This window comes from Rhinoderma darwinii, chromosome 4 (genome assembly GCF_050947455.1).
Source record: "Rhinoderma darwinii isolate aRhiDar2 chromosome 4, aRhiDar2.hap1, whole genome shotgun sequence".
Classification (NCBI taxonomy): Eukaryota; Metazoa; Chordata; class Amphibia; order Anura; family Rhinodermatidae; genus Rhinoderma; species Rhinoderma darwinii.
The window spans coordinates 231,601,592-231,673,680 of NC_134690.1; the positions used below are offsets into that span (position 1 = coordinate 231,601,592).

General features: G+C 42.9%; 1 protein-coding gene across 1 annotated transcript; it reads right to left on the minus strand.

Annotated features, from left to right (window-relative positions):
- Nucleotides 1–8,460: 8,460 nt before the first annotated feature.
- SLC22A16 (solute carrier family 22 member 16) lies at nucleotides 8,461–49,197 on the minus strand. Its single transcript, XM_075862274.1, has 9 exons — nucleotides 48,881–49,197; nucleotides 24,221–24,697; nucleotides 18,434–18,551; nucleotides 16,967–17,504; nucleotides 12,202–12,329; nucleotides 10,186–10,295; nucleotides 9,834–9,933; nucleotides 9,459–9,609; nucleotides 8,461–9,374 (listed from the first exon to the last, which is right to left on the minus strand). Exons 1-9 carry the CDS (start codon nucleotides 48,916–48,918, stop codon nucleotides 9,289–9,291), a joined length of 1,746 nt encoding a protein of 581 aa, XP_075718389.1. The 5' UTR covers nucleotides 48,919–49,197; the 3' UTR covers nucleotides 8,461–9,288.
- Nucleotides 49,198–72,089: the final 22,892 nt, after the last annotated feature.

The window sequence follows — 72,089 nt, forward strand, 5'->3', positions numbered from 1 at the left end:
AATCAGGTTCAGGGGGCCCAATGGTTCTCTAAATTTAATCTACGGGGGGCGTATAACCTTATCCGCATCAAAGAGGGGGATGAGTGTAAGGCTGCGTTTAACACGCCCGAAGGTCATTTCGAATACCTCGGCATGCCCTTTGGGTTGTGTAATGCTCCCGCGGTCTTCCAGAATTTCATAAATGAGATTTTGAGAGATTACCTGGGGGTATTTCTTGTAGTGTACCTTGATGACATACTGGTGTTTTCCAAGGACTGGTCCTCCCACATTGAGCATGTCAGGAAGGTGCTCCAGGTCCTTCGGGAAAACAAACTGTTTGCGAAAACCGAAAAATGTGTGTTTGGGGTACAGGAGATACCATTTTTGGGTCAAATCCTCACTCCTCATGAATTCCGCATGGACCCCGCCAAGGTCCAGGCTGTGGCGGAATGGGTCCAACCTGCCTCCCTGAAGGCGTTACAGTGTTTTTTGGAGTTCGCTAATTATTACAGAAGATTTATTGCTAACTTCTCGGTCATCGCTAAGCCTCTTACGGACCTCACTCGCAAAGGTGCTGATCTCCTCCACTGGCCTCCTGAGGCTGTCCAGGCTTTTGAGGTCCTTAAGAAGTGCTTTATCTCGGCCCCGGTGCTGGTTCAGCCCAACCAAATGGAGCCATTTATCGTGGAAGTTGACGCATCCGAGGTGGGAGTGGGGGCTGTCTTGTCCCAGGGTACCAGGTCCCTCACCCATCTCCGTCCCTGTGCCAACTTCTCCAGGAAGTTTTTGCCCACTGAGAGTAACTATGATATTGGCAACCGCGAACTCTTAGCCATCAAATGGGCATTTGAAGAGTGGCGCCACTTCCTGGAGGGGGCTAGGCACCAGGTAACGGTCCTTACCGACCACAAGAATCTGGTTTTCCTAGAATCTGCCCGGAGGCTAAACCCGAGACAAGCTCGATGGGCGCTATTTTTTACCAGATTCAACTTTTTGGTTACCTATAGGGCTGGGTCTAAAAATATTAAGGCCGATGCACTGTCGCGTAGCTTCATGGCCAGCCCTCCTTCGGAGGAAGATCCTGCTTGTATTTTGCCTCCTGGTATAATCATTTCTTCTATTGATTCTGATTTAGTCTCTGAAATTGCGGCTGATCAAGGTTCAGCTCCCGGGAACCTTCCTGTGGACAAGCTGTTTGTTCCCCTGCAATACCGGCTAAGGGTACTTAGGGAAAATCATGACTCCGCACTATCTGGTCATCCAGGCATCCTGGGTACCAAGCACCTCATTGCCAGAAACTATTGGTGGCCTGGGTTGCCTAAAGACGTTAAGGCCTACGTCGCCTCTTGTGAGGTTTGTGCTAGGTCCAAGACTCCCAGGTCCCGACCAGCGGGCTTACTACGTTCTTTGCCCATTCCCCAGAGACCTTGGACCCATATCTCCATGGATTTTATCACCGATTTGCCTCCATCCCAAGGCAAGTCGGTGGTGTGGGTTGTAGTAGACCGCTTCAGTAAGATGTGCCACTTTGTGCCCCTCAAGAAACTACCCAATGCTAAGAAGTTAGCTACCTTGTTTGTCAAACACATCCTGCGTCTCCATGGGGTCCCAGTCAATATTGTTTCGGACAGAGGGGTACAATTTGTTTCATTGTTTTGGAGAGCCTTCTGTAAAAAGTTGGAGATTGATCTGTCCTTCTCCTCTGCCTTCCATCCTGAAACTAATGGCCAAACCGAGAGGACTAATCAGTCTCTAGAACAATATTTAAGGTGTTTTATCTCTGACTGTCAATATGATTGGGTCTCATTCATTCCCCTCGCTGAATTTTCCCTTAATAACCGGGTCAGTAACTCGTCAGGGGTCTCCCCCTTTTTCTGTAATTTTGGGTTTAATCCACGGTTCTCCTCCGTTTCACCTGGTAGTTCCAACAATCCCGAGGTAGAGGTCGTTCATCGGGAACTGTGCACAGTCTGGGCCCAGGTTCAGAAGAACCTAGAGGTGTCTCAGAGCATACAAAAAACTCAGGCAGATAGAAGACGTTCTGCTAACCCCTTGTTTATGGTCGGGGATCTGGTGTGGTTATCATCTAGGAACTTGCGCCTTAAGGTTCCGTCCAAGAAGTTTGCTCCCCGGTTTATTGGGCCATATAAGGTCATTGAAGTCCTCAATCCTGCCTCCTTCCGACTGGAGTTGCCCCCATCTTTTCGAATACACGACGTGTTTCATGCCTCCCTCCTTAAACGCTGCTCCCCGTCCTTGGCTCCCTCGAGGAAACCTCCTGTTCCCGTTCTCACCCCTGAGGGGGTGGAATTCGAGGTGGCCAAGATTGTGGACAGCAAGATGGTCCAAGGCTCCCTCCAGTACCTGGTCCATTGGAGAGGATACGGGCCTGAGGAGAGGACTTGGGTACCCGCCCGGGATGTTCACGCTGGGGTATTGGTCAGTAAGTTCCACCTTCGTTTCCCCAATAAACCAGGTCCACTTAGAAAGGGTCTGGTGGCCCCTCATAAAAGGGGGGGTATTGTAAAGGATCTGCCAGGCACAACTTCTGTGTATACTCCCATAGGTCATCAGTCTGCACCTGAGTCTATGTCTCTGAGACTGACTCCATCTTCCACCACTCAGGATGGCAGGCTTAGGAGTGGGAGAGCCTATCGCAGCCTGGCCAGACGGAGCTAGCTCCCCCCTCTATTTATACCTGCCTTTCCTGTTCCTCCTTTGCTTGTGATTCTTCTCGTGTGGTTTCCTGGCCCAGCTACAGCTTCTAACTATTTGATCCTGCTCCATACTGACCCTGGCTTACTGACTACTCTTCTGCTCTGCGTTTGGTACCTCGTGCACTCCTGGTTTGACTCGGCTCGTTCACCACTCTTGTTGCTCACGGTGTTGCCGTGGGCAACTGCCCCTTTCCCTTTGCTTTGTGTTCCCCTGTCTGTTTGTCTCGTGCACTTACTGAGCATAGGGACCGCCGCCCAGTTGTACCCCGTTGCCTAGGGCGGGTCGTTGCAAGTAGGCAGGGACAGAGTGGCGGGTAGATTAGGGCTCACTTGTCCGTTTCCCTACCACCGTCATTACAGGCATACATAGTTTTAGGAGCGTGACATTGCAGAACTGAAGCATTTAAATGGGCTGTCCCAAGATTATTATTTATCACCTAACCACACCTATCCACGGAACAGGTGATAAATGTCTGATCGCTGGGCGCCCCACTGGTCACTAGAACGGCGTCTCAAACCCCCCGTTCCTTCTCACTGCATCCCCTGCAGTGAGGTGGAACTTGAATGAAGCAGCAGTCGAGCATGGACCCTGCCATTCCATTCAATGTCTATGGGGCTGATGGAAATACTATAGGAAAATATCATTACACATAGTATCTGAAATTTCACATGATGACATAATGTAAAAGCGGTGATGGCAGTAGTATGGCACGTGACTGCTGAGGCAACCGATTGGCACCGATTTAAAGGCTGTCATCACTGGCAGCCTGTAAACAGAATACAGCATACAGAATACAGCGGATGACTGCTGAAGCATCTGCGCTGGATTAGTGGGGGATTGAAGAGGTGAGTACTGGTTTTTTTTGGTCATTTTAAAATATATGCGTTTCCTATTTATTATTTTTTTCATACGATTAGACATCCCCTTTAACTGCGGTGAGAGGCTGACGCTAATCCATACACACCCAGGCAATACACCTATGTCTTTATTTATGAGCAGCCCTTTGTTCACTCAGGACCTCAGGATGTGGCAGGCTTCCTGTTTCCTGATTTATTATCAGCAGTAGGACAGAGTTCCAGTAATCCTCGGCAGCTGCATTATACATCATAATGCTGCTGATCTTGAACACAGCCTCTGCGGATCCCTAGCTCTGCTGGTAATAAATATATTAGGCCAACCCAGTACAATACTATTTCAACCCCCCCCCCACCCCTTCCCAGGAATTATTATATATACACTACCGTTCAAACATTTAGGGTCACTTATTTTTTAAAGAAAAGCACAGTTTTTTTCAATGAAGATAACATTAAATTAATCAGAAATACACTCTATACATTGTTAATGTGCTAAATGACTATTCTAGCTGCAAACGTCTGGTTTTTAATGCAATATCTACATAGGTGTATAGAGGCCCATTACCAGCAACCATCACTCCAGTGTTCTAATGGTACATTGTGTCTGCTAACTGTGTTAGAAGGTTAATGGATGATTAGAAAACACTTGAAAACCCTTGTGCAATTATGTTAGCACCGCTGTAAACAGTTTTGCTGTTTAGAGGAGTTATAAAACTGACCTTCCTTTGAGCTAGTTGAGAATCTGGAGCATTACATTTGTGGGTTCGATTAAACTCTCCAAATATCTAGAAAAAGAGAGCTTTCATGTGAAACTCGACAGTCTATTCTTGTTCTTAGAAATGAAGGCTATTCCATGCGAGAAATTGCCAAGAAACTGAAGATTTCCTACAACGGTGTGTACTACTCCCTTCAGAGGACAGCACAAACAGGCTCTAACCAGAGTAGAAAGAGAAGTGGGAGGCCCCGCTGCACAACTGAGCAACATGACAAGTACATTAGAGTCTCTAGTTTGAGAAATAGACGCCTCACAGGTCTTCAACTGGCAGCTTCATTAAATAGTAAACGCAAAACGCCAGTGTCAACGTCTACAGTGAAGAGGCGACTCCGAGATGCTGGCCTTCAGGGCAGAGTGGCAAAGAAAAAGCCATATCTGAGACTGGCTAATAAAAGGAAAAGATTAATATGGGCAAAAGCACACAGACATTGGACAGAGGAAGATTGGAAAAAAGTGTTATGGACAGACGAATCGAAGTTTGAGGTGTTTGGATCACACAGAAAAACATTTGTGAGACGCAGAACAACTAAAAAGATGCTGGAAGAGAGCCTGACGCCATCTGTCAAGCATGGTGGAGGTAATGTGATGGTCGGGGGTTGCTTTGGTGCTGGTAAAGTGGGAGATTTGTACAAGGTAAGGCCTGATTTACACGATCGTGTGCGTTTTGCGTACGCAAAAAACGCTGCGTTTTGCGTGCGCAAAAGGCACTTAACAGCTGCGTGTGTCATCAGTGTATGATGCGCGGCTGCGTGATTTTCGCACGGCCGCCATTATTATGACACTCCGTTTGGATGTTTGTAAACAGAAAAGCATGTGGTGCTTTTCTGTTTACATTCAGAGTTTGACAGCTGTTGCGCGATTCACACAGTTCGCACGGAAGTGCTTCCGTGCGACCTGCGTGTTTTTCACGCACCCATTGACTTCAATGGGTGCGTGATGCACGAAAAACGCAGAAATATAGAACATGTCGTGAGTTTTACGCAGCGGACTCACGCTGCGCAAAACTCACGGACTGTCTGCATGCCTCCATAGACTAATATAGGTGTGTACGACACGCGTGAAAAGCACGCCCGTCGCACGCGCGTATATTACGCTCGTGTAAATCAGGCCTAAAAGGGATTTTGAATAAGGAAGGCTATCACTCCATTTTGCAACGCCATGCCATACCCTGTGGACAGCGCTTGATTGGAGCCATTTTCATCCTACAACAGGACAATGACCCAAAGCACACCTCCAAATTATGCAAGAAATATTTAGGGAAGAAGCAGGCAGCTGGTATTCTATCTGTAATGGAGTGGCCAGCGCAGTCACCAGATCTCAACCCCATAGAGCTGTTGTGGGAGCAGCTTGACCGTATGGTACGCAAGAAGTGCCCATCAAGCCAAACCAACTTGTGGGAGAGCCATCTGGAAGCATGGGGTGAAATTTCTCCCGATTACCTCAGCAAATTAACAGCTAGAATGCCAAAGGTCTGCAATGCTGTAATTGCTGCAAATGGAGCATTCTTTGATGAAAGCAAAGTTTGAAGGAGAAAATTATTATTTAAAATAAAAAACATTATTTCTAACCTTGTCAATGTCTTGACTATATTTTCTAGTCATTTTGCAACTCATTTGATAAATATAAGTGCGAGTTTTCATGGAAGACACAAAATTCTCTGGGTGACCCCAAACTTTTGAACGGTAGTGTATATATATATATATATATATATATATATATATATATATATATATATATATATACATATACATATATGTATATACACCTATATTGACGACTCTGACGCAAGTTTCCTCTCACATGTTACAAAGGAGCAGAGCAGTCAGAGCCGAACTGCTGACAGATGCTGCAAGCAAGTGTAGAGAAAGATATTGTCCTTCTTCTAGCAAGCAAATTGCCGTTGATGTAGGAGAAGAACGCATGTGTACAGGTGCAGGGTAGCCGCTCTATAAGTAGAAAAGCACCGGCTTTACTGGGGAGGGGTGATGCACCATGTACAGTCGCACACTCTAAAGGCCAGCTCTGCCTACATAAAAGCTATTATGTAGACATATAGGAAAAACTAATTACATAATGGAGGCATCACAAATCAATGGTGTGGGATGCCTAAGGGACCGGATGTCACCCTATCCTATAGTTCACAAAAAAAAAAAATTGTACGTTAGTTGCTCATTTGAGCCATTTGGAGCCTCACTATCAATCAAGTCTATAAATCCATTGAGACTCTTTTTGTAGAAGGCAACAATCGTAGTTGCCTCCTCATGGTGATGGTCTTAAATGCCCAACTGCGCAAACGGCGATTGATCGTTTATCACCCTGATGGACAATATTGACATGTTTGGCGAAAGGTGTATCATCATTTCTTACAATGTTGCCAATATGTTCCAAAATCCTCTTGTAGAATATGCAAAAGGTCTTCCCAACATAATTCTTTTGACAACTGCAAGTGGCAATGTAAATCATCCCTATTGTCGAGCAATTGATAAGGTCTTTAATAAGATACTGATGTTTTGTCCTAGCACTTATAAATACCTTAGTTTGGATGAAATGTTGACATGCTCTGCAGTGTCCACATTTGAAGGAACCATGTGGACGAGATGGTAACCAGGTTCTTTGGGGTGGGGTATCAGAGAAGTAGCTGTGCACAAGCCAATTCTTCAAATTCCATCCTCTTTAATTTAGGGGGTATCTGCAAACATTGAATGGATGCCATGACTAAGAGCACTTGCCGTGCTTGAAACGCGTAGGCGCTGAAATATCCACCTAATACTGCCTTGATGCCCATATGCACCTGACATCGAATTTTTAATCTTTTGATACAATAAAATTGGGAATACGTTCCTTTTTAACCACATACCTGCAGCGCTGGATCAACTTTCTTTACAATTCTATTGTTTGCCGTGGACCGTCGCGGAGATCCGAGCGAGGCCAAGGTGTCAGGCGTTGGACTGGTGAGCTGGAGGTTTCCTCCCCCCATTCTTATCTGCAAACATGTCTGATTTATCATCACTAGTCTTAAGCTCCGATATCTACTGAAGATCTGTTGGACCTCGCAGTGTCTGATGTTGTATCAATGATGTGCATGGTCATATTTCCATCTTGTTTAGATTTAGAGGTAAGAAGACCAGTTCTGCTGCATCTTATGACATTCTTATAGGCATCACGCAATGTTGCATCTGGGATCACACATTGCCCCCATAGTTCGAGGGTTTATTTCTATGGTATCATCCTCTCTCAGATTCCTCAATGCGGATCATTTCAATTTGGGTCATATTGGAATAAGGTAGGTCATCCCTCAGGGAATAAAAAAAGGTCTATGCAAACCCTATCACCAATGGGAGCTATTGGGTTTTAAGTTGGTAAATGAGCCAATCACCAATGTTTTGTCATTTTCCAAGTTTGCAAGTCTATAACCCATGATAACTTGTCAAACTTGATAGAAGGTACAAAAGTTAGGCCACGACTGAGGACACTTAGATGTTGTTCATTTAGTGCTTTACTAATTACTTGTAAGGAGTCAGTTTGATTTGCTACTTCTCCGGAAACTTGTTGGCCAATTCCTTACATGATATGAGGCTTGGTATTGGCCTTGGGATATAAAAAAACATCACTGGCGATTACTTTGCGGATTGTGTGTTTATGTACCACAATCCTTCCCTCTTTGTGGTGTTTACCCTTTGTCCTGTTACCCATTCCCTTTGTTATTTTTGCCTTAATACACCTGCCTGGACCCTTATGCTCCTCAATTTGTTCCATTATTGACATATCAGAGGTGGACAATCCTAATCAGGGTCCTTTTGTGAGCTATGGAATAGGTGGGGTGATCGTATATAAAGGCCCTTTTTAGGGCTGATACATATCGGTAGCGATCATTACTGTGACAAAGAAAATTACCATAAGCTGCGTAGAAGTTTTTCTAGCGAAATCACTCTTACCTATTTCTACTACCCTTCATACTGCTGAAAATTCTTTTTGTTATCAAGACTTACCTAATATTACTTTGTTGTTGTTTAATTAAAATTAATATAAGTTATGTTTTAGAGCAGCTTTTTGTCAGCGATAGCCTAAGAAATGTCATCAGTGAAGCTAATGGAGGTGCATTAACAGTCAGAAAACTTTCTGTAAAGTGCAACATAAATCTAATATTTTATTACTAAAATCAGCAGCCAGTGTATATAGCCTCTATAAGGCTTTCAAACAGTTTAGAGTTGTACAAACTATGATACATTTCTAAAATAAAATTACAAAAAGTTAATTCAAGAACTGTTATTTTGCTGAACTGCCAAAACGGATTATTTTTTAATATTTGATTGTCTTGCTGTATATAGATCAGGGATGCTTTGAAGATATCAAGGGCTAATGTCCACATAAGCAACGGATTTGTAGGCTAATATTATAGGACTTTTTCCTTCACATATAAGTTTATATGAGGCAGTTCCTACTTCAAAGCATGTGCTAAAGCAAACACTTCCCATTGCCTAATCTATATTCCTAAACAAGATGACTTGCAAGCATTTTATTCTTTACTTGTCCTTGTTAGACAATATGTGCCAATTTCTCTGCAATTCTACAGATTTTTAATGGCCAATTGCCGCCATATAATCAAAATAAAGTCATTTGAACAAAATTGTAAATCATAAAACTAAAAAAGTTTGTCTTCATAGTAGCTGCTTGAATATCATCGTGGTACAGATCTGATTAACACATTATATCAAGCAAAAATAGTTGTACGGAAATGAATGATCCCATTAAAAATCAGTTATAGCTACTGTATGTAATGTAACAGTAGTCCGTATATAGATCAGCTGTTGTTGCAAAAGTCATGTCCTTTTCATGATCATGTTTTTTTACTAGATTGTGAAAATTCAAAAACAGCGTTGGCTTTTCATTGAGTTTTCTTGGCTCTCATATGAAGAGTTCCAGTCTGGCCCTGCATACCTTCTACATCATGGCCACACACATTTATTGATTGGCTTTGCTTTGAGGACATTTATAACAAACACAATCGGTCTGAAGGAGGCTTATTGGTTTTGTAGAATGTACATATCCTGGTGAGAAGATTTAGAATTTGTGCATTAGAGATTCATCAGAGATATCTGCACCATTGGATTCTAATTTTTCCATCATAATACCATTGGCTTCTGGTAGTGATTTCCTTTTACTTTCTTCCTTGTCCTCTAATTCTACAGCTTCTTCCATAGTATTCATAAGTGGCTTTCCAAGTGTTTCCGGGAGCATGAGAGTTAAAATACCAGTAATTAAGGCCATAATCCCCACAAGTAGCTGAGAAAATAAGCATTAAGTATGTTATTGACTTTTTGCTTAATCGAGCAGGCAAAACCTCCATTAAAATATAGACTATATACTATGTACAGTAAAAAAAGAAATATCAGACTTAGACAAAAATCCGACAGATCACATAATACTGGTAAAAATATTGAAATTAGATTTTTAGCGTTAAAATTGTATATGGCTAAATAAAGTTATAAAAGTCTAAGAGCCAGTACCTGTGGCATAAATATCCATACATCGGTCAGGTAAACACAGAATGGAGCAACCACGCTACCAATCCGACACATCATGCTCCCACTACCAACAGCCAAGGATCTAGAATTGCAAGAAAATGAAAAACTTAAATTGCCACTTGACAAATAAATGTTTTAAATAACATCTTAAAGAAGAGTTAGACTGAGTTCACACTTCGCGGATTTGACGCATATTTTCAGCGCAGATTTTACACTTTGCAATGCAAAAGGGTGAGATCTGCGTCAAAACCGCAACAAAATCTGCGACAAATCCGCAACGTGTGAACTCAGCCTTAAACGATATAAGTTACATCCATACATCAAATCCTCTTACCGTATAACTGTTGGATATAGTTCAGCTGTGTATAGGTAAATTAATCCAAATGCAATACCTATTGAAAACTTCCCTGCCATGCTCATAACAATGGTTATTGTATTGTAGTCCTGTAATATAAACAAATGGGTTAGCCTCACAGGTATATGCCAAAAAGGTGGGGTGGAGTAGTATGTATAATAAGGACATTGTTTAGTACTATAGATTAGTGCGTCTCAAACCAGTGCTTTGTACGATGCGTCATGCCTGCCATGTGTTCTGAATTCAGTAGGACAGTCCCACTGTTCTGGCAGAAGCAATCTATCACAGATCACTTAATCCGGGTATTCTCCTTTTAAGACATTCCTGTGCACATTCTCATGGGGGCTCTTGACACAGAAAAGGCTGGAGCATAGAGAAATGAAGGTATTACATTGACTGGGGACCAATGCCTGGGACTACAAGCTCTGTGGCTGGAACTGGAGGCATTTTCACTAGATCTGTGGTTGGCACTGATAAGGGGCACTGTAAAAACTAATAAATCTGTTGTAGCTTGATATTCACTGCACATCTACATGTCCATCTTCTGGCATGAAAGTCACCCACTGGTGAGGCCCAATCATCACTATAATTTGGCTGGTGAGGCCCAGAGGACAAAGTTCAAGAAGCCTTGCTCTAGAATGTAAGTAGCACATGGTATATACTATACACTAGCAATGCACATTTGTTTTTTGATCTTTTTGATTTTAATATAATTACCAATAATAGCGAACTTTACATGGAGCCATAATATTAATTAGAGAAATTGATTTGATGTTATATTGATCCTTTCTTCTTTGGTAGACAGGTAAAGTAAAACAGCTTTTGCATGTTGTCTTTAATTCTGTAATTCCCATCTGTGTCAGGGCTCCATTCCGACGTTCCGTCTGAGCTTTCCGTCGGAAAGGAGCCCTGACTGACACAAACGGAAACCATTCGCACCGGATCCGTCACCATTGAAATCAATGGTGATGGAAACGGAAACCTATGGTTTCCTTTTGTGTCAGTCAGGGCTCCATTCCGACGGAAAGCTCAGACGGAACGTCGGAATGGAGCCCTAACACAGATGGGAACGAAGCCTAACATGGAATCTACCTTTGCTGGGGTAAATATTTGTAAGAACTTATTTTTGTTTGTACCAGAAAAGGGTCCAACATACTGTAACACTAGCATACAAAATATAATACTTTTGTATTAATGCAACAGAATGAGAGTTCACATGCCATGAGTACAAAATAGTCAATTGAGATGTGATCTAAAGAGGTTGTGCAGTCAAAATTTTAATTGACTAAAGGAAACCGGAAAATAGTTCAGTAATGCATTTTTATTATACTGTATATAGCAGCACTATTGAGACCAAGTAGCCTACCTACATGCTCATATTCAGAGGAAGAAGCACAGCATACAGGAGGATGCTTTTCTTGACTTCTCTGTCAGCAGAAGAGGAACATTCCAGAGCTGGCTATAGGGGCCTACTCCTGGTAGATATTGCCACACACAGTGCCCCTGGTAGATGGTGTCACATACAGTGTTCCCTGTAGATAAAGTCCCACATGCTGCTTTTATCTAATGCAACTGCGGGGAAAAACCGTCGCAAAAAAAACATTCATAACAAGCGCCGCACGTTATTTCTGCCTCCTATTGCTTTCAATGGGAGGACAGATGCAAAAACTGCTCGGATAAAGAACATGCCACTTTTTTTCTGTGAATGGCGAATAGCCACCCACCCGGAAAAAAAAAAAGCTTCTGCCTCCCATTGAAATCAATAGGGGCTGATTTGGGGCGTTTCTTGTTGCTGATTCCGATGCAGTTATTGCATAAAATTAAGCGCCAAAAAATGCAGTGTGAACTACCCCATAGAATGCAGGCCTACAGAAGGTGAAATTTGCCTAGCTGGTTAGTATTTTTATATAAATATGAATCTGAAATATCTTGCAAAAGTGGAAAAAATTATACTATAGTATATTTCTTATGAAGGGTAAGTAATAACATGCATACCTCAGGAATGACCATAATGACACCACAAATGACAGTACTGAGTAAAAGGAATGGAACTAGTGTATTCCTTCTGCCAAGTTTGTCCATACCGAGACAGCAGACGATATATGATGGGATCTCCACAGCACCTACAAAATAATTTTTTTACAATTATTTCAATTATCAGTAGAATTTGTCAACATTAGAGCATATAGACATCACAGTTTAGTTGTATAAATCTGAATAACTAACCTGATTTCGATTTGTCTTTCGGACATATTTTGTAACTTGACTGACTGACGCCGATGGCCCTACTAACATCTGTCCAAAAAGTTCTCTGACTTGTTGGAAAACTTTGTTCGTACAGCAAGAATTTTTAAGGAGAAATGGACGAATATACCTTATGTATGCCTTCAAGTATTCAGACATGAGTACATGTGGTTAGGTTTGTGCTTGCATATGTCAATCCATGTAGGTGGAAATGTACACGAATGCTCATGATTGCCTCTGTATGGGATCATTGCTTGATAGCAACACACTACAGGAGACTGCAATGGGCAGCTTTTCCTGAAAATATTCTGATATATTTGGCTCATGGTTAAAACTACTAGTAATTTCCTGATATTCGCTAGATTGAGTGTGCTTATCAAATATTTGTTTCAGTAATTCTGCTTATAACTACTTATATAAAATATATACTGTAATCATATAATGTAACATAGTTTGAAAAACTGAAAAAAGACATTAGTTCATCCAGCTCAGCCTATTAACCCACAAAGTTGATTGAGAGGAGGGCAAAAAACTATTTTCCTCATTTTAGGAAAAAAATTCCTCTGCGACTCCAAATATGGTAATCAGAATAACTCACTAGATCAACAACCTATCTCCAAAAATCTAGTACATTATAGTATATTTACAGTGTGTTAAGTTTAAAATGTCCTATGTGTTTTATGTATGGAATATAATAAGATCATTTTAGTGGCCTAAGTCCAATGGTGATTTTCAACCAGTTAACGCACACCCCACGTAAATTAACAAGCTAATGAACTAGTCCCCGTGCCAGAATCCCCTGAATAAACTGTTACACTGGCAGCCCGATCCTACACTGTGACAGAAACTGAAATAATTTGTTCCCTGTCACTTAAAAACTCTGAATACAGCGATTATATTGAGCACTGTGTTCCCGAATCGGGCAGTTGCTAGGGAATACTGTGACATTAGTAATATCACATACTGTGTGACACGAACATGTTTTGCATGAGCTTCAGATGCTCAGGCAATTATACATTTTTGACACAAAGAATGTATGACACCCCAAACATAAAATTATTACCCATGGCTACCAATTTTAGTCTGTTCTATCCCAGACCTATCTACTTTTGTGCATTTAATAGAAAAAGTCTTTAACTATATGATTGTGATTCATGTACAGCATTTAAGCTATGGGAGGGAGATACATTTAACACTAAAATAGAGTTTGTGTTCTCTGCACTATAGCGACATCATAAGTTACACAATGTACACATATTTGTGTAGTTAATTATGCACGGGAAAATTAGAAGATACATTTTTGGGGTAAATATTATTCATTGAACAAACTACTTAAAACAGAGCATGAAAAAATTAGGAATAACCGTATTTTTTTTTCCTGTTTCTGACCATTTTTCCATAAGGCCCCATGCACATGAACGTATTTTTTTCCTCCTGTAAATACTGGCGTAAATACGGGTCCTTTGTCACACGTATTCAACCCATATTCTACCAGTATTTACGCACCCGTGCCTATAAAAACGGGTCCGTTGTCAACAGTTTTCCACCCATATTTACGGACCCATTTTCTCTTCACTAATCGGCAGCCCCTTCTCTCTATCAGTGCTGGATAGAGAGAAGGGGCAGCCCATTCAGGCAGAGTTTCCGCAGTGATTGAAATGAAAAGAAGTTCATACGTACCCCAGCCGTTATCTTGGTGACGCATCCCTCTTTTGACATCCAGTCCAACCTCCCTGGATGACGCCGCAGTCCATGTGACCGCTGCAGCCTGTGATTGGCCTGTGATTGGCTGCAGCGATTACATGGGATTAAACGTCATCCCGGGAGGCCGGACTGGAGGAAGAATACTATTAACTCCAGCGGTAGTTACTGTCCAGGGTGCTGAAAGAGTTACTGCCGATCAGTTAACTCTTTCAGCATCCTGGACAGTGACTATCCCCTGAAGTCGCCTAGCAACGCTCCCGTAATTACGGGTGCACACACGTAGCCACCCGTAATTACGGGAGCCCCATAGACCCGTGCCGTAATTACGGCCTGAAATAGGACATGTTCCATGTTTTTCAACGACCCGAACACCTTCCCGTAAGCAAATGGGAAGGTACCCGTGGCCAATAGAAGTCTATGAGCCCGTAATTACGGGCGTTTTTACGTTTGTGTGCATGGGGCCTTATAAGACCTAAAAAATGAATCAGCTCCAAATTTAAATAATAAGAAAGTCCTACTGTATGTGTCCTGCAAAAAAAGAATCAAACCGTTTTGGTGTAGACTAAGAAATAATAAAATAAAAAACTTAGCTTTACAATGTAGCATTCCAAAAGGTAAAATTTTGCTCTGGGCATGAAGGGCCAAAACAGCCAGTCATGAAAGGGTAAATGATTTGTCGGAGCACTTTATCATTTGTATTCTGAGTTACAAAATATTATAACTCTTCTAATCTAGTCAGTAATTTATAGTAGAGCGACAGCCATGATACTAGTGTAAGCAGAGCCTTATCCAATTCTGCTTATAGCAAGGTTGAGTCCATATTCTGAATGCAGTTCTAGTGCTTTTGCATATAAATTGTACTGTATATAGCAATTATTCAATGTGAACTATGCAAGTTTGGACTAGCCTACAGGGGTACCTGGGGTTACATAGTTACACAGTTAGTTTGGTTGAAACAAGACACATGTCCATCAAGTTCAACCAAGGGATATAAGAAAGGGACGAGATATCTGTAAACTTTAGAATTTTGTTTTACCCCTATTGATCCAGAGGAAGGTAAAAAAAACATTACACGTGAACCAATCTGCCCTAAAAAGGAAATCATTTTCTAACAAGAGTTCTATACATTGACACAGGCACTGGCATTATTTTCTTCTAAGAAATTATTTAAGCCTTTTTTAAAGCCATTTACTATTCCTGCTGTGACCAGCTCCTGCGGTAGACTATTCCACAGATTCACCGTTCTTATGGTAAAGAAGGCTTGTTGCCTTTGCAGATTTAACCTTTGTTTTTCAGATAGAGGGATTGCCCCCTTAAATATGATGGTATATCTTGTGTGTATAATACAACAAAGATTACAATGCAATTTAAAGTGGATGTGTACATGTTCTGTATAGATGAAAGGTGGACCCCCAGAATTATCTTCTCTGGTAGGCCCAAGGAACCCCAGTCCGATATTATGTGGCTGCAATCCTTGGGAAACCTCCTTGAATAACGTTGTATAAATGATAATTAAAATACCTTACTACAAAGCACGTGTTAAAATACGGTTATGTTATTTGCATATAGTATGAGATATATATATATACACACACACACACACACACACACACACACACACACACACACACACACACACACACACAGTCCTCAACAATGGAATAGCAACACCAAGAAGGACAAGCCATAATGTTATGAAAATCGAGAAAGTAGGTGTGGCTAAGGTCTGCAAATGATCACATTTTCAAGCACCTAGCTCCAATCTGTGGCATGTGGGTGGGGCATAGAGGCCAGGTGAAAAGAAAAGTTTTTTAGCCACATGAAACCTCAAAAATCGGATGAAGTGGTGTGGGATGATTGTGCGATGCCTCCTGTTTGTCTATGTGCCAGTTATCGCCACTTGTCGCAAACGAAGAGGGACAGAATCCTTGAACTGAGAGACCTTGGTTTATCACTCCGGGATATCGCTACACGCCTAGGCCGAGATGTCAGAACTGTTAAATGTTGTGTGTCCCGGAGATTGGGAAACCAACAACGAACGAGAATCACAGCGAGAGTTGCGCGGAAGCGAATCTCTGCATGGGAAGTTTGTCTGATTCGAAGAATGGCGCGTAAGGATCCATTCTGTACTGCAAGTGAAATTAGACGTCACATCCTAAGTCTAGGGCGGCAACCAGTGTGGACACAAACCATCAGAAGGCGTTTGCACGACATTGGGCTACGAGCTAGACATCCAGCTACAGGTGTTCCATTGGCCACATGCCACTGCTCCCAAAGGCTATCATGGTGCACAGGAAGACGGCAATGGAGGCTGGAATGAAGGTCTCTTCAGCAATGAGTCCTGCTTTTGTCACGGATGCAATTATAGCCAGTGATTGGTCTGGAGACCATGTGGGCAATGCCATAAAGAGGCCCTCACAAGGGAACGTCACTCCGTTCCTACTCCCAGGATTATGGCGTGGGGTGGCATAATGGTCAGCAATTGCAATACGGAGCCACCAGCAGCCAATCTTGATGATTTGCGTACCCAAGTGCATTCAGCATGGCATAGCAATCCTCAGACAACCATTAATAACCTCATGGATAGCATTCCAAGGCGTATAAGTGCGTGTATTTCTGTGTGCGCCACTCATACTCGATACCGAATAAATCAAGATGTCTGTGATTTCCACAATTACAATACTTTTCCTTCTTGGTGTTGCAATTTCAATGTCGAGGAGTGTATATACTGCAGGCATGGGTGTATGTATATATATATATATATTTATGTATTATGCTTGGTCACGCTGTAACAAGCTGACAATATTAATACCTGTAAGAAAGAGGTTTAAATATTCATTTCCTCCCAAGTTGACAGAGTTTAAAGCGAATACGTAGTATCCCAAGCTTCCAGTAAACCAAATGAGCCACACAGAAATGGTCCTTCTTGCGAAAGTGCAATTGTGAAATAGGTCAAATACATTGTGGCTTTTGGCAGGCTGGGCATGCTGTCCACAAGGCTCCCTGCCCTCCTCCACAGGACATAGTTCTGACAGCTTGCATGGAGTGCTCACTTTGTTCCACTTTTCCATTGTTGCAATTACACTTTCTACTTCTTTGTATTTTCCCTGGGAGTGCAGCCAGAATGGAGTCTCAGGGAGCATCCAGCAGCATAGGACGAATGGTAGGGTGATAACAGACAGAATTATTTGATATATCCACCAGGTACGCACCAAGTATCCAACCAAAGCCACAACCATAACTCCAACAGCAAAGAAAGCATGAATGTGTATTGAGGCCCAAGTACGAGCTTTAATTCCTACATATTCAGTCACATAAACAAACACCACGACTAGGTATCCACTAGATGCCTGGAAAGACAGAACAAAATCATTATTGTTCAAAGGAAATATTTACATCCTCACTTCCTAAACAAAAAAAAATCATGGACTCATGGACATGACTGTATTATAGCTCTTTACAATCTCAGTTGTACAAAGCAGTAAAACTGCACCTATAGATTTCTAATATAATTCTAATATAGGCCCTACTAATCCTTGATCTCATAAAGATTTTATCTGTCAGATTCCCATAGAATCAAAATCATGGCATGCTCTATCAGTCGCCAAATTTCTACTAGGGGAGAAACACTCCGTAATACAGCATTGTACGAACAAAATACAGTGACACACAGAGTGCCTATCTATGACTTCGTATCATGGAGCTGCAGGGACTCCGCGTGCTTCTGTACAACCTCCATGCGCGCACCTCTGCCGTGTGCATGAGGCCTACAGCTATGTTCACACTTCTGTTTATTTGAAACTTTTTGCTCTGCAACTGATCTTAACGGATTGAAAAACAGATGATAAATTAAGATCAGTTGACAACAGCTTTTCAATATGCCACCCATTGATCTCAATGATGAAAAGAAAAAAGAAAATGCTCCATGATGGATGCTGTAAAAATTGAATCAAGACAAAACTGGTGAAGACTGATGCAAATTGATGCCAAAGTGCATCACATTGCATCAGTCTTCAGCAGTTCCGTTATGTTTCTTAGAAAGAAATAGGATCCGTCAACCAACCCATCATGATCTCTGTTTCTTGTAGGCTGTGCCACAATTGGGATCAGAATACGTCACTTTAATTGACCTTGATAGATTATGGTTTATATATTTTATATTAAAGTTATATTTAGCAAAACATACAACGTCTGAAATGTTTTAGACTCTAATTACCTAGGTGGTTTTTACTTATAGAACTTAGAATACTGTAACATATAATAAAATATAAAAACACACCATAGCCAGGAAAAAACGGACTATGACAAAGCTGTAGTAGTTGAAGGTAAATGCCACAGCAACACCGAATATAAACTGGCATGAGCTTGTGATCCACATTATTGGTCGTCTTCCCACTCTGGAGATAATGAGAATAAAAACAACAGGTAGGTCAGCATTGAAACATTAAATACAATTCACTCCATCCTAATAATTTTGAATTTACAATATTATCTCAGATACCAGTTATTCGAGCACAGTTCAGAATTCTCCCACATTAGAAGTTATGTTCAGGATGAAGAGCCACAGCGCTATACAAAATACATTAATGTTAATTGTATTACAAATATAGAGAGGGGGACACAACAGACTCACATTATTGATAATGCCTCATTGTGTCTTTGATGATACTGCTGCAACCTGGGTATTACTATAAATTTACGAAAATAAAATGTTTCTTCTTTTTCTTCCTTCAAATATGATGCGTTATTATTATATGCAATTTGATATATTCTAATATCTGAGAAATCGGAGGGACTAGAGTGAGCGGAACGGAGGTGTGGCGGCCCAACATTTTTTTTGTCGGGGGCCGAGAAATTTTATGAATGGCCCTGCATAGGAGTAACTGGATAAATGTTCATAAATAAAATGTCCACAAATGGGGGAAATTCCCATTGATAAATCAGTATCCAGTAGAACTTGCATAACCCAGAATGTCACAACAAATTAATTTTACCAACACTCTTCAACTGAGAAAACGCTGATCTTTGCACTTTTGTACTCCTGCCTTATGTGAGCCATTAGATGTTGGCTCCATTTGGTTTGCTAATGTACCTGCTTCATTAAGTTCTGGCAAACTCATCAATGGGGAGTTGTATTTATATATAAACATGTTATTTCCATTTTAATATGGATTTGTCTGCGACTCACTGCATCCTAGTTTCCTAATCGCATTCCAAATCCTGTGTTTGGAAAGTGTTCCTATTGTTTAAAAAGAACCTTCAGATCACAGTATTCGGTTAACCATATACTGTATTTTATTAACTGCTGAGCTGTATACACATATAGATCCCCCGGGATCCCTGGCTGCAGGCTTTACATACCTTCATGTACCCAGGCCACCTTTATAATAGTCAACAAATGTCAAATATAGCATCTTTGTAATCTTCATTACCTGTTTTATTTTTTATATTTTTAGCATGATGGCTGCTGTTGTGCATCTTACTATAAAATTTATATATTTTTGTTAAATTAAACCTCTGCTTCCCTTCTACAGCGTGGCATTACAAAACAAAGAAAAGGACTCACGATAATCCTCTGCATTATCGGTAGTGACACCCAATATGTGGAGATCAGACAGTGTCACCCGCTGTTGGTTACACCTGTTGCTAAGCAACTGCCTAAAATTATTTGAGCTCTGCCTAACAATCATAGTGCTTGTAGAAATTATTCATTAGTTCTCTTTTAGTCTGGAGACTCTATAATGGTTAATTAAAATGTAATATTTTATTTTTACTGAAAATTAATTTAAAAAAGTCAGAAAGATTGTACAAAAGTAAATCCTACCGAATACGATGAGAACAAAAATATATATGCCTCACTACAAAAATCCAAAGTTTACATTTATATTTATTAAACATATGGGGGGGTGTTTATTAAGACTGGTGATACATACGCCAGTCTAAGGCCCCATGCACACGACCATAAAATCGCCCGTAATTACAGTCCGTAATTACAGGCCCATTCATTTCTATGGCCGACAGACACCTTCCTGTATGTATACATTAGAAACCTGCCGAAAAAAATAGGACATGTCCTATTTTTTTATTTTATGGACTGTGCTCCTATACTTTATAATGGGAGCATGGCTCGTAAAAACAGCCTTCAGGTCCGCGGCCGTCTGTGGCCGTCCATGCCCGTAATTATGGGTCATAATTATGGGCACGGTCGTGTGCATGAAGCCTTAATCTAAATTGTGGTACAGTAAGACCTCTAATTTATTAAGAGGTGTACACACTCTCCATACTTCTGTTAAGCCCAATCCAATTTCCGGTAAATAGCTGTGAACTATATAAATGTAGTAAAAGTCTGAATATGTGCGCAAATTATAAATTTTGCAGCATTTGCGTCTTTTCTACACCAGTCTGGCTTAGAACATTTCGCCCATGGAGTCTTCCACATTCTACATGCACAATTCTCTGATGTTTAAATTTATTAGCAGAATTCTCGGCAGACTCCCTCTCAGACCATTAACATACACTACGCTATTTTACTGTACCCTATGTATGCTGCTCTAGAGGTAGTATACGGGCTAGAGAAAACAGTTGGATGTTTTTAAGCTCATTGTTGCAAGCTGCAATTATATTTGTGGATTAATAACTTTTTGCTATTATAGTAATATGTTGTTGGTCTTGCAATTTTGGGGGTTTATAGGTTATTGATTGTAAATCATAACTTCAAATCTTGAGTTAAAGAGGCTCTGTCACCAGATTTTGCAACCCCTATCTCCTATTGCAGCAGATCGGCGCTGCAATATAGATAGGAGTAACGTTTTGTTTTTTTAAAAACGAGCATTTTTGGCCAAGTTATGACCATTTTTATATTTATGCAAATGAGGCTTTCTAAAGTACAACTGGGCGTGTATTGTGTGTGTACATCTGGGCGTTTTTACTTGTTTTACTAGCTGGGCGTTGTGAATAGAAGTGTATGATGCTGACGAATCAGCATCATCCACTTCTCTTCACAACGCCCAGCTTCTGGCAGAGCATCGGCGTTTGCAGCTAAGTCGATGTAGCTACTTACCTGCAAACGCTGATGCTGCTGCAGAATCAACTGTAGCCTCTGGTGCCGATGAGTCCTCGCTCGTCCGATACGATGCAGGACCTGGGGCAGGAAGTGAGTGACGTCACAACGTGATCTCTCGAGAACACGCTGTGTGTCTGTGCACTGCCAGAAGCTGGGCGTTGTGAAAAGAAGTGGATGACTACTCACATGGCAACAGCAAGGTTTTATAAGAGATAGATATGTGATTGATTGATAGATAGATAGATAGATAGATAGATAGATAGATAGATAGATAGATAGATAGATAGATAGATAGATAGATAGATAGATAGAGATAAAAAATAGGCAGCACTTCATAGATATCAGTGAAAAAAATCAGGGATACTTTATTACCCTCAGTGCAACGTTTCAGCTCTGTCCTTTGGAGCCTTTCTCAAGAAGGCTTGAGTAATGCTCCAGTGGACGGAGCTGAAACGTTGCACCGAGGGTAATAAAGTACCCCTGATTTTGTGTCAGTCTGTACATAGTCTGTGTCTATCTATACATAGATAGATATGTGGGAAAGAGAGTTGTAAATGCAATTCCTAAGCTAAATTTCATCATCTATAGTATCTTAGTATATCTGTTGGCACTGTTTATGGGGCACTCTGAAGGCGCTGTTAAAAGTGACATCAGGATTTATGTAGAAAAAAAAATGATCTCGAAATTAATTTGGCAACAATGATGTTCTATTACTGGACTCTTGACAATCAGCTCTAAGGGGAGTTGAGCACTGAATGGGGTTGTACTGATGACCCAAAAAGTAAATGTTCGTAAAGAAAAAACTGTGTGTGTAAGAAAAAAGTAACAAATGTACAAAAGAAGACTGTCAAGGAATATTAATACATTGTACGCTGTGACATCATTATGTGAATTATACAGTAGCTACATAGATATTACTGTTTATTATGTAAGTATTGTGACCTAACACTATATTTATTATTCCTGTACAGTGACATCACTGTGTACATTATCCCTTGGCTGTGACATCAAGGGCATACTTACCATAGTGGTAACCCCTGCAACTGCTATTGGGCACCACAACTGTGGCTACCATCAGTAGTATCAGGGGCCCATACACAAACAAATAGTTAGGGAGCTCTGGCCTTTCATTCTCCTATTCTACATTTTGGACCCCATTGTATACTTTAAGGCCCCATGCACACGAACGTGTTTGTGCGGCCGCAATTCCCCCGAAAATCCACGGGAGAATTGCGGCCCCATTCTTTTCTATGGGGCCATGTACACGACCGTAGTTTTTACGGTCCGTGCATGGCCCGGGAACCAGCACCGCAGAAAGAACGGGCATGTCCTATTACGGACATCTTCTGCGGTCCGGGCTCATTGAAAACAATGATGGCGGCCATGTGCATGCCGTACGATTTGCGGGCGGCCCGTGGCTGACAGTCCGCTGACAGTCCGCAGCCGCCCGACCCGAAAATCACGGCCGTGCACACGGCTACGGTCGAGTGCATGAGGCCTAAAGATTATGTTATCCCTTTTCCTATTAACTGTGGCCCATGGATTAGTGGAATGCATACCAACTATTTTCGTAGAGTGGGGAAACAGGTGGAAGCTGGGGGTGAAAGAGGACTTATTTGCCTGAGCCCCTGAAAGTACTATCACTAGTATTGCCCTACTGTGATATTAATATGCCCATCATTCCTGTATGGTAAGAACTGTTTGCTTAATTACAGTGCAATGATATCACTGTGTGTTTTGTCCCCTCACTGATATGTCACTGCGCGCATGATTTTAGCGTAATGTCATCACTGTTCTGTTACTCTCCGCTTATTGTGACATCACTATGTGCAGTATTGCTTATTTGTCAGATCACTGACCAGGGCTGTAGGAAGGGGAAAACAAATAGATTATAGGGAATAGTTAAATGGAATTAGACTGTATTTGGGTTACTTTGTAGCCCATCCTGATATGAGTAAACTCCAAAGCACTGCTGGCTCTATTCTTCTAGAGTGATGGTTTTGAGCACACTACAAATCAAACCAAAGAATACATAATTCAGGCTTTCATGAGATGACAGACTGAAAAACTGCAAAGGAGTAGGGAAAGAGAATTGAAAACAATTGCAAACTATATTCATATCCAGTGTATACACAAAGCACAAAATACAGTCACAATACTAGTGTATTGGTAATCTAAGGCTTCGTTCACATCTGCGTCGGGACTCTGTTCATGGGTTCGGTCGGAGCTTTCCATCAGGGGAACCCATAAACGGAATCCAAACTGAATAGGTTTCCGTTTGTATCATCATTGACGAATCCAGTGCAAATGGTTTCTGTTTGTCCCCGTTGTGTAAGGGTTCCATCATTTTGACAGATTGAATAGCGCAGTCGACGATGGTATTAATTCTGTCAGAATGACGGAACCCTTCCACAATGCTGACAAACAGAAACCATTTGCACCGGATCCATCACCATTGAAATCAATGATCATCCAATGATAAGCACCACTCCAATGTCAAGGTGAAAAAATAGCTTTAATGGCCCTCGTGCTTGAGAAAGGCTCACTGCACAGAGCCGTTGCACGAGGGCCATTAAAGCTATTTTTTCACCTTGACATTGGAGTGCTGCCTATCATTGGATGTTTATTGGATATGGAACTGTGATCGGGTTCCCAAGGCGTGCACCCATCTATACTTTTAAAGCTGGTGCTGCTGGATGGCGGACTTCCTAAACATTGAAATCAATGGTGATGCAAACGGAAACCGATGGTTTCCATTTGTTTCAGTTTGGATTCCATTCATGGGTTCCCCTGACGGAAAGGTCCATGAACGGAGTCACAGCGCAGATGTTAACGAAGCCCAATGTCTACGGTCAAGCCACTTTTTTTTATTAATAATCACATTACATGAACAATACAGAAGTGTTTCATTGCATGCAATTGTCATAAACAAAGGCCCTGATTAACCCATGCACTGCCATTTTAATCCCATGATCTTTTTAAAGCATCATTTCAATAAATTACCTGTCTGCAATATCACCAAAGGCTAGTGCACCGATAAGTACGCCAAGCATGAATGTTGGTTGAGACAATTTAGCAAGCCATTCATGGTCACATACCAGATCCCAATCAGTTACTATGCTGCTTCGTAAATGAGTAAGATCATATTGATATCCATCAGAGCAAGAAAATAATGTCTTATTTCCATGATATGTATATGTTGGAGTAAATGAACCTTCACGTTTAAACCGACTGCAACGCTGTAGTTCCCAAATGTCCCCGTTTCCCTGCTGCACAACAAGGTGATCTTTTGGTGATGTCCATAGATCCCAAACTTCACTGATCTGAGAAAGAGTTTCATTATGGAGCAGTATCAGGCTCACATTTCCTGGAGGTCCGCATAGATACTTTGGAGTAACAGCAATGAACACAGAGGCCAGGTAGTGGATGCCACAAGAAATAGCTTGAAAGGCAGATGTGAAGTATACATATGCTTGGAATCTGCAAAAAGCACAAGACATAGCATTAGGTTACACACAAAAATGCAGAATATAATGAACACATACAGTACATGTGCCACTTGGATCCTGCTTTGAAAACAGAACTGCTGAATTCCAGATTGATGGCTATGAGAAACATCTCAAGTTCTTGTTTGCACTAGTTTTAATACATGAGGTCCACATAGTGGAGAATCCCGTTAATATGGTAAAGAAGTAAATGTCAAAGTATAATAATAAAAAAAATGACACAACTTTGTTTTGCATTTTAGTTTGCCAAGCAAATGAGGTCATCGTTTGGTTAAAAGAATAAGCAGCTGAATGCTTTTGGAATATATTTATTGGCTTAGGTTGCCACTAAGTACTGTACTTCTCAGCCAAGATCCTGTCTATTCCTGCTTAAAAACATCTGGACATACAGTACCTCCGTCGCGCAAGCCTTCAATTACATTGGTCAATATTTTCCAATTTATTTTAAAATGTACAAAGCGTAGTTAGGACTTTCTAAACATCTTTTCTTGCATGTTTCCCCTAACTGTGTTTTTTTCACTCTGATGCAACGTCTACATGTTTTTCAACTTTTTATTATTTCATTTGTATTATACAACCTAATTCAGTTTCTATAGGATTTTCCTATAAGCATTAGAGGCCAAAAGTTTTATGCAGCTCTGCTTGAATGTTCCCTGCTCCTGAAAAAAAACCAAAAGGAAAAGGAAGGATGAGGGAATTTTAATAATGCATGGGCACATTAAAGGGATTCTCCAGGAAAATAAACTAAAAAATAAAAAAATAATATTTTATAATAAAAGTATAATACCTATATTTACCCGAAGATGCTTTTTCAGTAAAGAAGGTAAACATTGCTTGTCACTAAAATGATCGCCTACACGTAATTGTGTTTGAAATCCATCCTAGAATGCATTAGGATGGGTTGCGTGAGTTTAACCAAAGAAGCTATAGAAAGGTTATGTTTACACGAAGCATAAACACTATGGATTTTCCGCAACGGATTTCACTACAGAAAATCTGCAGCGTATCACAGTAGCAGCAGATTGGATGAGATTTGAATAAATCTCATCCACACGCTGCGTTAAAATTCAGCCAGAAAACCGTTCATAAATTGACCTGCGGTGCGTTTTTTTAAATCCTCAGCAAGTCAATTTATGCCGCGGAATCGCTGCTTTTCTGTTGCAGGTTTTCCCCATTGAATTCAACCTGCAACAAATAGCAAATGTTGCGATTTTTGCGTTTCAAAATACTGGTTTAAAACTAATAAAAAGGTTTATACTTACCACCTGGGCGTTGTCGTAGCGACGCTTTCTTATGTTCTCCGTGCAGTTCAGCTTTCTGGAATGATGTTTCATCCCATGTGACTGCTGCAGCCAATCACAAGTTGCAGCGGTCACATGGGCTGCAGCCTCATCCCAGGAGGCCAGCCTGGATGAGAACGGCAGAAAACTTCGCTATGACAACGGAGACCAGGTTAATTATAAACTTTTTTTTTTAACCACTGTTTTCCGAAGTGGACATTTCATCCGCAAAACGACACCACAATTTGGGTGGAGTTCCCTGCAGCCTCCAGGACCGATACGCTTTGTACTTTTACGCAGTGTATACACCCTGTTCGTACAAGGCTGAAATTTTATTTTTTAGGCCTCTTTTACACACAGATTTTTTTCTGGAAACCTAAACTGCATCAAAAGACACTTCTGAAAATGCTAGCATTATTAAAATGTAACATGCGTTTTTTATGCCATTTTTAGTGCCTCTTTGGGGGCGTTTTTTATTTGGTGTCATTTAGTACATGCTTTTTTTCAGGCTTTTTTTAAGTCCTATAGAAAAGCCTATGGGAAAAACGACTGAAAAAGGCTGTGTTCACATCAGCAATGCCGTTCCATTGAGGGGTTCCTTCAGAGGTTTCCGTCTGATTAACGTCTCAACGGAAAGACAAACAGAAACCTTATCTTCCCTTTACATCACCATTGATCTCAATGGTGACGGAAACATTGCTAAAGGTTTCCACTTGTCACCGTTGTGACAAGGTTCCGTTGTTTTGACGGAATCAATAGTGCAGTCAACAAAACCCCTCAATGGAAGGGCAACGCTGATGTGAACAGGCACATAAAATGCAATACCCAGAGCTTGCTGCGTTTGAAAAAAAACAAAAAACACCACTGACCACAAAATTGCCTCAAACAGGCCACAAACCAAAACACATTTGTATGTAGTGCTTTTTATATTTTATTTTAAACATCTGGCTACAATGAAAACTACACAAAAAACGCTGTTAAAAATGGCATCAAAAACACAAAAAAAACGCTGCAAAGCGCTGTGTATGAGTCCAACCTTAGGCCCAGTTTACACAGAGTTTTTTACCCTGCTGGAATCAGAACACAAAAACTTCCGAAACCGCCTCCCATTAATTTCAATGGCAGGCGAAAGCATCTTTTCGCTGCTGTTTTTACCCGCTCGTAGTAAAAAAAACAAGCGGGTTCCGCCTCTGATCTCCCATTGAAATCAAAGGGAGGCACAGAAAGCGTTTTTCGTGGTGTTTTTTGCCCAATGGCCGAGGGCAAAAAAATGCAGCGAAAACCGCGGCTTGAAAGTGCAGGCAGCTCAAAATCCGCCTTTAAAATTCCTGAGGCAGATTTTTCTGCCGGCAAATTCCTCCATGTGAAGAGGGCTTTACTCTTTTTTGTTGCATGAATTTAGACTTGAGCAAAAAAAAAATCTAGGGTCAGTTCACACGCTGCGGAAATACTGCTGATTTTCCGAAATGGGATTTGTTGCGGAAAATCTGCAGCATAAAACAGTAGCCAAGGAAAATAGTGAAGGATCCGGCACACGATAGATTATTAAAATGCAATGCTGTTTATTGGTATAAAAAAAATGATAAAACAAGTGTTTAAAATACCGGGAAGAGAACGCTTACGCATTTCAAACTTCTCAGTTCGAAACGCGGAAGCGTTCTCTACCTGGGATTTTAAACACTTGTTTTATCATTTTTTGATACCAATAAACAGCATTGCATTTTAATTATCTATCATGTGCCGGACCCTTCACTATTTTTCTTGAATCCCTGCCTACCTCTGACGTAGATTTCCTGCCCGAGCGGACCAACTTTTCTCTGTTGTTTGCCATAATACAGTAGCAGCAAAGTGGATGAGATAGAACAAATCTCATCCACATGCAAATTTTATTCCGCAGCATGTCAATTGTATTTGTGTAAACCCTGCTTATTTGTTGTGTGTTTTCCCCATTGAATTCAATGGGGAGGTGAAACCCGCAACAAATAGCAGTTGTTGCATTTTATTGCGGCGGAATCACAGCGATTCCGCTGCAAGAAACGTAACTCAAAATAAAAAAAAATCTTCTACTTACCCAGAAGTCTGTGTTTCTTCTTCCAGGCCAGACGCTTCATCCGATTTGACTGCTGCAGCCAATCACTGGCTGTAGCGGCGGTTAGATGCAATGAAACGTCATCCCAGGATGCCGGCCTGGGTGACGTCAGAGGGCCGGGCTCCTGGGATGACGTTTCATCCCATGTGACTGCCGCTTCAGCCAATCACAGGCTGCAGTGGCTTCCTGGGATGAAACGTCATTGTTTTCCGCCGGGAACATTCTGGGAGAAAATTGCACCACAGTTTGGTGCGGTTTTTCACCCGGAATTCCCTGCGGCCACCAAGACGGATACGTAGTGTATCCGCCCCATGTGAACTCAGTCCTATAGTAATAAATGCCCCATTTGTGCTACACAGGGAGATGCACATAAGTTACAAGTGGATGAGAATATACCTGTTGTGTAAGGCCTCATTCACACGAACGTGTATTACGTCCGTGATACGCGCGTGAAAATCACGCGCATCTTAACGGACCTATGTTAGTGAATGGGGCCGTTAAGACAGTCCATGATTTTCATGCAGCGTATCTCCGCTGCATAAAACTCACGACATGTCCTATACTTGGCTGTTTTTCGCGCAACACGCATTGAAGTCAATGGGTGCGTGAAAATTGCGCACGGCACACGGAAGCACTTCGCGTGTGATTCGCGCAACAATAGATAAAGAAATGAAGGAAAAAATAAAAGCACTTCCTTCATTTCTTTTTCTAAACAGCAAAACCGCGTGTCATAAGGATTGGCATATGCGTGAAAATCACGCAGTCACGCAGCACATACTGATGACACACACAACTGCAACGCGCAAAAAAACGCAGCGTTTTTTGCGCGCGCAAAACACACACGTTCGTGTGAATAAGGCCTAACTGCTGCACTATTTTCCTCTATGTATTTCTATTGAGTGTGCACCAGTTGCATCAACCAATTTCAGTTGCCAGACGTTAACATGGTTTAGACTTAGGGGGGATTCACACGAACGTGATTTGGCAGCGTGTAGGCCGCGTGGTTTTCGCGTGGCACGCAATGCCCTATAGAAGTCTATGGGGCAGTACACACAGTCCGTGTATTTTGCGCAGCGTTTGTTCGCTGCGCAAAATACGCGACAGGTTCAATAACTCTGCGTATTTCACGCATCACGCACCCATTGAAGTCAATGGGTGCGTGAAAACCAGGCAGGTCGCACGGAAGCACTTCCGTGCGAACAGACTGAAACAGCGCACGAGCTGTCAAAAGGATGAATGGAAACAGAAAAGCACCACGTGCTTTTCTGTTTCCAAGCATCCAAACGGAGTGTCTTTGCGAGGAGCGAACCCCGACAACCGAAGCTAACTTCACCGGGTTCGGCCAAACTCGTTTTGGCCGAACCCGGCAAAAAAATTTCCGGTCCGCGACGTCGGGAGACATTCACTGTGCATGGTGCTGAAAGAGTTAAACTGTTTCAGCACCATGGACAGTGACTTGCGATCCCAAAATACATGAACCTGTAAAAAAAAACGAAGTTCTAACTTACCGATTACTCCTGTCTCCTTCCTGCAGTCCGACCTCCCGGGATGACACTTCAGTTCAAGTGACAGCTCCAGCCAATCACAGGCCAAGCACAGGCTGCAGCCAATCACAGGCTGCAGCGGTCACTTGGACTGCCGCGTCATCCAGGGAGGTGGGGCCCGATGTCAAGAGAGGCGCGTCACCAAGGACGCGTCACCAAGGCAACGGCCGGGAAGTTCTCGGTAAGTAGGAACTTTATCTTTTTTTTTTACAGGTTTTTCGCTGTTGTGTTCGGCATTCACTGTCGAGGGTGCTGTAAGATTTAGCTCTTTCAGCACCTTGGACAGTGACGGGCGTTGACAAGCCTCATCTCTATGATGCCGGCTGCGCGAAAATCACGCAGCCGCGCATCAGACACGCATGACACACGCAGCTGTCAAATGGTTTTTGCGCTCGCAAAACGCCGCGTTGTTTGCGCGCGCAAAAACGCAACGTTCGTGTGAATCTGCCCTTAGGATAAGGTGTGTTTTATCTTCTAATCTTAAATTAATGCATAGATACCATGCTAAATCTTAATAAAATGTAATTTTCTCTTGCTTTTCTTCAGTGATTTTATTTAGCTAAACTGGGATCCCATCCATAACCAGCGGAACACCGGAATGACGCAACATTTTGGGTGAAAGATAAAATCTGTTACTTATTATTCTGTTAAGTAACTTATTTGTTTATGTTTGATTACACAGAATAGTAAAATATGCAGCAAGGATTTTCTGCTTACACATGTTAACCTTTAATTTGTCACCAAAATTTGTTGCTTCCTAAAATCTTCCTTAGATGGTCCTAAAAACTGTTGCATGTGGTGTGCACTATATTTCTGAAACAGTTAAAGTCCATAAGTAAACAAACACATAGGGGGGAATTTATGAAGCCGCCTACGCCAGTTTTCTGGCAGAGAAAAACTGTATTTTGGGGAAAAAAAATGGTGCCTTTTCTTGTTTTATTTCAAAAAGTGGGTGGGGCTTAGCAAAAAGTTTCTGTTTGTCTCCGTTGTGCAGGCGTTTGTGTCAGTCAGGGTCCCGTTCCGATGGAAAGCTCCGACGGAACGTCAGAACGGGACCCGGGTGGGGATGTGAACGAAGCCATAATTCACACCAATATCTTGAAACCATACAACCCCCTTATAAATAATACACTTAAAAGCTTATTGTATCTTGTATCTAGTCTGCGGGGCCTCTCTCTTTTAAGAGAAGGGCTGCAATAGACCGCATCCTTGTGCTACTTACCTGCAAACGCTGATGCTGCTGCAGAATCAACTGTAGCCTCTGGTGCCGATGTGTCCTCGCTCGTCTGACACGATGCAGGACCTGTGAGTGACGACACAGCGTGATCTCTCGAGAACACGGCTGTGTCTGCACTGCCAGAAGCTGGGCGTTCTGAAGAGAAGTGGATGATACTTCTCGTCAGAACGCCCAGCTAGTAAAAGTAGTAAAAACGCCCCGATGTACGCACATAATACACGCCCACTTGGACTTTTACTTTTAAACACACCCAGTTGTACTTTTGCAAGCCTCATTTGCATAACTACAAAAATGGTCATAACTTGGCCAAAAATGCTCGTTTTTTAAAAAATAAAAACGTTACTGTAATCTACATTGCAGCGCCGATCTGCTGCAATAGCAGATAGGGGTTGCAAAATCTGGTGACAGAGCCTCTTTAAAGTGTAGCTACACGTTTGATAAACTTCTGACATGTCATAGTGACATGTCAGAACATGTTAGAAGTTGAGATTGGTGGGGGGTCCGAGCACTGAGACCCCAAACCAATCACTAGACCGAAGCAGTTAAAGCGCTCGTGCGAGCACTCAGCCGTTTCGCGTCTGTTCGGCTTTTTCCGGAAAGCTGATGTATCGGAGTACGGGCTCATAGACTTTCTATTGAGTCCAAACACTGATACGTTTATTTCCGGAAAAAGCCGAACAGACACGAAGCGGCTGATTGCTCACACGAGCCATTCAGCTGCTTCGTTCTAATGATTGGTGGGGGTCTCAGTGCTCGGACCCCCACCATTACAAACTTCTGACATGTCACTATGACATGTCAGAAGTTTGTCAAACGTTTAGCTACACTTTAAGGCCTTATTCACATGAACGTGTATTACGTCCGTGCAACGAGCGTGAAAATCACGCGCGTCGCACGGACCTATGCTAGTGAATGGGGCCGTTCAGACAGTCCGTGATTTTCACGCAGCGTATGTGCGTTGCGTAAAACTCACGACATGTCCTATACTTGGCAGTTTTTCGCGCATCACGCACCCATTGAAGTCAATGGGTGCGTGAAAATCCCGCACGGCACACGGAAGCACTTCTGTGTGCCGCGCGTGATTCGCGCTACAGTAGTAAAATAAATGAATGAAACAAGAAAAGCACCTCCTGCTTTTATGTTTGTAAACATAAAAACAGCGTGTCATCACGTTGCCATATGCGCGGAAATCACGCAGGCACGAACCACATACTGATGCCACACGGAACTTTTGCGCGTGCAAAACGCAGCATTTTTTGCTCGCGCAAAATGGTCATGTTTGTGTGAATAAGGCCTAAAAGGAAGGAAAGGTATATAGAAAAGACTGATGCATCTGATTTTTTATGTTTAACTAAAAAAACTGAGCCAAAAACTGCACTAAAAGGGTATGTGCACACACAAAATTAAAAAACGTCTGAAAATACAGAGCTGTTTTCAAGGGAAAACAGCTGCTGATTTTCAGACGTTTTTTAAGGCACTCGCGTTTTTCACAGGGTTTTTACGGTCGTTTTTTGAGCTGTTTTTCTATAGAGTCAATGAAAAACGGCTCCAAAAACGTCTCAAGAAGTGCCAAGCACTTATTTTTCGCAGGTGTTTTTTTACGCGTTTTTAAAAAAATGAGGCGTAAAAAAATGCCCTGTCTCAAAAGAACGCCGTATTTCTCATTAAAATCAATGGGCAGATGTTTGTAGGCGTTCTGCTTCCGTTTTTCAGGCGTTTTTCGATGCGTAAGCCCCCCGAAATAGGCCTGAAAACACTACGTGTGCACATAGTGATCCTGGCCTTAAAGGGATCCTGCCATCAACATCTTACCTGTCAAACTCGCCTGACCCCTCAACGGCCGCAGCTGTCCAGAGTGCGTTCCTGTTCTCTTCTTTCCTGAAGTCCTCCTCTGTCAGTAAATGTAGTCGTTTAAACTCTTCCCGCCTTTTATGGTAATTAGTTTTCCCTCTGGGACTCAGCTTCTTAACCCCGCCCACCGCCGGCACCTGTCCGGCCCTGACTGGCTAAGGAGCTGTCAATCAAAAAGAAGGAGGTGGAGTCCACTCTGAGATGCTGGAGGAATGAAAATCTGACTCTTTTCAGATGAAGATTTGACTCTTTTCTGCTCATTTGCATACGGTGTGGGACCACTGAAAAACGGAATACTAAAGCTACAGAGCTTACTTAGAACATATTTATAGCTTAGATGACAATGATTTTTCACCCACTTTCACCAGGTATTGCTGGCTTTATAGCTAAAATGCTGGTGACAGGTTCCCTTTAAAGTTCAGCAGGATAGTTGTCTGATGGACAATCATTCATTTTATTGTCACCTGTTGCCCCTTTCCCATCAACCCCTATTGTTCTTATTTATACATAGAAATACTGATTGGTAAAATTTATCAAGGCAGACTGTTGCTTTCTTTATCCATAAACTGCGCTCGCCCCTCATAGGTGCCCTAGACAACCACTCACTCCAGCTACCACTTGTCTCTTTTCTGCTTGACTGTATGGCAGACGGTATGGGAAAAGTTAAAAGGAAGACAAAGCACACTAAGGGCCTTTTTGCACAGGCCAATAATCAGGCAAACGAGCATTCATATAAATGCTCTTTCCCGATCATTGCCCTGTGTAAAAAGGGCAACGATCAGCCGATGCACGAGCAAACGCTCGGTCATCTGCTGATTGTATCGTTTACGTAGCAAGAAATAATATAGTTGTCGGCAGCACATCTCCCTGTGTGCTGCCGAAATTATAGAAATGTATGGGGACGAGCGATCGTAGTAACGATCGCTCGCCCCCATTCATTACTGATCATTGCTACTTTTAAAAGAAGTAAGCGATCCCCGATCAGCGAGCTGCCTCGTTGATCGGCACTCATTTTAACGGCCTACATCGGACCGTATAAGAGGGCCTTTATGCTACGTGGGTTACCACGTAGCATAAACGCTGCGGAATTTCCGCAACAGAATTCTGTGCGGAAATTCCGAAGCATTTACAATACCAACAAAGTGGATGAGATTTAAAAAATCTCATGCCCACGCTGCGAAAACAAAACGCAGCGTAAACGTTAATAAATTGACCTGCGGTGCAGAATTTAAATCCCCAGCATGTCAATTTATGCTGCGTTTTTGTTGCTTATCTGTTGCAGGTTTTCCCCATTGAATTCAATGGGGGTGCAAAACCTGCAACAGAAAGCTAGTGTTGCGACTTTTGTGGCAGAATCGCATTGATTCAACCAAGTTCAACCAAGGGATGGGAAAAAGGAAGGTAAAAATTTCTACACATAAGAGCTAATATTTTTTTGTTCTAGGAAATTATCTAAGTCTTTTTTAAAGCCATCTAGTGTCCCTGCTGTGACCAGCTCCTGTGGTAGACTAGTCCATAGATTCACAGTTCTCACAGTAAAGAAGGCTTGTCGCCTCTGCAGATTGAACCTTTTTTTCGCCAGACAGAGGGAGCGCCCCCTTGTTTTTTGGGGGGGGGTTTTACATGGAACAGGATTTCACCATATTTTTTGTATGTGCCATTAATATATTTATATAAGTTATTCATGTCCCCCCCTTAGTCATCTTTTTTCAAGGCTCAATAGGTTTAATTCTTTTAATCTTTCCTTATAACTGAGATTCTCCATGCCCCTTATTAGCTACGTTGCTCTTCTTTGTATTTTTTCCAACTCCAGGGCATCCTTTCTATGAACTGGAGCCCAGAACTGAACTGCATATTCTAGATGAGGCCTCACTAATGCTTTGTAAAGTGGTAATATTATATCCCTGTCCCGTGAGTCCATGCCTCTTTTAATACATGACAATATCTTGCTGGCCTTTGAAGCAGCTGATTGACATTGCATGCTGTTATTTAGTTTATGATTTACAAGTACACCCAGATCCTTCTCAACAAGTGACTTCCCCAGTATAGCTCCCCCTAGGACATATGATGCATGCAGGTTGTTGGTACCCAGATGCATAACTTTACATTTATCTACATTAAACTTCATTTGCCAAGTGGACGCCCAAACACTTAGTTTGTTTAAATCCGCTTGCAATTCACAAACATCTTCCATAGACTGAACATTACTACAGAGCTTCGTGTCATCTGCAAAAATAGAAATAGTGCTATTAATCCCATCCTCTATATCATTAATAAATAAGTTGAATAATAGTGGTCCCAGCACTGAACCCTGGGGTACACCACTTATAACTGGGGACCATTCAGAGTAGGAATCATTGACCACAACTCTCTGGATACGGTCCTTGAGCCAATTCTCAATCCAATTACAAACGATACTTTCTAAACCTATAGTCCTTAAAGAGGCTCTGTCACCAGATTTTGCAACCCCTATCTGCTATTGCAGCAGATAGGCGCTGCAATGTAGATTACAGTAACGTTTTTATTTTTAAAAAACGAGCATTTTTGGCCAAGTTATGACCATTTTTGTAGTTATGCAAATGAGGCTTGCAAAAGTCCAAGTGGGTGTGTTTAAAAGTAAAAGTCCAAGTGGGCGTGTATTATGTGCGTACATCGGGGCGTTTTTAATACTTTTACTCGCTGGGCGTTCTGATGAGAAGTATCATCCACTTCTCTTCAGAACGCCCAGCTTCTGCCAGATCACGCTGTGACGTCACTCACAGGTCCTGCATCGTGTCAGACGAGCGAGGACACATCGGCACCAGAGGCTACAGTTGATTCTGCAGCAGCATCGGCGTTTGCAGGTAAGTAGCTACATCGACTTACCTGCTAACGCCGATGCTGCTGCAGAATCAACTGAAGCCTCTGGTGCCGATGTGTCCGACACGATGCAGGACCTGTGAGTGACGTCACAGATCTGCACTGCCAGAAGCTGGGCGTTCTGAAGAGAAGTGGATGATACTTCTCGTCAGAGCGCCCAGCTAGTAAAAGTAGTAAAAACGCCCCGATGTACGCACATAATACACGCCCACTTGGACTTTTACTTTTAAACACACCCACTTGGACTTTTGCAAGCCTCATTTGCATAACTACAAAAATAATCATAACGGCCAAAAATGCTCGTTTTTAAAAAATAAAAACGTCACTGTAATCTACATTGCAGCGCCTATCTGCTGCAATTAGCAGATAGGGGTTGCAAAATCTGGTGACAGAGCCTCTTTAATTTACCCATTAGACGTCAAACATTTTCCCTACGATGGATGTTAAGCTTACTGGTCTATAATTACCTGGGGAAGACCTAGAGCCATTTTTGAAAATAGGCACCACATTTGCCCTGCACCAGTCCCTTGGCACTATACCAGTCACTAGAGAATCTCTAAATATTATAGAAGAGGGGGACAGAAATAACTGAACAAAGCTCTTTAAGAACTCTAGGGTGTAACCATCTGCTCCCGGGGCCTTTATTTTATTTAATTTAGCTTGGACCATATCTACATTTTGCACTATAATTACCGAAAGTAGATTTGAAAATCTCCCATTTATCATTTGTTCCATTATTTGACATTAGTTCTTCCCAGTCTATATCCTGAATTGCCGCCCTCATCCTGGGGAAATTGGCCCTCTTAAAATTAAGTGTTTTTGCCCCCCCAGCCTGTGTTTGTTTTTTACAGTATAGGTTAAATATAACTATATGATGATCACTGTTACCGAGGTTTTCATGAACATTGACATTCCCAACAAGCTCTGGATTATTAGAAACTACCAGATCCAACAGAGCTTCACCTCTAGTCGGGTCTTCCACAAACTGGTCCATAAAATTTTCCTGCAACAGGTTGAGGAAATGTCTCCCCTTTGCAGTTGAAGCCGAACCATGACCCCAATTAATATCCCTGTAATTAAAATCTCCCATTATCACTACTGTACCCGCCTGTGCAGCCCACTCCATGTGTTTATATATTTCACCATCTATCTCCTCAGTTATATTGGGGGGTCTATAGATTACACCAAAAGTAATTATTTTCAGTGTTTACCTCCCTTTGTAATTCCACCCACAAGGTTTCAACCTCCTCACAGTCTTCACCCACTATTATCTCTTTCACACTCACCATCAAAGGCTGCAGCCTCACATGGCGTGCATAGTCATCTTAGGAGGCTAGACTACGCACCAGAAGAGTGGGGGGGGGGGGGGGGTAAGTATAAATGGCTTTTTGTGGTTGGATACGTTGCATAGTTTTTACGCAGCGTATCCAACCCGTGGGTACCCGGCCTAAGGTTTACTATCAATGAAAATACTGTTTTATAATAGATAAATGTCTGTAGAGGACAATCTAGTAATTAATGCTGCTAATGCACAGAAAGGGGATAAACATTTCCCCCCAGAAATTAGTGACATGAAAAGTGACTGCCATATTAGACATCAAGAAATATTGCTGACCCCTTAATGGACATTAGGAAAAATTATTGACCCCCTTAATGGATAAAACTGATTCACTGTGTTATGTCTAGTGCAGGGCATGGAGTGGAGGAAGGGATATATGACACAGGGATTCATAGAGAAGAAAAAAAAAACAGTCATGGTCTGCACTAGGCATAACACAGTTACGTTTGGCCTGGATTTCACCTTTAAATTGCTTAAAGAGGTTCTGTCACCAAATTAGAAGTGCTCTATCTCCTACAAAATCTGATCGGCGCTGTAATGTAGATAACAACAGTGGTTTTTATTTTGAAAAACGATAATTTTTTACCAAGTTATGAACAATTTTAGCTTTATGCTAATGACTTTCTTAATAGACAACTGGGCGTGTTTTTACTTTTTACCAACTGGGCGTTGTACAGAGGAGTGTATGACGCTGACCAATCAGTGACCAAACAGTGTCATACACTTCTCATTGTTCCAGCCCAGCTTCTTTCACTGCACAATGGGCTGGAACAATAAGAAGTGTATGACGCTGATTGGTCACTGATTGGTCAGCGTCATACACTTCTCTTTAAAAAGCCCAGTTGGTAAAAAGTAAAAACACTCCCAGTTGTCTATTTAGAAACTAATTAGCATAAATCTAAAATTGTTCATAACTTGGTCAAAAATGATCGTTTTTCAAAATTAAAACCACTGCTGTTATCTACATTACAGCGCCGATCAGATTATGTCGGAGATAGGGCACTTATAATCTGGTGAGAGAGCCTCTTTAAAATAGAACTCATGTAGTCACACAGTGCTAGCCAAAGAGTGCCCCCCACAAGTGCCAGCCAAACAGAGCCCCCATAGTTTATTGGAGTTATGAAACATCATGTGCATGTGCAGCCACCTCATCTCCCCTTCTCTGGAGTGCCCAAGAGGCGAGTAAGGGTCCCCCTTTTTCCCAACACGTGGGAGTCCTAGAACCCTCACTTACCACACATTTATAGCATATACTGTTGATATGTCATGACTGGACATGTCTGAGATAGCAAATCCTCTTTAACACACAGTGCCCCCCCCCTAGGAACCCCTTTAACACACAGTGTCAACGTCCCATTAGAGTGCCTGCCACACAGTGACAGCTACATAGCACAGCCTATACCAGTGCCCGCCACAGAGTACACCCCCATAACAGTGTCATCCACACAGTGTACCATCTGTCCCTGTTCCTACTCTGTACAATGCTCCTTATTGCTCCTCTTCTCCCTGTCATAGAAGAAATACGTGAGCAACCACTAGACAGCACTCACATGTATTTATCACGACTCCCACTGGTATCACTAATGAGTTCAGGGAAGAGGGAACAAGAGCAGCTGTCTAATGACATTATGTATCTGCATTATTAGGATGTGGCTATGTTTTGACAGCTGTGTCTTTCTGAACCATTAGGACACATATAACTAAGGGTCCTATTACACGGCCCGATATGGGCCGTGTAAACAAGTGCCGATCAAGAAGACAGCTCGTTGATTGGCGCTCATTTGCTCATTTCACAAGGAGCAATGCTTGGTTATTTATGGGGGCGAGTGGTCATTACTCTGACCGCTCGTCCCCGTTCATTTTTATCAGGTCAACAGCACATCTCCCTGTTTTCACAGGGAGATGTGCTGCCAACATAAATAATATTCTGTGCAGCATAAATTATATGATCAGCTGATGAACGCTCGTTTGCCCGATAATTGTCCCATGTAAAAGGGCCTTAAGTATCCTGATGGTTGGGGCTATGCAGAACAGCATTGCAGGCTGCGTGTTGTACACCTTGTAATGTAATTGTTACGTCCATGGCCGGGGATCGCCGTTCTAACTCACCCCCTGACGATCCCGGCCATGGACACCTATCTGCTCGGCGTCCTCCTCCTTCTGGCAGACGCCGGCACTGCCTTCCGGGTCCTTGCGCCGTTCCCCGCAGGGCGCGCGCGCGCGCCCGCGCGTGCACGGCCTTAAAGGGCCAGTACGCGTCCAGCTGCCAGTTATCAGTTATCAGCCCAAATGTCTGCTGGACTATAAAAAGGGGCTCTGCCCACTGGTTCCTTGCCTAAGCGTTGTTGTATACCCTAGTCTGTCTTGTTAAAGGTCTCCCAGTGTTTTCCAGTTCCCAGTGTTGCCCGTTCCTGCTGCCTGTACCCTGTATCCCGTACTATCGTTACCTGCTGCGAAAGTCAAGTCGTGTCTTGCGCCGCATCCGCAGCGTCACCTGCTGTGAAAGCCAAGTCGTGTCTCCCGCCGCATCCGCGGCGTCTCCTGCTGTAAACGCCAAGTCGTGATCCTGCCACTGTGTACATTGCCTCAGGTACCCGTTTTGAACTATAGACATTGTTTTGTACCTTGTTGGCCAGCTGCTACCCCGCTACGCGGTACGGCCCAGTGGGTCCACACCCCGCGCCGTGACAGTACGCTCAGACCATGGACCCCACTGGCCAAGTCAAGAACCTGTCATCCTCCCAAGCCATGCAGGCAGACCTGCAGGATCTGCAAGCGCGACAGGATCAAGTCATTGTGGCAGTAGACTCCATGGCGCAGCATCTTGGTGCACTAGTTTCTTCCGTCATCGCCCCTAGTGAAACTCCTCTGATCGACCCTCCTGCTACACCTCCTGGCAGCTCCAGTTCGGACTCTCGGTTCACGCTGCCATTGCCACCACGGTTTCATGGAGATGCAAGTTCGTGCAGGGGGTTCCTGAACCAATGTCAAATCCACTTCACTCTGCACGCCCAAGCATTTCCTTCAGACGGAGCCAGGATCGCCTTTATTGTATCCTTGCTCGCCAGCAAGGCCCTGGCGTGGGCAAATCCAATCTGGGAACGGCAGGGACCCGTGACCAGAGACTTCCTGGGGTTTGTGCGGTTGTTCCGTTCCGTATTTGAGGAGCCTGGACGAGCCTCATCGGCTGCCACTGCTATTTTTAACCTGCGTCAGGAGGACGTCTCCGTGGGCGAATACACCATCCAGTTCCGGACTCTGGCAGGAGAATTGTCTTGGAACAATGAGGCCTTGGTAGCATCCTTCTGGCATGGCCTATCGCCTGAGATCAAAGACGAACTGGCTGCTCGAGATCTCCCAGCTGCCCTGGATGATCTGATTCTACTGGCTACCTGCGTGGACATAAGGCTCAGAGAGAGAACCCAAGAGATTATACAAGAGAGATGGCTTCCTAGACTGGCGCCCAACTTCCAGCAACCCCTCTTGCCCGGTTCTTCTGCTGCGCCCGAGGTCCCGATGCAGGTGGATCGGCTTAAACTGTCTGATCAGGAGAAGCTGCACAGGCGCACCTCTGGACTCTGTCTGTATTGCGGCCTCGCTGGCCATGTCGTGCGTCTGTGTCCCCAGAGGCCTAAGAAACCCCAATGTCTGGGATTGGTTGGAGAGACCACCCTGGGGGCTACTGCACTTGATAGAGAATTCTCGTCCAAGCTGTTCATTCCTGTGACCATTGTCGCTGGCGGGAGACCTCATCCAGTCTCTGCCTACCTGGACTCTGGCTCCGCAGCCAATTTCATCTGTCAGGACCTTGTGGATCTTCTTCATTTGCCTACTGTTTTGCTGGAGAGACCATTAATCGTTGCCTTGGTACATGGACTGCCTTTGCCTGACCCAGTTTTGTCTGTGACCAAGCCGTTGAGACTCCAGGTGGGAGCTCTTCATTCCGAGCTGATCTCTCTGTATGTCCTGTCCAAGGCCGTCAACCCCGTGCTACTGGGCTTGCCTTGGCTCCATCTTCACGCCCCAGTCCTGAATTGGAACTCTGGAGTGGTTCTTTAGTGGGGTCCCAAGTGTCTACACCGCTGTCTGGGCCATGTCTGTCCATCCCAGCCTTCTTCGCCTCAGTCATTGTCTGGGCTACCTCCTTGTTACTCTCAGTTCACTGATGTCTTCAACAAAAAGGAGGCAGAGATATTGCCACCACATCGAGAATACGACTGTCCCATCTACTTGGTTAATGACTCTTCTCCTCCTCGCGGTAGAGTATACCCTCTTTCCTTGCCAGAGACCCAGTCTATGTCGGCCTACATTAAAGAGAATCTAGAGAGCTGCTTCATACGAAAGTCTTCATCCCCGGCCGGAGCCGGGTTTTTCTTTGTCAAAAAGAAGGATGGATCATTTCGACCCTGCATTGACTACCGGGGTCTCAATCAGATCACGGTGAAGAACAGGTACCCCTTGCCGTTGATTTCTGAGCTCTTTGATCGTATACGGGGGGCAAACATTTTTTCCAAGCTTGACCTGCGGGGGGCCTCCAATCTAATCCGGATCCGTCAGGGAGACGAGTGGAAGACTGCCTTTAACACACGTGATGGACACTACGAATATTTGGTCATGCCCTTCGGCCTGTGTAACGCTCCCGCAGTATTTCAAGAATTTGTGAATGACATATTTCGTGACCTCTTCTATATCTGTGTTGTGGTGTACCTCGATGATATCTTGATTTTTTCCCCAGATCTTGTGACTCATCAGGGCCATGTCCGCCAGGTGTTGCTTGGATTAAGAGAGAATCATCTCTACGCCAAGTTGGAGAAGTGTGTGTTCCAAGAAAAGTCTCTACCCTTCCTGGGCTACATTATCTCTGATCAGGGTCTCAAGATGGATCCCGAGAAGGTCAAGGCTGTCCTGGAGTTGCCACGTCCCCAAGGCTTAAGGGCCATACAACGCTTCCTGGGATTCGCCAACTTTTACAGACTATTCATCCCCAACTTCTCTTCTCTGACAGCTCCCATCTCCACCCTCACTAAAAAGGGTATGAATGCCAAAGTATAGACTCCAGAGGCAGAGATCGCATTTGAAACCTTAAAGAAAGCCTTCACGTCTGCCTCCATTCTGCACCATCCTGATGTGTCCCTGCAGTTTTCGTTAGATGTGGACGCCTCCTCTATTGGTGCCGGGGCTCTATTGTACCAGAGGGGTTCGAAAGGCAAGCTGTTTTCTTCTGCAGAGCGCAACTACTCGATTGGGGACCGGGAGTTACTGGCCATCAAGCTGGCTCTGCAGGAATGGAGACACCTACTGGAAGGTGCAGCTCATCCTATCCTGGTCTTCACGGACCACAAGAACTTGACCTACCTACAGACGGCTCAACGACTGAACCCTCGTCAAGCCAGATGGTCATTGTTTTTTGCACGGTTCCGGTTCGAACTCCACTACCGACAAGAATGTGAGGGCCGATGCCTTGTCCAGGTCTTTTGAAACAGAGGACACTGTGGAGCCCCCACAGAATATTATCGATCCCTCCTGCATCTACTCTGTCAACCCTCTACAGGTTAGAGGCATTCCCCCAGGAAAAACTTTCGTACGGCTGGCAGACAGAGGAAGAATCCTTCGCTGGGGTCACTGTTCCAAGCTGGCACGACATGCGGGTGCCCGTAAGACCCGAGACCTGATTTGCCGTCAGTTCTGGTGGCCCACTCTGCCCAAAGACATCTTAGACTTCGTCTCCTCCTGTACGGTGTGTGCAGCCAACAAGGGTGCGCACTCCAGACCAGCCGGTCTGCTCCAACCACTGCCGGTGCCCGAGGCCCCCTGGCGGCATATTGCTATGGATTTTGTTACGGATCTGCCTCCCTCTGCTGGATGCAGTGTGATCTGGGTGGTGGTGGATCGTTTTTCAAAGATGGCTCATTTTGTTCCCCTGACTGGCCTGCCTTCTGCCGCTCGACTGGCTGACCTCTTCATGCAACACATCTTCCGTCTGCATGGATTACCTCTGCATATTGTCTCGGATCGAGGGGTCCAGTTCACCTCTAAGTTCTGGAGAGCACTCTGCGGCCTACTCGGGGTAAAGTTGGACTTCTCCTCAGCTTATCACCCTCAGTCCAATGGGCAAGTTGAGAGGATTAATCAAATTATGGAGAACTACCTACGGCACTTTGTCTCCAGAAGACATGATGACTGGGTGCAGCTGCTTCCGTGGGCGGAGTTCTCTTATAATAACCATACCAGTGAGTCCACCACTTCCAGTCCGTTCTTTATAGTCTATGGCCAACATCCTCGAATACCCCTACCCGGCTCTACTATGTCTCAGGTGCCTGCAGCCGATTCTACCATCAGGAACTTTCTGCAAATATGGCAGCAGACACGATCTTCTATTCTGCTGGCGGTGGACCGCATGAAGAGAAAGGCAGACACTAGAAGACGAGAACCTCCCCAGTTTCTTCCAGGTACAGAGGTCTAGTTTTCTTCCAGGAATATCCGGCTGAGGGTGCCATCTTGCAAGTTTGCCCCTAGGTTCCTTGGACCCTTCGAGATTCTGCTGCAGATCAATCCTGTGTCGTACAAGCTTCGACTGCCTCCTACCCTCAAGATCCCTAACTCCTTCCACGTCTCCTTGCTAAAACCCGTGGTTCTAAACCGCTACTCCAGGACTCCTAGTACCGCAGTGGCTCCTGGCAGTTCATCCGGAACTTTCGAAGTGAGGGAGATCCTGGCCACCAAGAAAGTAGGAGGCAGGACATTTTACTTGGTGGATTGGAGGGGATTTGGTCCAGAGGAGAGGTCTTGGGAGCCAGAGGAGAATATCGATGGCCCTGTCCTCGTGAAGAAATTTATTTCCCGCTCTGGCCCCAAGAGGAGGGGGCGTAAGAGGGGGGATACTGTTACGTCCATGGCCGGGGATCGCCGTTCTAACTCACCCCCTGACGATCCAGGCCATGGACACCTCTCTGCTCGGCGTCCTCCTCCCTCTGGCAGACGCCGGCACTGTCTTCCGGGTCCTCGCGCCGTTCCCCGCAGGGCGCGCGCGCCCGCGCGTGCACGGCCTTAAAGGGCCAGTACGCGTCCAGCTGCCAGTTATCAGCCCAAATGGCTGCTGGACTATAAAAAGGGGCTCTGCCCATTGGTTCCTCGCCTGAGCGTTGTTGTATACCCTTGTATGTCTTGCTAAAGGTCTCCCAGTGTTTTCCAGGTCCCAGTGTTGCCCGTTCCTGCTGCCTGTACCCTGTATCCCGTACTATCGTTACCTGCTGTGAAAGCCAAGTCGTGTCTTCCGCCGCATCCGCGGCGTCACCTGCTGTGAAAGCCAAGTCGTGTCTCCCGCCGCATCCGCGGCGTCTCCTGCTGTGAAAGCCAAGTCGTGATCCTGCCACTGTCTACATTGCCTCAGGTACCCGTTTTGAACTATAGACATTGTTTTGTACCTTGTTGGCCAGCTGCTACCCCGCTACGCGGTACGGCCCAGTGGGTCCACACCCCGCGCCGTGACAGTAATTAACACAATATTCTCTGTTTAATATATTTTAAAAAATAGGTTTAATCCAAACACCAGATTTGTTCATTCCCACTACTACTATTCTTGTTTGTGTCTGTAAAAAGAGGTGCGACTTTCATTCATCCAGCGTGACTAAAGTCTTCTCTTTAAAAAATGTTTCTGAAATATCCACTTTATATCTTAAAATTTGGCATCCATTAATATACTAGTATATGGCACATACTACTCATGATATTGCATATGGCAAATTAATTATCTATCAAGCATGTACCACGTTTTATACCACTAAACATAGCCTGTTTTACATTTATACTTTACAGTAGTTAATAACTGAAATGTAGCAACTCGTCTCATAAATTCTACATAGAGAGAAGCAGTATGTCTCCTGAGCCATCATAAATTACGAACATAATCATCTCTATACAGGGTACCAAGCCAAACATTTTCAAAGATCTTTTCAGGAAATATTTCACATGGCTCCTTGCCTCTTCATCAAGGCAGAAGTCTATGGTAGCTATAGAATAATTAATCTATGTATGATACCATTTGTTCATCTTTGTAGTGATAAGGACATATAGCCATTGCAGACAGGTGCATAAAATCAAGCACACAGTCATGCAATCTCCATAGATTCGTACTGAAGAGCTCAATGACTTTAATCTCTTTCTGATGTATGACGTATACCTACATCATTGCCGGGTAGGGGAAGTATGGAGTGGGCCTACGGGCTGAGCCCGCTCCATACAACGCGGGTGTCAGCTGTATGTTACAGCTAACACTTCACTGTAATGAGTGGGATCGAGCTTGAGCACGATTCCGCTAGTTTAACCCATTAGATGCCGCAGTTAATTGCGACCGTGGCATTTAAAGCATTAGAAAAACAGGGGCTACCCCCTCTAACAGCCCGTCGGTCCACCCGCACTGCGATCACGGGCTGCAGATGGTTGGCATGGCAGCATAGGGGCCTAATGCAGGACCCCACAAAACATAGGGTTATATCGACGAAAAAATAAAAAAGTTATGGCTATTGGAAGGTGGGAAAAAAAATTCAAATTAAAAATTGTTGCGGCGGGAAGGGGATGCCACCTTTGCCACAAGTCAGTTAGTAAAATATCTGATCTGCCCTGATTATTTGTAAGTGTTATTATTGTGAAGAGGAAGCATCTAGGAGTAACATCTTATCAGCAACGGAGCATCTGATTGGCTGTCTTGAGCAGGCTGCAAGAGTGACTGCTTGTAAACACATATTTAAGCCAAATTAGGCCAAAGCAAACACATATTGGTCTTTGTATACTGCGTTTTTTTCAGGACCTGTATGGAGATATTTAATCCTGGTACAGTGGTAAACTATATATGTATATAAATAATTTGTGTGTGGGGGGGTCACTTAAGGCTTGTGCCCCTGATCTTTTAAGATCCTAGCAACACCCCTGGAAGCGCTAGAAATCAGAGCTGCAGCTATCTGCTCACCACTGTCTGAATTGACCAAATGTGACAGTATTGTTGGTACAATATTTCAGCATTTGGGGCCCCATATTTAATTTTGCCCAGGGCCACACTTTGTTGCATTGTTGCCTCACACTACAGAGTTGGCTGGAGTGGTGTAAAGCACGCCACCATTTTACCTTGGAGCAGTGGAAATACGTTCTCTGGAGTAAGGAATCACATTTCACTAACTGGCAGTCTGATGGATGAATATGGGTTTGGCACATGCCACAAAAACGCTAATGAAGAGTATCTACTGTAAAATTTGGTGGAATAAGGATGTTTGGTCTAGGGATGTTTAGGGTTTGGGCTAGGTCCCTTATTTTCAGTGAAGGGTGATGTTAATACTACAGCATACAAAGACATTCAGACAATTGTATGCTTCCAACTTTGTAGCAACACTTTCGGGAAAGATCATAAAGTTTCATCATGACTGTGCTGGTCTGCACAAAGCGAGGGCAATAAAGACATGGTTACCAAGTCTGCTGTGGAGAAACTCGAGTGGCCTACACAGTGCCCTGACCTCATCCACATCGAACACCTTCGGGATTAATTGGAACGCCGAGACCTTCCAGTCAAAAATCAGTGCCTGACCGTGCAAATGCTCTTGTGGCTAAATGGGCACAAATTCCCACAGACGCACCACACAATCTCGTGGAAAGTTTTCGCAGAGGATTGGAGGTTATTACAGCTGCAAAAGGGGCCTAAATCCATATTAACGCCCAAGGTTTTAAAGTAGGATGCCCAACAAGCTCATATAGGTGTGATGGTCAGGTGTCCAAATACTTTTTTTGCAGTTAGTGTAAATATCTAATTTAACAAAACTCAAATAATAATAGTTTCTATTACATTTAGGTGGAAATTGTTTTCCGGATAGATATAACATAAAAATGCTGTAAACGTGTAAAAATATAATCATGAATATTTAAATTTGTGAACAGAAATAATACATAGGTAAGTGGAAAAAAACTACTAATAAACTGTGTAGACATTCTTTACAAAATGCTTTTCTCAACCTTTATTTTTCCACCAAATTTTGTGGCACGTCTAATAAATATCACCCTGATAAAGTGGGCTTCCCTTTCTTGCAGAGCATTCTTTTAGTGATCAGGTTCTAGACTAACAGAATTGTACTATAGTTTTAAAAGTAATACTCAAACTATCTAACAATTAGTACTATAGCGGAGAACAAGGTGTTCAAATATCTAGAAGGAACATATTGCAAATATATGTCCATTGTTTAGTGTAAGTGGTATAACATGTTTCATAAAAAGTGTTCAAAACCAAGGTTTTGTCCGAAAGCTAAAAATATACAGGATAACCCGATGACAAAAAAGTTATTAGAACCATACTGTCAATGATGAACAGTGCCATGTTTATATCACTTATTATGTCAAGTCTGATACCAGGTATAACAAGCAGTACCATTTCTAAACCATTTACTGTGAAATTGCAGTGAAAAATTGTCTTTTAGACAGGTGGTCCTGTCAAAGAAGAGGCCAATATACACAAAATATAGGAAAATTGAAAATTCATCACAGAAAAATCTAGTCTAGATGGTCTTCTCAAACTCGTGGTCATTTGGAGAGGTTTCGCTGTATTATTGTGCTTAGTTTATCATTCATTAGTACTTGTATAGTGCTATGTAACTGATCTCTAACCTCTGCAGGCAGGGGGATGGCCATGGGGCCATGTGTCCTGGACGCTAGCAGATAGCTAGCTGCTGGGGGAGGGGGACACACTTCCTTGGCCCCAGTATTAAGATACATGGCAGTGAACTGAATCTTTGCCCGGGTGAAGGAAAACCTAGCTATGTCTGCAGGCCAGATACTGTAGCTGTGTGAAGCTGTAATATTGGAAACTTTACGGCTTTGCTGCCCAATAATGAGTAGAACTCATGGGGCTGGAACTGAGGCTATACCTTCTAAGTGTTTGTTAAAAAGTTCTTGCATATACTGTATTACAGATACTAACTAACAGCAAAAAATCTGGGCCTGGATTTAACTCTGAGACTGATGTGTTATTTGGGCACCGACAGAATAATCCCTGTCGTATTGATTTGCACCAGTCTTGGCCCACAGCTATCTGCATCTGGGTGAGTCCATCCAGCTGTCAAACTAAGGCACAAGCTTGAGCCGATTTTGTATGTTGCCTGCTGATATAAAAATCCTTGCAATTCAGTAATAGGATACTTAGGTGCATCTGGCTTTAGAGATCACCATTACAAATAAATATTTTTATAATAAACTGACAGGGAATACAAGATTTTTAAAAAAAGGTTTTGTATGTCCTGCATGTTATACAGGTTAATATACTAGATGCCTGCGGTATTTAGAACCGCATGTACTGTAAAATGAAATATCTTTATACAGTGTTTTCAATAGTCCAGCAGCACAGGCAGCGTGTGTGTGCAAGCTCTGGGGAACAGACCAATGTTACGTCAATATAGAAGCAAAAAATAGGCAGCACTCCGCAGATATAAGTGAAAAATAGGGGTACTTTATTACCCTAGTGCAACATTTCAAACCCATCCACTAAATACAGTGACATAAAAAACACAACATATTAAAAAGACAAGATTTTTTTATGTAATTGGGGAACAGAACTAATACTTTTTGGAATATTAAAGTTGTTTCTCTGTAAATTTGCTTTGTAATCTTTCTTTGTGCAGCTTTACATATGGTGATTGTATTAACAGTCGTCTAGATTGACAGCGGCTTGTTTTCAAATAGTTTTTTCATACTACTTATTCTGGTCACTAACTACTTATAGCCTCAATCCCTGCTCTAACAATAGCCCCCTCTTCTCATATAAACAGAAAATACACCACTGCCTTCTTGTCCTATAATCGGCTCTTTCTATCAAGCATTATACACTACTGCTTTTAAAAAGTTTCCACATTTTTTGCCGAGATTCTGTTCTTCCCCCACTTTCAGTGCACACAATAACATACTAAAAACACTGTAAAGAATGCTTACCTTCCAAAATGCCCCACATAGTCAAACAGACCCTCCATGCCCTGGAAGCAGCAGCTCTGGTGTGGTGTACAGCTTGAGATTTGACCCTGGATTCTTTTGCTTATTCAGTTGGGCATGATTCCTAGAGCAAAGTTGTTTTGTAACTTGTGTATTTCAGTTGATAATGTTGATGTCTGTTTGCTCTGCCTTTACAGACATGAAGTGCATCCTGATAAGAGATTTACCTTTATCAGTGCGTCAGTCGTGTACACTGTGAAAGATGTGGCGTTAATATAGTGTTCCAGCAGCGTGTGCGTTTTTGAGCTGGTTCAGATGAGGAGTCTGTAGACATGTGTGATTGTTATGAGAGGTTTTGTAGAGACAGCAGCTCCTCCTTCACTCCCTTACTTCAGGAGCATTTCCAGTGGGACATGTTAAGAAGCAATTCCACCCAATTTAAAATACTTATATACATCTAAATATAACATTTATTTCGCCCCTTTAAAGCTATGTCAAATTGTTAAAAGAATAATTATTTTTATTTAATATTTATGTGCTTTTCCAAAATGATACCTCCCAAGTGTCCTTCCTTTAGACGGATTGTTCCTCCTTTTCTTTGTCCCTGTTTGCTTCTGAATTGTTCCTCTTTGATACTGAGTAATAATGTTGTGTTGTTATATAGGGAAATTTCACCAAAACAGCCCCTCTTTAAGAAGAACACCCCTTATATAGACCAAATGTTTTTTTGACTGATTGTCTATACCCCGAGCTGACCTGCTCTGCAATGGTATATGCTACAGTCAAGAAGGCACAACAGCAAATTTATTATTTAATGTCGTACGAACCTGCGGATTTCAGGTAATATGTATCGGGGCCTCCCAACCCTCACTCAATAGCAGATGTCGGGGCAGAGTAGGAATGGCTGTTGGATTTCAACATGCTCAGTTCTTTTATTCTCAGGGAAGATAAGCCAACCCCTGAGGTGTCTGCCAGCGGCTAACTCCTCTCCCCATACAGAATACACACACGCTCGGCCGATCCGAGCGTTCATGTGGATCGGGAGGAATAACTGTCAGCCAAACGAGCGCTTTGCTGACAGCTATCTAATGTGTATGACCAGCATTAGTGTTGAGGTTTTAACAGGGATTTTATTGGGCTACTATTGAAAGTATTTTGACCTACGAGATTTCAGTATGATTTCAATCAGTGACTGTCAGGACAAATAGATTTTTATGCACGGTGGCTAGGGGTCCTCTTAGACGGCCCATGACGAGCAACAATCAAGGAGACAGCTCGTTGATTGGCGCTTGTTTGCTTCTTTCACAACGAGCAATGCATGAGGATGAGCGAACGTTACTACGATCGCTCGACCTCACACATTTCTATCATGTCGGCAGCACATCTCTCTGTCTACACAGGAAGATATGCTGCCGACAATAATACGATACAATCAGCCGATAAACAAGCGTTTGCTGTCGTTGCCCTGTTTACAAAGGAAAATTGTCTGAGACTAGTGTTCTGAGAACGCTCGTTTGCCCGATAATTGGCCCTTAATACTGCTGAATATATTATTGGCTACAACATAGGGAGTTTACTATTTTTTTTCAGCAACGGTGTATTAGTAGGGCAACCATAATTTTGAAGGGCAGTTCATATCCATCTCATACTTTTTTGAGTTACTACTATCAAAAAGGAAATTTTGTGTGATTAGGGCACGTATATCTAAGGTATGTATTGTGTTGTATGAGAAGAGCTGACCCATTGTAATGAAGTTTGGCAATAAAGTTTCTGTTTCCCATATGTATTTCGGTCTCTTTTTTGGGAGGACCAAATTTCACTGCAATTTTGGGTGCTCGTGTTAAAGAAGTTTCACTGTACTGTATTGCTCCAAAAAGTTTATGTCTTGCTTCTATTTGTATATTGGCAAAGACCTTGATTCAATCTTTATTATTTGGATATTTGGTACATATGAATATTAAATTTTTTGTGGTTATGTGTAAATAACAAACTATCAACATGGACATGTATAAAAAAGTTGTTCTTTTACACAATGAATCTTGTACGTTCTCTTCCATCTGAAATATTGGAAGGTATGACCAAAACGCATCATGGATGGAATTATCTTAAAAGTCTACAACTAGTTTTAAGCAGTGATGTCCACGTACTGTATCAATTTTGTCTACAAGGGCTTATCATTGATTTCAATGGGCCCCCATTTGTAGCTGGCCATAGACTTTGTAGGTGGATCCAACAATTTTGTCAGGGTCTGCTCCCATAGGAGTGAATTGAGAGCCTGAGTTCCGGTTTGCGGAAAAGCACAGTGAGCACAGACAGGTCAGAGTGAAGATCACGTGGGCAGCGCCAGGCCCGAAAACTACATGATACAGGGATCTGTAAATTTTCTGCACACAGCACCCCACTGAAACACCAATGTACAAATGAAAGGGGCAAAAAAAAAAAGTGGAGTGCTTCTTTAAGTAAAATGTTCCAATCCATTCTCATGTCATATTCACCAGGAAGCGTCTCAGGAGGCAGAATCTATGCAGCTGTTTGGCATTCATAATGGAGAACTGTTTTAGTTGCGGTGGGTGAATGGAACACTGTGGTCACCAATGACCTTTGATTCCTCACAAACAAAACAGTTGTTCTACAGGGTGAAAAATAACCAGCCACTATATTGTTTGTTAGGGACAGAAATGCAGTGATGGCCACACAGTTTCTTCTAGTGAAAGGACCTGTCAAACCGCAATACATATGTCAGCTTCATAGATTGTATGATTTGCTAGGGGTAGTTAGAAATTGCACTTCACTGCACCTAAACCTGAATTATCAGGTGTTGAATGGAGTAGTCTGTAATAGTCACCAGCGACTTTGCACAATAATACCTGCTGACTAGGAATGAGCGAATTTCCAAAAATTAATTTAGTGTCGGATTCAGAGAAATTGGCCGTCAGATTCTATTGGGAGTGAATAAATTTGTTGCAAATCAAAAGTCCTCGATTGCCCTGAAAAGTAATGTATGAGGTCTTCTAGGACTGCATACAACCCCTTTCAAGCTCCTTAACCTCTATGCGCAGCACTACTCAACTGTACGTCCTGGTGGCCAGTGTCTTAGCGCACCAGGACGTACGGTTACTGCGCGGTTCCCGGTGTACACTGTCGGTGACAGTGTGCAGCGGGAACCGGGAGGTCAGCTGTCCCCGATAGCTAACACTCCCCAGTCACGGCAATGGACCCGTAAGAGCGATCCAATGCCGGTGATCTATGTAATCGGTGGATCTGTACAGATCCACTGATTTCATCGTTCCTGTATAAAAAGTGTTAAAAACCGTTCCCGGGACTTGTAATTATGTCTGGGAATGGTTACTATAGAACCACCCCCTGCCCCATGCTCCATGTGACCAGTAATGGACCAATAGCAGCGACGCATTGCCAGGGATTGCTGTGATTGGTGGGTCTGTTCACAGTGTGTTTTTAGTCGGGGGCGGGTAAACCCCCCTCCCCCAAGGCAGCTAACATATAAATTAAAAAAATGACGCATTTGTGAAAAATTTAACATTTTATATTTCATGCCAGATTTCCACTAAATTCAGCAACAAATACTATGGGGTCATAAAAGTGATCACATGCCTAAATAAATTCTTTGAGGCGTGCAGTTTCCAAAATGGGGGTTTCCACCGTACTGGTACCTCAGGAGCTCTGTAAACTTGACATGGCATCTGAAAACCATCCCAGCAAAATCTGTGCTCCAAATGGCACTCCTTAACTTCTGACCCCTGTCGTGGGTCCAAACAGCAGTTTATTACTACACATGGGGTATTGCCGCAATCGGGAGAAATTGCTTTACAAATGTTGGGGTGCTTTTTCTCCTGTATTCCTTGTAAAAATTAAAACATTTTATGTTTTTTCAGAAAGAAAGTAGATTTTCATCTTCAAAGTCTATTTCCACTAAATTCTGCAAAAAAAAACCTGTGGGGTCAAAATGCTAACTATGCCACTTGAAAAATTCCCTGAGGGGTGTAGTTTCCAAAATGGGGTCAGTTTAGGGGGATTTCCCCTGTTTTGGTCCAGCCAGGGAGTTGCAACACGAAATGGTACCGAAAACCTTTCCTGAAAAATCTGCGCTCCAAAATCCAAATGGTGCTCCTTCCCTACTGAGCCCTGTCGTGGGTCTAAAAAACTGTTTATTACCACATAAGAGGTATTGACGTAATCGGGAGAAATTTATTTACAAATGTTGGGGTGCTTTTTCTGTTTATTCCTTGTAAAAAAAAGTCTATGTTTTTTTCAGAAAAAAGTAGATTTTCATCTTCACAGTCTATTTCCACTAAATTCTGCAAAAAAACCTTTGGGGTCAAAATGCTAACTATACCACTTGAATAATTCCATGAGGGGTGTAGTTTTCAAAATGGGTCACTTTTGGGGGATTTCCACTGTTTTGGTCCCTCCAGGGTGTTGCAAACACAACATGTTTTTTCAGAGAAAAACAAGATTTTCATCTTCACAGACTAATTCAAATTAATTTAGAAAAAAAACTAAGCTAAACTAAAAACTATACCCCTAAATAAATTCCTTGAGGCGTGTAGTTTCCAAAATGGGATCACTTTTGGGATTTTACTCTTTTTTGGCACCACAAGACCTCTTCAAACCTGACATGGTGCCTAAAATATATTCTATTAGCACAATAGGACCACATGTGGGATATTTCTAGAATCTGCAGAATCTGGGCAACAAATATTGAGTTGTGTTTGTATGGTAAAACCTTCTGTGTTACAGAAAAAAATGTATTACAAATAAATTTTGGCAAAAAAAAAATGAAATTTCACCTCTACATTGCTTTAATTCCTGTGAAACTCCTAAAGGGTTAAGAGACTTTGAGAATGCTGTTTTGAATACTTTAAGGGGTGCTGTTTTTAAAACATGGTGATTTATGGGGACTTTCTAATATATAAGGCCCTCAAAGTCACTTCAGAACTGAACTGGTCCCTGAGAAAATAGCCTTTTGAAATTTTCTTGAAAATGTGAGAAACTGCTGCTAAAGTTCTAAGCCTTGTAACGTCCTAGAAAAATAAAAGGATGTTCAAAAACCGATGCAAACATAAATTAGACATATGGTAAATGTTAACTAGTAACTATTTTGTGTGGTATTACATTCTGTCTTACAAGCAGATACATTTAAATTTTGAAATATGCTATTTTTTGCAAAGTTTCTCCAAATTTTGGTGTTTTTCACAGGTAAATATTAACTTTGTCGACCAAATTTTTTCACTAACATAAAGTACAATATGTCACAAGAAAACACTCTCAGAATCACTTGGATAAGCATTCCAAAGTTATTACCATATAAAGTAACACATGTCAGATTTGAAAATATCGGCTGTGCCACAAGGCCAAAACCGGCTGCGTCCTGATGGGGTTAATGCGTAAACAGCATTAATAATGTCAAAGTGACAGCAACATATATGGCTATGGGTAAATGGATGGTAGCCGGTAGTAAGAAAGAGCCTGTTTAACCCGTTCCTGCCGCAGCCATTTTTCAGATTTTAATTTTCGTTTTTTCCTCCCCACCTTCCAAAAGCCATAACTTTTTTATTTTTCCATCTATATAGTCCTATGAGGGCTTGTTTTTTTTGCGGGACGGATTGTAGTTTTTCGTAGCACCATTTATTGTGCCATATAATGTACTAGAAAACGGTAAAAATAATATGGGTAGAAAATGAAAAAAACAGCGATTCCTCCATTGTTTTTTGCACTTCGTTTTTAGGGAATTCACTGTGCAATTAAAACAACATGTTAACTTTATTCTGTGGGTGAACACGATTACGGCGATACCAAATATATATAGTTTTTTCTATATTTTACAAGTAAAAACCTAAGTGTAAAAAATACAAATTCTGAGAGCCATAACTTTTTTATTTTTGCGTCGATTAAGTGGTATGAGGGCTTATGTTTTGCGGGATAAGCTATAGTGTTTAATCATACAATTTTGGGGTACATGCGACCTTTTGATCACTTTTTATTTAATTTTATGTAAGAGATGAGGTGACCACAAAATAGAGATTTTGGCGTTTACGGTTTTATTTTTTTTACGGCGTACACCTTGCGGGTTAAATAATGATATATTGTAATAGTTCAGACTTTTACGGATGCGGAAATACTAATTATGTTTATTTATAAAAAATTTTACTATGCTCTAGGGGGGAAATATTTATTTCTTTTTTATATAAAAAAACAATTTTATTTTACTAATTTATACTTTTTTTTTATTAGTCCCCTAAGGGTATGTGCACACGTAGTGACCAAAAACTTCTGAAAATCCAGAGCTGTTTTCAAGGGAAAACAGACCCTGCTTTTCAGACGTTTTTTGACCAACTCGCATTTTTCGCAGCGTTTTTCGCGCCGTTTTCGCTGCGTTTTTTACGTCCGTTTTTGGAGCTGTTTTCATTGGAGTCTATGAGAAAACAGCTCCAAAAACGTCCAAAGAAGTGTCCTGCACTTCTTTTGACGAGGCTGTATTTTTACGCGTCGTCGTTTGACAGCTGTCAAACGACGACGCGTAAATAACAGGTCGTCTGCACAGTACGTCGGCAAACCCATTCAAATGAATGGGCAGATGTTTGCCGACGTATTGCAGCCCTATTTTCAGACGTAAAACGAGGCATAATACGCCTCGTTTACGTCTGAAAATAGGTCGTGTGAACCCAGCCTAAGGGTATGTTCACACGGCGGGGGTCCGTAACGGCTGAAATTACGGGGATGTTTCAGCCTGAAAACATCCCCGTAATTTCAGCCGTACCGGCATGTGCAGGCGCTTGAACGCCGCGTCAATTACGGCCGTAATTAGCGCTGCTATTCATTGGAGTCAATGAATAGCGGCTCCAATTACGGCCAAAGAAGTGACAGGTCACTTCTTTGACGCGGGCGTCTAGTTACGCGCCGTCATTTGACAGCGGCGCGTAAATATACGCCTCGTGTGAACAGACAAACGTCTGCCCATTGCTTTCAATGGGCAGATGTTTGTCAGCGCTATTGAGGCGCTATTTTCAGACGTAATTCGGGGCCAAAACGCCCGAATTACGTCCGTAAATAGGCCGTGTGAACATACCCTAAGGGGACTTCAACCAGCGATCGTTAAATCGCTTGCACTATATACTGCAATACTAATGTATTGCAGTATATCGTGATTCTGACATGCTTATATTAAGCCATGCCGGAGGCAGCGCTTAATAGGAGCACAAAGATGGTGGACCTGGGGGCCTTCATTAGACCCCCAGGCAGCCATAGCAACCATCGCCACCCCGCGATTGCATTGTGGGTGGCACGATGAACTGTTAGAGGGGGTTGCCCCCTCTTTCTAACGATTTAAATGCCGCGGTCGCTATTGACTGCGGGATTTAATGAGTTAAACGAGCGGGATCGCTCGTTAGTCTGAAGTGTCGGCTGTAACATACAGCCGACACCCGCATCGTATGGAGCGGGTTCACTCTGTGAGCCCGTTCCATACTTCCCCTACCCGGCTTTGGCGTAGGGATAGGGGTTAAAATGTCGGGAAGGGGTTAAAAACACACTGCATTGTGTGATTTTTTTTAATGCATTTTTAAAATTTAATAACAGTCCAAAATGTATCCCTTTTTGGTGTTACATGTCTGCCGGTGTTTATGCTCACAGGATGGCATCGAAAAAAGCAATGGTTTCCTAACAAGCAGTCCAAAATGTTTCCTTTCCAATTCGCGTTGGGTGAAGCAGTTCGAAACTACTGGGTGTTTATGTCATGGGAAATGTCAGACTTCGGAAGAGACAGTGAACAGGCTTTGTGCCGTGTACGAGCGTAGTCCTAGAAAGTCAACCAGGCTGACTAGTATGTAACTACAGGTGCCACAAATCATGTAATGGCGTATTTTACAAAAACGTCTCCTTTGTAAGCCAAACAGATTACATCTTCTTCTGGAGCTAAATCCAGACGAGAAACCGAAAAGCCGACTTTTGCATTGACTTACAGGGTAGATTGGAAGAGGATGAATTCGCTGACAGGCTGGTGTTCAGCGATGATGCTACCTTTCACCTCAGTGGGAAGCTCAATTGTGGCATCGTTAGAATTTGGGTCTCAGAAAAACCATGTGCCCATATTGAGCTCATGAGGGACTCACCCAAAGTAAAGGTGTTCTGTGCACAAAGTCACAAAGTCTACGGTCCCTTCTTTTTTGACAAGAATACTGTCACTGGCCACTTCTACCTGGACATGATAAAGGAATGGCATATGACACAGATAGAGGAAGATCTGCCAAACGTAGTCTATTAGCAGGATGGTGCACCTCAACATTTCCCTTTGGATGTTCGCTGATACCTGAATGAAGCTCTACTGCAACTTTGGATAAGCCGCGCCGGAAACAACGATTTACCAATGTTCCGCTGGCCTCCACGATTGCCAGATCTAACACCCTGCGACTTCTTTCTGTGGGGCTATATCAAGGACTCAGTGTATCTGCCCCCCCCAGGCACAGGATCTGAATGACCTGAGACAACGCATCACTGAAACAGTGGAGTCCATATCCGAGGATATGCTGGCAGACGTCTGGAAAGAACTGTACTACCGCCTAGACATCTGCCGTGTCACCAATGGAAATCACTCCGAATATTTGTAGTGTATAGATAAAACTTGGATAGATAGTGTGTCTTTTCATGTCAATAAATTTTTGTTAAGTTATCTCGGTTATGAATACCAAGGCTATAATTTTGTAACAACCTTTTTAAATTACCCTGTACTTCTCTCTTTAAAGAGGCTCTGTCACCAAATTATAAGTGCCCTATCTTCTACATAATGTGATCGGCGCTGTAATGTAGATTACAGCAGTGTCTTTTATTTAGAAAAATGATCAATTTTGACAGAGTTATGACCTATTTTAGATTTATGCTAATGACTTTGCTAATAGACAACTGGGCTTGTTTTACTTTTGACCAAGTTGGCGTTGTGGAAAGAAGTGTATGACGCTGACCAATCAGCGTCATACACTTCTCTCCATTCATTTATTCAGCACATAGTGATCTTGCTAGATGATGTGCAGTCACATACTCACACATTAACGTTACTGAAGTCTCTTAAGAGTTAATAGACATTGCTTCCAGCCAGGACACGATGTCTAGTCACAATCCCAACACTTCGGTAACGTTTGTGTGGGACTTACAGCACAGCAAACGTAATCTCGCGAGATCACGCTATAAATGACAGATCTCGCGAGATTACGCTTGCTGTGCTGTAAGTCCCACACAAACGTTACCGAAGTGTCGGGATTGTGAATAGACATCGTGTCGTGGCTGGAGGTGATGTCTATTAACTCTCAAGACACTTCAGTAACGTTAATATGTGAGTAAGTGACTGCACATAGTGAACAACGCAGGATCACTATGTGCTGAATAAATGAATGGAGAGAAGTGTATGACTCTGATTAGTCAGCGTCATAGCGTCATACACTTCTCTCCACAACGCCCAATTGGTCAAACAGTAAAAACACGTCCAGTTGTCTATTAAGAAAGTCATTAGCATAAATCTAAAATAGGTCATAACTCCGTCAAAATTTATTGTTTTTCTAAATAAAAAACACTGCTGTAATCTACATTACAGCGCCGATCACATTGTGTAGAAAATGCCACTTATAATGTGGTGACGGAGCCCATTAAATATAATATGGTTTAACATGTTTTTCCACATCAAACAAATTGGAAGTCTATTTGAGATCCATAATCTCAAAATTAATAATTTCGCTACAAAGAGTGCCCTTGTTATGGCCTGACACAATGATTTGGCAATTTTTTGTGCTAGATTTATCACCTAATAATCATAATAAAGGAGAATCTGCGTTGGATACGCCACACTTAACGTAGAAATCACTTCCTTCCAATTTAGATGTATCAAATATAAGTTTCCACAAAAGGGGGTTGTTCTGGCGTATCCCCAGGTAGTTCATATTTTTTAACCATTACCTAAACTTTCTGTTTATTCTTAAATGGATTTAAAAAAAAGATACATCCTTCCAATATTTCACATAAATAAAGATTACCAGCCATGCAATATAGTTGTTGAACCTATAGTTGAACCCACTGGTTTACAATGTTAACCTCTTAACCCCTTCCCTCTTTGGCCACGTTTGACCTTCCTGACAGAGCCTCATTTTTCAAATCTGACATGTTTCACTTTATGTGGTAATAACTCCGGAATGCTTGTACCTATCCAAGCGATTCTGAGATTGTTTTCTCGTGACATAATGGACTTTATGTTACTGACAAAATTTGCCCAATACATTCAGTATTTAATTGTGAAAAACACCAAAATTTAGCGAAAAATTGCAAAAATTAGAATTTTTTCAATTTAAATGTATCTACTTGTAAGACAGGCAGTTATACTACACAAAAATGTTGCTAATTAACATCCCCCATATGTCTACTTTAGTTTGGCATCATTTTTTGAACGTCCTTTTATTTTTCTAGGACCGTTACAAGGCTTAGAACTTTAGCAGCAATTTCTCACATTTTCAAGAAAATTTCAAAAGGCTATTTTTACAGGGGCCAGTTCAGTTCCGAAGTGGCTTTGAGGTCCTTAGATATTAGAAACCCCCAATAAGTCACCCCATTTTAAAAACTGCACCCCTCAAAGTATTCAAAACAGCATTTAGAAAGTTTCTTAACCCTTTAGACATTTCACAGGAATTAAGGCAAAGTAGAGGTGAAATTTACAAAGTTCATTATTTTTTTCCAGAAATTCATTTTGAATCCAATTTTTTTTGTACCACAGAAGGTTTTACCAGAGAAATGCAACTCAATATTTATTGCCCAGCTTCTGCAGTTTTAGGAAATATCCCACATGTGGCTCTAGTGTGCTACTTGACTAAAGCACCGACCTCCGAAGCAAAGTAGCACCTAGTGGATTTTAGGCCTCCTTTTTATTAGAATATATTTTAGGCACCATGTCAGCTTTGAAGAGGTCTTGTGGAACTAAAACAGTGGAAACCCCCCAAAAGTGACCCCATTTGGGAAACTACACCCCTCGAGGAATTTATTTAGGGGTGTAGCAAGCATTTTGACCAGCCAGTTTTTTTGCTAAAGTTTTTGGAACTAGGCCATGAAAATCTACATTTTTTCAAATAAAATGTAGGTTTAGCAAATTTTTTTTAATTTCCAAAATAACTAAAGTACAAAAAGCACCACAACATTTGTAGAACAATTTCTCCCGAGTAAAACAATACCCCACATGTGGTCATGAACGGCTGTATGGACACACGGCAAGGCTGAGAACGGAAAGAGGGCCATTTGGCTCTTGGAGCTCAAATGTAGCAGGAATGATTTGCGGTGGCCATGTCGCATTTGCAAAGCCCCTGAGGGGACAAGACAGTGGAAACCCCCAACAAGTGACCCCATTTTGGAAACTATACCTCTTGAGGAAATTATCTAGGGGTATAGTGAGCATTTTGACCCCACAGGTTTTTTGCAGAAATTTTTGGAAGTAGGCAGTGGAAATGAAAATCTAAATTTTTTCAAATAAAATGTAGGTTTAGCTAATTTTTTTTTCATTTCCACAAGGACTAAAGGAAAAAAAGCACCATAAAATTTGTAAAGAAATGTCTCCCGCGTAAAACAATACCCCACATGTGGTAATAAACGGCTGTTTGGACACACGGCGAGGCTGAGAAGGGAAAGAGCGCCATTTGGCTTTTGGAACTCAAATTTAGCAGAAATGGTTTGCGGTGGCCATGTCACATTTGCAAAGCCCCTGAAGGGACAAAACAGTGGAAACCCCCAACAAGTGACCCCATTTTGGAAACTACACCCCTTGAGGAAATTATCTAGGGGTACAGTGAGCAGTTTGACCCCACAGGTGTTTTACAGAACTTATTGGAAGTAGGCCATAAAAATGAAAATCTAAATTTTTTCAAAGAAAATGTAGGTTTAGCTAATTTTTTTTCATTTCCACAAGGACTGAAGGAGAAAAAGCACCACAACATTTGTAAAGTAATTTCTCCAGAGTAAAACAATACCCCACATGTGGTCATAAACGTGTGTTTGGACACACGGTAGGGCTCAGAATGGAAGGAGCACCATTTGGATTTTGGAATGGTTTCTGGGTGCCATGTCACATTTGCTGAGCCCCTGTAGTACTAGTACAGTAGAAACACCCCAAAAGTGATTCCATTTGGGAAACTGCACCCCCTGAGGAATCATCTAGGGGTATAGTGAACATTTTGATCCCAAAGGTTTTTTGCTGAATTAATTAGAATTAAGCCATGAAAATGAAAAATATTTTTTTTTCCAACAAGATGTAGTTTTAGATCAACATTTTTCATTTTTACAAGGAATAGAGAAGAAAAAGCACCCCAACATTTGTAAAGAAATTTCTCCCGAGTACGGTAACACCCCATATGTGGTTATAATCAGCTGTTTACATATATGTCAGCATTCAGAATAAAAGGAGCGGTATTTATCTTTTGGAGCGTAGATTTTGCTGGAATGGTTTGCGGACGCCATGTCGCATTTGCAAAACCACTGATGTACCAAACAAAAGTGACCCCGTTCTAGAAACTACACCCCTAAAGGCATTTATCAAGGGATGTAGTGAGAATTTAAACTCCACACGTGTTTTTCAGAAATTAATACGTAGTGGATGGTGCAAAGCGAAAATTGCAATTTTTCCACTGATCTGCCTATTCACCGAACGATATGTTGTGCCCAGCTTGTGCCCCTGGAGAATCTTACCCCATAAATTGTTAAGCGGGTTCTCCTGGGTATGGTAATGCCTTACTTGTGGACATAAATTGCTATTTGGGTACACTGTAGGGCTAAGAAGGGAAAGACTGCCATTTTGAGCATGGATTTTGCTTGGTAGTAGTTTTGTTTGAGTTTTGCTGGTATTTCAGTTTATAATGTGGGGGCATATGTAATCTGTGCGGAGGGTATAAGGGTATAAGAGGGTATAATCGTGCGGTAAATAATACAATTATCCATAGATGTGTGTTACGCTGTGAAACGATCCGTTATGCACAGGCCAGTGTCGCACTGATAAACAGTTTTCTTTCTTATCCCCCTTTTGTAACGCTCTGCACCTTTTGGGGACTTTTTCTCCTTTGTTTTGCTGGGAAAGTTTTGCGCTGGTATAATACGGGCACCATCGCTTCCAGCGGATGTGCTATGTCCCTTCCCTTTCCTAGTTACTAAATACTAGGGCCCTGGAACTAAAGGAATGTTCCCCTCTGGCCTGCGCATTGAGATGTTTTTTCATCACCGCATTACTAGTGCCATAACTTTTTTATTTTTCTGATTGAGCGGTGTGCGGGCTTGTTTATTGCGAGACGGGCTGTAGATTTTATTGGTACCATTTTGGAACACATACGACTTTTTGATCACTTTTTATTTCGTTTTTTGGTAAAGGAAATTACCAAAAACAAGCAATTCTGTAATAGTTTTTTATTGGTTTTTTTTCGGCATCCACAGTGCACCCTAAATTACATGTTAACTTTATTCTGCGGGTCGATACGATTACGGCGATACCAAATTTATATAGTTTTTTTTATGTATTGCAGCTTTTGCACAATAAAATCACTTTTTTTTATCAAATCATTTGCTTTCTGTGTCGCCATATTCTAACACCCATAACTTTTTTATTTTTGCGTGGACAAAGCTGTGTCAGGGATTATGTTTTGCGGGATGGGTTGTCGTTTTTATTGGTACTATTTTGAAGTTAATGTGACTTTTTGATCACTTTTTATAGCATTTTTTGGAAGGAGATGTGACCTAAAAACAAAGATTCTGGCGTTGTTCTTCATGTTTTTTTTTACGGCATTCACCGTGCGGGATAAATTACATAATAGTTTTGTCGTTTTTGTCGTTACGGACGTGGCGATACCAATTATGTATAGTTTTTTTAATTTTTACGGTTTTTCCCATAATAAAAGACTTACTATGGGAAAAAAGGCAGTTTAGCTTTTTTTTTTTTTTTTTGAAACGTGTGTTTTTATTATTTTACGACATTTTTATTAACTTTTTTTTACTTTTTTTACTTGTCCCACTAGGGCACTTGAGGGCCTGATGCCCCGATCGCTACTCTAATACTCTGCACTACATACGCAGTGTATTAGCGCTGTCAGTTATTCACTGACAGCAAGCCTATGAGGACACGCCGCAGGCTCCCGTACAAGGCAGACTCGGACGCCATTATTTGGCCTCCGATTGCCACAGCAACCCAGCGATTGCGGGCGGGTTAAAACCTATCAGATGCTGCGCTCTATTGAACACAGCGTCTGAGGGGTTAATCAGCCGGATCGGAGAATAGCTCCGGTCCTGGCAGTTACAGGAGGGTGCCAGCTGTATAATTTTTTTATAGGGGGGAATGGAAATAAGTAAATTTGTCATAGTTCTTTGCGTTTTTTCCTACATTGTTCACTGTGAAGGATTAAATAACTTGTTTACTTTATTACATGGGTAGTTACGATTGCAGCGATACCATATATGTGTCTTTTTTTTTTTACCACCTATAGAACACAAAAATACTTTGTAAGGAATTAAATGTTTTCATTTATTTTTACTTTTTGTAATCTTTATTTAAATGTAATTTTTTTATTTTGTCCCCCTAGGGGATATTTACAATGCGATTGCTTTCATAATGCTTTGCTATACTTAGTATACCATAGCATTATTGCCTGACAGTTACAAACTGACAAGCAATCATCTCTTAAGCCATGACTCTAGGATGGCTTAGGCCTCATGCACACGAACGTATTCTTTTCCTCACGTAAATACTGGTGTAAATACGGGTCCTTGGCAGTGGCGGATTAAGTAGACCATGGGCCCTGGGCTGTTCCACAAGCTTGGGCCCCCTTCTCCACCACCGCCCTGCCACGCCGTGTATATATTAAACACCACCTTTATGTGTGAGCATTGACAAATGAGTGCTACGATTCCCCTTGTCAATACATACTGACAGTCTCCAACCATCGCTGACAGTATCACACTGTGTAGGGACACATCCTCCTGACCAGGGGAATGGTAACATGCATTTGTCTATTAGTCCTGGGCACACAAAGACTTTATGTGGAATACAAGGATTTCCGATAACAGACATGTCAGGAGAGGTGACAGATCTATAAATGCAATGACTCACAGGTGATGTTTTCACTGATGGGTCGTTCTCTTTTATTCTCTATCTGACACAGACCGTTATGGCGACTTCTCCTGATGACTGCAGAGTTTCCTGATGAGAAATCTTTTCCCCTTGATTCTGTAGCCATTTTCAGCGTCTATAGAAAATAAAAATTCAGAAATGAAACCCTAAATTGTTTTATACTCCAGAGACCCCTAAGCAAATTAAGACCCCAGGCCCATACATTAACACAAACCAATAAATTAAGTCTCCAATGGGTAACTAAAATTTAAAAAAACATTTGGCGTGTCATAGTGAGAGTGATATGTCAGAAGGTTTGATCGATGGGGGTCCCAGCATTGAGACCACCATCGATCACTAAAACAAAGCAGCAGGAGTGCTCGGGTAAGCGCTGTTCCACTTAATTTCTGATTGTCTTTCCTCGGCGCGGTGTATGGACTCATAGACTTTCTGTTGTGCCCATACACCGCATGCTCAGCTATCAGAGGAAAGACGATCAGAAACAAAGTGGCACAGCACTCACCTGAGCGCTTCTGACACTTTGTTTCAGCGATTGGTGGGGTCTCAGTGGCCGGACCCCCACCGATTAGAACATTTGACATGTCACTATGACATGTAATTTAAAAAAAAAGTTTAGTTAGTTACCCTTTAAGCAGTCAGACACCCCTCCCCAGTGCATCTGACTGACTGCTGAGTGCTCTATGGGAGGGTCTGAGCATCTGACACTTATGGCTCTGGGGGGGAAGGAGTTTTTCCCCTATAGAACCCTCAGCAGTGAATCAGACGCTCTGACCCCCCCTTGCAGTATAATAACTACTGATTGCTCTATGGGGGAGATTATACTGCAAGGGGGGGGGGGGGTTCTGAGCATCTGACTCATTGGAGAGGGCTCTATGGGTGGGAAATAATTTCACACACAAAAAATGTGAAACTAAACACCCTATATACAATTCACACTAACACCACACACTATATATTCAAACCACACACACTACATGCTCACACTATATAGACTTACATTGTAGACACTATAAACTCTATAGACACAGCACACAATATATAGACTATATACACAGCGCACACTATATAGACTTACATTATGTTCCCCATATACACACACACACACACACACACACACACTTACCAGATCCTCTTCCTCTGCGGTGCTTGTGCTCTGGCAGCCTTCAGGACCTTAATCATGTGACTGACGTCACCACAGGTCCTTCACCTTCTAGTTGCAGTTTTGCCGTTATCAGGCAGCTGCTGGAGGATTAGACAGGAGGGACAGTGTACAGCTGCACAGAGGAGCAGACTGTCAGGGAGACTCCAGCACCTGCCAATCACAATCTCTGACAGTCTGCTCTATACAGCTGATGTGCTGTGCCCCTGTCCCCTGCCTGGCCGCAATTGACTCCCCCTACACATCCCCCCTCTTCCTCTTCATCAACACGTGGGACTGATGACCGCTAGAATGCGGCCGGCAGCAGCCCTGGATAGTTTTTATTTAACGTGTGCGGTTTGGGAGGCTATGGGCCCCCTGGGAGCCTTTGGGCCCCGGGCGGCCGCCCGAACCGCCCATATGAGGATCCGCCACTGGTCCTTGGTCACACGTATTCGACCCGTATTGCACCAGTATTTACGGACCCGTGCCCATAAATACGGGTCCGGTTTCACCAGTATTCCACCCGTATTTACGGGCACGTTTTCACTGCAAAATTGCACTGCAGTAATCGGCAGCCCTTCTCTCTATCAGTGCAGGATAGAGAGAAGGCACAGCCCTTTCCGCAGAAAAAGTTAAAGAAATTCATACTTACCCAGCCGTTGCCTTGGTGACGCGTCCCTCTCTTGACATCCAGTCCGACCTCCCTGGATGACGCGGCAGTCCATGTGACCGCTGCAGCCTGTGATTGGCCTGTGATTGGCAGCAGTGGTCACATGGGCTGAATAGTCATCCCGGGAGGCCGGACTGGAGGAAGAAGCAGGGAGTTCTGGGTAAGTATGAACTTCTATTTTTTTTACAGTTTGATCTATATTTTGATCGGTAGTCACTGTTCAGGGTGCTGAAAGAGTTACTGCCGATCAGTTAACTCTTTCAACACCCTGGACAGTGACTATCCCCTGACGTCGCCTAGCAACGCTCCCGTAATTACGGGTGCACACGCGTAGTCACCCGTAATTACGGGAGCCCCATAGACTTCTATGGGCCTGCCCGTGCCGTTATTACGGCCTGAAATAGGGCATGTTCTATATTTTTTAACGGCACGGGCACCTTCCCGTAAGCATACGGGGAGGTACCCGTGGCCAATAGAAGTCTATGGGCCCGTAATTACGGGCCGTAATTATGGCCCGTAATTACGGGTGTTTTTACGTTCGTGTGCATGGGGCCTAAGACTGTGTTCACATCAGTGTTGTTTTGACGGAATCAATAGCGCAGTCGACTACGCTATTGATTCCATCAAAAACAACGGAACCCTGTCACAACCGTAACAAACGGAAACCATTAGCAAAGTTTCCGTCACCATTGAGATCAATGGTGATGCAAACGGAAGCTGTGGTTTTCGTTTGCCATTCTGCTGAGGGGTTCCTCCGACGGCAACCTCAGACGGAACCCCTCAACAGAAAGACAAGGATGATGTGAACAGGCCCTTAATAGGCATATAGCTATGGCAGCCTGGGGGGGGCCTTTGTTGGGCCCCCGACTGTCTTTTCAACCCCTCGGTGCCCCGCAATCCCTCTGTGTAACCCCTTAGATGTCACGGCCGCTATTGACCACGGCATCTAGGGGGTTATTGGAGTAGCAGTACTTCAGGGTCTTCACTGTAACTGCTGCTGTATAGTAACAGCGCTGTCTCAGGGATCTGTAGTGCCAACGGGTGCATGCATGTGTTTAACCCCTTAACGATAAGTGAAGGATATATTCGCCACAAGCAGGTTCTAGTTCCCACATCGTGATGGACATATGCGTCACTCGGATCTCGTGGGTAATGCTACTGTAACCACAAGATCACTGTCGGGAGCACAGCTATTATACACAGAAAGGCCTCTGCTGCAACTGCAGTTTAACCCTTTAGATGCCGCGGTCAATAGCGACCGCGGCATCTAAGGTGCTTGACAGAGGGAGATCCCTCTGTCACCCCATCGGCACCCCATCGATGCAATCTCAGGGCACCAATTGGTTTCCATGGAAGCCGGGGACCTAACAAAGGCCCCCAGGTCTGCCATTAATAACTGCCTATTAGGCCATACCAGAGGCATGGCCTAATAGATTGCCTGTCAGTTTTGCACTGACAGGCAATAATGCTTTGGTATACCAAGTATACCAAAGCATTATATCTGCTATCAGAAGATCACAAAGTGAAGTCCCCTAGTGGGACTAAGAAAAAAAAGATTACCGTAAAAATAAAATAAAAACACTTTTAGTAAAAGTTTAAAAACAATAAATAAAACATACACATATATGGTATCACCGCGATTGTAACAACTCAAACAATGAAGTTAACACATTTATGAAACCGCTGGGATAACAGTGTCCAAAAAAATGGCACAAATTACTTTTTTTTTCCATTCCCTCCCATAAAAATAAAAATAAAAGTTAACCAATAAGTCCCATGTACCCCAAAATAGTACCAATGAAAACTACACCTTGTCCCATAAAAAAAACAAGCCCACATATGGCTACATCAATGTAAAAATAAAAAAGTTACGGCTCGTGGAATGCGGCGATGCAAAAACAGGTAATTTTTTTTTTTTAAAGGGCTTTTATTGTGCAAACATAGGAAAACATATGAAACCTTTACATATTTAGTATTGCCGTAATCGAGCCGACCCATAAAATAAAGGTACCATGTTATTTACATCGCATAGTGAACAGCGTAAATTTAAAACACAAAAAACAATGCTGGAATAGGTGTTTATTTTCAATTCAATTCAATTCTAAAATAAACGTAATAAAAATTATTCAAACCGGGCAGGTCTCTGGCTAGGGCGTTGAGGAAGTCACGTATGCGCACCTATGTCCCTCGGGTACAGGCCCCTCAGGGTCGGCACAGGCAGCTTCCACATTACATCTCGGAGACCTTTCGGGCCTATTATCACTCTCTTTATAACCTTCCTGGGCGCCCCCCCTTCGGGTGGAGGGGGTCACATGGAGAGGATTGAGTCATATCTCTAGTCCTCAGGGATGAAATGTATCCCCCAGGGGGCTACTGCCGCACTGGAGGCTCCTATTTCCCCGGAGGAGTGGTCATGGGCACTGAAAGACTCGCCTTCGGGAAAGGCGCCGGGCCCGGACGGGTTCTCACTGCCTTATTATAAGGCCTGTTCGGAATTGCTTTCACCTCATTTTCTACATGCATTCAATTCGCTCACAGAGGGGAGGGCCCTTCCTAAGGACACGTTGAGAGCACATATCACGGTGATACCCAAAGAAGGGAAGGACCCATCCTTGTGTCAGAATTATCGTCCCATATCATTGTTGAATGTCGATTTGAAGCTGTTTGCAAAAATTCTGGCACACAGGATGACTCCGCTATTACATGACGTGACAGTACGCGGGCTATCAATTTGATGTATCAGTCGGCCGTCACGTCCCTGCCCACATGCTTCCTCTCTACGGATGCGGAGAAGGCCTTCGACAGGGTCAACTGGGATTTTATGTTGGCTACACTGCGGCATGTGGGGCTGGGTTCCCATATGATGCAGTGGATTTCGAGTCTCTACTCCTCACCCACGGCACAGGTTAAGGTGAACGGCCATTTCTCCTCCTCGCTCGCTATCTCCAACGGCACGAGGCAGGGTTGTCCCTTGCATCCCTTAATTTTCATTTTGTGTTTGGAGCCTTTTTTGTGCCACATTCGCTCCAATCCGGACATAGCGGGTGTTTCTTTGGGAGGACAGTGCCATAAGGTGGCCGCCTGTGCGGATGACCTGCTCTTTTTTCTCACTACCCCCAGAATCTCCTTACCCAACCTGTTGGCGGAGCTGAGTAGATACTCGAAACTTTCTAACTTTAAGATCAATTACCAGAAATCGGAGGCTCTCAACATCTCATTGCCGCAGTCCCTGGTGGATGAGCTGTCGGAGTCCTTCTCTTTTGAGTGGGCCAGGGATTCCCTTAAATACCTGGGGGTCCGGCTGACCGGAGACATATCTCGCCTTTACGCGGTGAATTACCCTCCGCTTCTTCAACGGGTGAAGAGCGATTTAGAGTCCTGGACGTCGGGCACCTTCACTTGGTTTGGTAGATGTGCCATCTTTAAGATGAACATTCTGCCCCGGATTTTGTATCTATTACAGGCCTTGCCGGTACATGTCCCCCGTCCCTTCTTCCAAGCCCTGTTGTTCCTACTCCACAGATTTATATGGGTGGGGAAGCCAGCGCGCAACGCGCGGTCCCTGCTTTTTCGTGCCAAGTGTGATGGTGGCATTGGTCTCCCAGATTTTGTCTCCTATCACCAGGCCTCTCATTTGACACGAATATTGGACTGGTTCAGGCACACGGGGGTCAAACAGTGGGTGTCTATGGAACAGTCCCTTTTTGAGGTCCCGTTGCAGGCTCTGCCTTGGTTAGGCTCACATGTTCCCCTCTCGGCTCGAATGCATCCGACAATAGGACCCACCCTGGCGATCACGTCCCGGCTCTTCCCTCGGAAAGGAGATCTCTCCGTCCCCATCGCCCTTGTTCCCTATCTTGGGCAACCCGGCATTCCCACCGGGACAGGAGGGGGGCCCCTTCCGACACTGGTTGAGGGCGGGCAAGGGCTATGTGGATAATTTTATACAGGATTCGGCTTGGATGACCGGTTCACAGCTGTCATCCTTGTCAGAACCCATCTCCTTTACCGCCTTGCAGGTCACCCAATTAAGACATTTCATTACATCCCTATCTAACCCTCAGGCATATTCGCGAGACTGCACACCTTTCGAACGACTATGCAGGGGCACGACCTCGGTGCGCCACTCATTGTCTAGGCTCTATGCGCTGCTGATCTCCCCCTCTACTCTCCCCACACCTTCATATTTGAGTTGCTGGGAGAGGGACTTAGGTCTTACATTCACTGCAGAACAGACGGACCGTCTGTTTACCATGTCACAAAAATCATCCATGGCCAGCCGATTTCAAGAAGCAGGTTTTAAGATCCTGTTGGCATAAGGTGCCTTCCAGATTGCATGCAATGATTCCGGCGGTCTCTCCGTTATGTTGGAGATGTGGGGGCCAGGTGGGCACGATTTTGCATATCTTTTGGGAGTGCCTGCAGCTGTCAGACTTTTGGTCTGAGGTGTGGCGCATTTCTTCTAAATTTACGGACTTTCCCCTTCAGCGTTCTCTGGCTCTGTTCCTGCTCCATTTGTGCGAGGTCCCCTTATCTACGTACCAACGCTCGGTGGTTCGCCACTTGGTGAACGCTGCTAGGGCTTGTGTCCCCGTGTTATGGAGACAAACCTGTCCGCCTACAGTGAGCATGTGGTTCGGCAAGATTCAGGAGATCATTAGAATGGAGGACCTCACGGCATCAATGAGAGGGGCTCATGCCAAATTTATCCAAACGTGGCGTGAGTGGATTCGATTCCAATCATCCGTGGAGTATAGGACCATTATGTCCTCCTGATGCGCTTCCTAGATTTATGTGTGTGAGGTCAGCTTCCTCCCCTACCTCCCTTTTCCTTTCTCTCTATCCACCCTTCTTTCCTGTTCTTCTATATTTCTAGTCTGTCCTTATTTGGTTTTATGCATGGCTGCTGGTTCGGGATGTATAAAATTTGCTGTTTCTTCCGGATTGATGCAGACGAAGGCCAGAGCTGTGTATTGTATCTCTTGCATTGCACTTATTGTTTCCATACTTACTGGCCTGTGTACCGATGTCTGTGCTGTCACTATCTTCATGGTGTTTGAAAAATGAAAATAAAAGAATTAAAAAAAATAAAAATTATTCAATATTTTACATGCCCCCAAAAATGGTGCAATTGAAAAATACAACTCACCACGCAAAAAACAAGCCCTTATACAGCTATGTCGACGGAAAAATAAAAAAGTTATGACTCTTGGAATGCACAGTGAAAAAATAAAAAATAACTCTTGGTCATTAAAGGGAGTCTGTCACCAGAATGTTCGTATTAAGCTAGTAACAGGGTATTGTAGAGGAGACTAACCTGTTTCTAGCGTTTATTTTCTGCTTACTGCCTCCTTTGTAGAGAAGTACATTTTATTAAGTTTATGCTAATGAGCATTCAGGTGCAACGAGGGCGTCACCATTGCTCCTAAATGCTCTTATGTCGCTCCCCAGGTCAACCCCCCTAACTCCCTTCTTACATTGATTGACAGGGACCAGGCAGCGTAATCGGCGCGTTCACGCCTGGCCCCATACTGTCTGTAACGCATGCGCGTCCCTGCTCGTTACTTAATGTTCTAATCGGCTCTACTGCACAGCGTACCTGCTCTTTCTTCAGCGCATGCGCAGTAGTGCCAATTAGAACGTCGAGCAGAAAGATCGTACTGCGCATGCGCTGAGTAAAGAGCAAGGACACGCGCGTTACAGATAGTACGGGGCCAGGCGTGAACGTGCCAATTACACTGCCTGGTCCCTGTCAACCAATGTAAGAAGGGAGGGAAGGGAGCTGAACTGGGGAGCGACGTAAGAGCATTTATGTGCAACGGTGATGCCCCGTTGCACCTAAATTCTCGTATAAACTTAATAAAACTTATTTCTCTAGAAAGGAAATTGAAAATAAACAGGTTAGTCTCCTCTACAATACACTGTTATTAGTTTAACCCCTTAATGACCAAGCCATTTTTTACGTTTTTCCATCGTCGCATTCCAAGAGCTATAACCTTTTTATTTTTGCGTCGACATAGCTGTATAAGGTCTTGTTTTTTGCGGGACAAGCTGTATTTTTTAATAGCACCATTTTGGGGGACATATTATTTATTGATTAACTTTGATTAACTTTTATTTGGGGGGAAATAGAAAAAAAAATGAAATTTCGCCACTCTTTTTCGCGTCTTAAATCTACGCCGTTTACCATGTGATATAAATAACACAATAACTTTATTCAGCGGGTTGTTACGATTGCAACGATACCAAATTTGTA

Coding starts and splice junctions, on each gene's coding strand:
- SLC22A16 (XM_075862274.1), bottom strand. CDS start 48,918: ATGGAGGGTCTGTTTGACTATGTGGGGCATTTTGGAAG. Junction 9,934..10,185: donor CTATATCCAACAGTTATACG/GTAAGAGGATTT, acceptor TTGCAATTCTAG/ATCCTTGGCTGTTGGTAGTG. Junction 9,610..9,833: donor TATGGATATTTATGCCACAG/GTACTGGCTCTT, acceptor TTATTTTCTCAG/CTACTTGTGGGGATTATGGC.